The sequence below is a fragment of the Triticum aestivum genome, chromosome 4A (genome assembly GCF_018294505.1).
Source record: "Triticum aestivum cultivar Chinese Spring chromosome 4A, IWGSC CS RefSeq v2.1, whole genome shotgun sequence".
Lineage (NCBI taxonomy): Eukaryota > Viridiplantae > Streptophyta > Magnoliopsida > Poales > Poaceae > Triticum > Triticum aestivum.
The window spans coordinates 306,481,680-306,553,768 of record NC_057803.1 but is presented as its reverse complement, the minus strand read 5'-3'; the positions used below and the strand labels follow the sequence as shown (position 1 = coordinate 306,553,768).

The 72,089-nt window shown below is 47.4% G+C and overlaps 2 pseudogenes; one reads left to right on the top strand and one right to left on the bottom strand.

The window, feature by feature from the left end:
• Window positions 1–6,954: 6,954 nt before the first annotated feature.
• Window positions 6,955–7,366, top strand: LOC123081989 (transcription factor WRKY19-like; annotated as a pseudogene).
• A 5,486-nt stretch (window positions 7,367–12,852) lies between these two features.
• On the bottom strand, window positions 12,853–33,824 carry LOC123083800 (co-chaperone protein p23-1-like; annotated as a pseudogene).
• Between the last annotated feature and the right edge of the window lie 38,265 nt (window positions 33,825–72,089).

Below are 72,089 nucleotides of genomic sequence, written 5' to 3'. Positions count from 1 at the left end.
TGCGCGCCCTGACGAGGTCCCTCCCGGGCGTGTGGGGTTTCGGGTCCTCAAAAGCACCTGCTGGATTGTTTGCGTACCGTGCTTCCGGACGGGTCTCCTTCGACGTGAGCTGCGGCGCATCACCCTCGGCGTTGGAGGTACACGGTGACGTGTTCGTGTGCGAACACACTTTTTGGCGACTCCGCTGGGGATCGAAGCTTTGAACGGTCTCTGACCCGTTCTTACTACAAAGAGATCGTCATCTAGGGTTTGCAATCTACAAAGGTAACATGAATACCCAATTCACTTTTGTAGATGCAAATAATGCATATGTTGTTGCTAGATCGTTTAATGAGCATAATGTATCGGCTAGCCCTAGCTTTATCAATCATGCATCTAATTATGTGCAAGAGCCGATGCAACAAAATCTCCATGCTTCTACCTCATATAATTTTAGCAACTGGAACATATGTATACGAACTCCCATGCATCGGCAGCCCCACAAATCCATATGCCGATGAACAACATGATGAGTTCTGTTAATCAAGTTGAAACACTTCACATAGGAACTTCTGATAGTATGCAACAAAGTGTTTCACCTTTTTATTCATCGGCAACTAGCTTGCAATATGTTAATCAAAACATGCCGGTGGATACGGGAATTGGCTATGCTACTACTAGTTATCCGACCAATTACCCTCAATCATCATATGCTACACCTCATGCTGCTAATTGTTTGGCACCATATGCAACTATGGGTATTCATAATTCGGCTTCGCACCTTCACGCTAATAGCCGAATAAGTGAAAGTTCTATAGGATCACATGTGTCTTCACCTAGTATCATAGCATACAATGTTCCTGAAGGAAATATTCCCTAGAGGCAATAATAAAGTTATTATTTATTTCCTTATATCATGATAAATGTTTATTATTCATGCTAGAATTGTATTAACCGGAAACATAATACATGTGTGAATACATAGACAAATAGAGTGTCACTAGTATGCCTCTACTTGACTAGCTCGTTAATCGAAGATGGTTATGTTTCCTAACCATGAACAAGGAGTTGTTATTTGATTAACGGGATCACATCATTAAGTGAATGATCTGATTGACATGACCCATTCCATTAGCTTAGCACCCGATCGTTTAGTATGTTGCTATTGCTTTCTTCATGACTTATACATGTTCCTATAACTCCCGTTTGCCGGAGGAACACTTTGTGTGCTACCAAACGTCACAACGTAACTGGGTGATTATAAAGGAGCTCTACAGGTGTCTCCAAAGGTACATGTTGGGTTGGCGTATTTCAAGATTAGGATTTGTCACTCTGATTGTCGGAGAGGTATCTCTGGGCCCTCTCGGTAATGCATATCACTTAAGCCTTGCAAGCATTGCAACTAATGAGTTAGTTGCGGGATGATGTATTACAGAACGAGTAAAGAGACTTGCCGGTAACGAGATTGAACTAGGTATTGGTATACCGACGATCGAATCTCGGGCAAGTTACATACCGATGACAAAGGGAACAACGTATGTTGTTATGCGGTCTGACCGATAAAGATCTTCGTAGAATATGTAGGAGCCAATATGGGCATCCAGGTCCCGCTATTGGTTATTGACCGGAGACATGTCTCGGTCATGTCTACATTGTTCTCGAACCCATAGGGTCCGCACACTTAAGGTTACGATGACAGTTATATTATGAGCTTATGCATTTTGATGTACCGAAGTTTGTTCGGAGTCCCGGATGTGATCACGGACATGACGAGGAGTCTCGAAATGGTCGAGACATAAATATTGATATATTGGAAGCCTATGTTTGGATATCGGAAGTGTTCCGGGTGAAATCGGGATTTTACCGGAGTACCGGGAGGTTACCGGAACCCCCCGGGAGCTATATGGGCCATAGTGGGCCTTAGTGGAAAAGAGAAGAGGCAGCCCAACATGGGCCGCACGCCCCTCCCCTCCCTTGGTCCGAATAGGACAAGGAGAGGGGGCCGGCCTCTCTCTCTCTCTTTTCCCCCCTCCGCGAATCCTATTCCAACTAGGATTGGGGGGGGGGAATCCTACTCCCAGAGGGAGTAGGACTCTCGTGGCGCGCCTCTCCTAGGCCGGCCGCACCCCCCCTTTTAGTCCTTTATATACGGAGGCAGGGGCACCCCAGAGAAACACAAGTTGGTCCACGTGATCTTATTCTTAGCCGTGTGCGGCGCCCCCAGCCACCATAGTCCTCGATAATATTGTAGTGGTGCTTAGGCGAAGCCCTGCGACAGTAGTACATCAAGATCGTCACCACGCCGTCGTGCTGACGGAACTCTTCCCCGACTCTTTGCTGGATCGGGGTCCGGGGATCGTCCTCGAGTTGAACGTGTGCTAAAACTCGGAGGTGCCGTAGTTTTGGTGCTTGATCGATCGGGCCGTGAAGACGTACGACTACATCAACCAAACGCTTCCGTTGTCGATCTACCAAGGGTACGTAGATCACACTCTCCCCTCGTTGCTATGCATCACCATGATCTTGCGTGTGCGTAGGAATTTTTTTGAAATTACTACGTTCCCCAACAGTCCCCCCCTGCAAAATTACAGAATTTTGGTGACATATCGTTACCAAAAGAGTCTAAAAGTGTCGGGGGGCAATTCTATCCAGATTGGGTCATTAAGAAAAATCTTACGTCTTTTTAGGACGAATGCAATGTTGTTCTACATGAATTAATAAAAGAGGGAAAGCCTATTAATTCTGCTGCAATTCAAGCTAGATTATGTCAAAAAGAGAAAGCATTGGGTGTGGATAGAATTATCAAAAAAGATGGTGATTCGGATAACAAAGTTAATTTGGCTATTGAAAAGACCGAATCAAATATTACGTATGCCGAATCTATTCTAGAAAAACAGGATGACAAGGTGTTGGGGAGCTATTCGAAAGAGGAACAACCTATCATTCAAGTAACGCAACCATCATATTCTCCCAACGTGTTTGAAAAGGTATGTCTAGCAAGTGATTTACCTATCTTCCGATTTGGTCGCAACTTTATTGTTTATGCTTCTATAAGAGAAATTCTCATAAGTAATTTTGAAAGACCAATGACGAAGGGAAATTTACTTGTTAGCAATAAAACTGTTATAGAACATATCGGTCAATCTATTGTGCCATTTATAAAGACTGATAGTGACCTATTATTGCAGCCAAAGTTTTCCCCATTGCTTTATCAAAATTTCATATCTAATTGGGTAGCTTTGCTTGTTTCTTACTTGGCTTGCACTTGGTCTCAATTGAGACATGTGTATTCTTACTATTTTCGTTTCAGAAATTTAAAGCCAAGGTCAAATTCTGTTGAGAAATCCGATGCTAATATAATATCTTATCCAAATACATCGGAGATAGGGTGTAAAACACAATGCATAGCCGAATGGGGAGATTCTATATCTGAACCATTCGTTTGCTTACTTCCAAAGCCGTTCGTACACCAAGATCGGCTAAAAAACAAAATGTATACCTTCGATTCAAACATGTGCGATCAAATCTTTGATTTGTTGTTGAAAAATAATTACATTATAATTCTTGATCACCATGTCAAGACATCTATCCAAGGATGAATTTATTGTAAGTTGCATGATTCGTTCAAGCATAGTATTGAGGATTTTAACATGTTTCGTCAAATAGTTAAATCGGTCATTGATAAAGGACGATTGAAATTTGTTGAGACACCAAGAGATGACGAGTCCATTCCAATTGGTCCCAATGGTAAAAGGTTTTTGCATTGGCTGCTTCAAGCCGATTCATTTAAAGAGAAGGTAAAAACTGCAGGTGATGGGATCAAGCTTTCAAGTGAAATTACTGAAGAGCATAATGAACATAATCTTGAGGGCGAGAATTCCATCGAAGTTACAATGGAGACTCCAAGGACTGGGGGGTAACAAGAAAATCCAAAGATCGGTGCAAGCACAACCAAAGAAAATAAAGGCCGACGTAAGCACAACGATAAAAAGCCGAAAGTCACTTTCGCGCAACTATTGAAAATATATCAGAAGATAAGTGAGGAGAACAGTGCTTATCGTCCAAGTAACGCAAAGGCATCAAGATCGCCCCATAGGCGCAAATCCAAGGATTTGTATTGGCAAAATGAGAATTCTAATGCGGTATATCCGTATCCATATTTTGTGCCGCCAATGCCAATGCCATGGATACCTTCCTATGATCATGTAAATCCATATCCATCATGGGACAGGTATGATACAAGGGCGCATTCTTCATCTTATTTTATATCATCTCACAAACATTATGCAGCTCCAAAAAGATCAATATTTGAACAATCACATATCAAAGACAACTTCAATCATACGGAATCGGTCCGGAGCTCAATGAACAAGAATGAGGTGGTCAAGCAAGTCTACCGCGTCAAACAAGATGGTCGTAAGAGTGCCACTTCAGATATGATCTCAGATGAAAAAGAGCCAAGTAAAGTGTCGAGATTGGCTACAAAAGGCAATAAGGCAAATCAATCAAGTGCCAAATCTGAAGGGAAGAAGTTGAGAGTGCACAAGGCAAAACAAGAACTGCCATTACTTCAAACAAAATCGCAGCCGGGGCGCCCACTCGGCGTATCATATTGGCAAAAGAAGAAGTTGCAAAAGCTTAGTGCACAAGAAGTTGAAAAGAGAAACATGGCATGAGTTCCCAAAGGAAGTATTCAAAATAAGAATTATGTGCAATCTTCCTTTACAAGGAGTGAGGCAAATGTGAAGAAGGAAAAGAGTGAAAACTATGAAGGACCAAGCCGAAGGTTTCAACATCTTCGGTCCACACATTATCCATTTTCTTCAACAATGCCGTTGATGCCTATGCCATGGAATTTCTCATCAGGTATGATTGGTTACCCTCAATGGGCTTATTTTAAACCATGGATGCAATATAATTTCTTACATCATGAAAGGGTATTACCAAATCATCATATGTTTGATTAGCTTTACTTTTGTTGCTAATCCAAATGGCCGATATATACTTATCGTCCTAAGCACATAAAATGGCCGATGGAGTGTTGACATCGTCCTTAGGAAAAGCATCATGCAAGTTATTTTTCGGCACACAACTTTGCCGAAAAACAGGAGGGCATGTGTTGACACCAGATTTTGGCACGGCGAAGAACTTAATTAAGATGGCCTCAAATGGAGAAGTGCTCAAAGTGATAAAGTTCCATAATGTCGAAAGGAAAAACTTTGATATTTGGGCCATAGTCATCCGGTCTCATCTCTAAGGCCGAAGTTGTGTTCGAAGTACTCAGATTTTGTATTCAGAACACTATTCAGCTGATTACGCCCCCAAGATGGCCTCGCATGGGAAAAGTTTCAACTGCAAAGTTCTTCGTCTCGTCGAAACAAACGATTTTGATATAAGAATCGTCCCCATCCAAGGTCGTATGCGAAAGTTATAGGCAAAATCATGCGATGCAGCAGTGTTTGGCCGGATGATCCGGTCCGGGGCCCGGATCATCCGGGAAATTGAAGCACCGAAAATAACAAAAGGTTTATGATGTAGCCGGATGATCTGGGTCCAATCCCAGATGATCCGGGTGGAGGCCGGACAATCCGGATAGAAGTCCGGACGTCCAGACACTTTTTTTACTATATACTTTAGAAAACGGCCCGAAACACCATCAAGATGGCCTCGGATCAAAAAGTGTTCAACATGAAAGTTGTGCGTCTCGTCGAGGCGGTTGATTTTGATATAAAAAACATTCTAATCCGATGTCGTATGTGGATCCTAGAGCCAAAACAGTGAGCTGCTATCAGAAAATTGGGCTAGGCCGGATCATCCGGGCCTAGAGCCGGACATCCAGGTCGAAGGTCGTGAGAAGTCCGAATTTGGTTAGATTTTGATGATTTGGACGGCAAGGCAAGTTTTTTTCTTGTACGAGAAGTCCATCCGCCTCTTATATAGATAAAAGGTGACGGCCTATTGAACAACAACTCACAATCGAACAAATCTATCTATATCTTTTACCTTACTTTTCCTTCTCCCTTGTTCTTCTTCCTCGTTCTTCGTTCGTTCTTCTTCATTGCAGGGCGGCGAACCTCGAGGCCCTAGGGGCGGTCAGGCCGACCTAGGGCAGCCCATAGCCGTTGCGCGCCCTGAAGGGGTCCATCCCGGGCGTGTGGGGTTTCGGGTCCTCAAAAGCACCCGCTGGATTGCTTGCGTACCGCGCTTCCGGACGGGTCTCCTTCGACATGAGCTACGGTGCATCACCCTCGGCGTTGGAGGTACACGGTGACGTGTTCATGTGCGAACACACCGACCTGCCCCTGCCCCACGAGCAAATTTTCAGAGACGAGCCGACGCCTAGAGAGCCGCCACTGGGAGCGTAGAGCCACGAGAGGGGACACCATCATCATCAGAGGAGTTCATCTCATCAACGGCAAGAGCCCAGAAACGGGAACCAATCGGCGGCCGTGAGGCAGCCGGCCGCCGCACTGAGGCCACCACGCCAACAGAGGATGGGGAGGAGGGGGAGGGGGCGACGAGGGGAGGAGATCCGCCGGAGTGGCACCAGAAGGGGCCGGAGACGCCCGGGTCGGGGAGGAGGAAGGGGAGGCGCCATCTCCAAAGTCATGTTCTGCCTCCTCTCACAACCGTTGTGAACCTATAATTACCTGCTCGTGGAACCTCCCATCCGAAGTCCTCCCTGTTAACAGCCGATTACAGTGGGGAAATTCAGAGGAAGGTGGGGAACAGGGGACGGAGGAGAACAGTAACTCACGGAATCCTGGCTAGCCTTCCTTATGTGATAACTTAGTCCTGGGCAATCACACGTAACCAAGTGGAGCCAGCTGGTCAACGCTGGACCTTTTGCACTTACCCCCTGCCGTTTCTCGAATTTAGGTGATATCTCCTTCGATGACGACGCTAGCCACTGATCAACTGACTAGACTTAGTGTGCTAGCCACTGATCGACTGACTAGACTTGGTGCGCCGGGCATGGAGGACATGACGGCGACGCTGGCGAGGGCTGGACGGGCTGCTGGCGATGGCAAGGGAGCTAGAGGCGTGTGTCAACGGCGATCAGGGCGTGCCGGGCGTTGCTAGGGAGCTCTGCGTCGAGCTGGCCGCGTTCGTCGATCGTGCCGTGCGCTTCGCTGACAACAGCCCACGCGGAGGCAATGCCGGCCGTCGGGTGCGCGTGAACGACCGGCTGAGGAGCGGCAGGAAGGTGGCGGCGGTGAGGGTGCAGGTCCGGGTGTCGTTGATGCAGGATTTGGGCCCGCTTGACGACGAGCTTAGTTGGCGGAAGTACGGCTGGAAGGACATCCTCGGCGCCACGTACCCGAGGGCCTACTTCTGGTGCACGCATCGGCACACGCAGGGCTGCCAGGCCACCAAGCAGATGTAACACAGCGCGCACACCTATGCCCAGGCTACCGCGTTCCTGGCTGGCATGGACCAGCATCCGCCTGATTCCTTCGGCTAGGAATAGCAGAACTCGCCGGCTGCGACACCAGAAGGGATTCAGTAGCCGGCAGAGCCTGTCACCCCGCCCTTGTTCCCCTCCTCGCCGGTGAGCTCCTGGTGCCAGCTTAGCGGTGGCTACCGCTATGCCGCCGGCAGCAGCCTCGGGGCTGACATGCAGTTCGACGAGCTGTACGTGAACCTGTCCGAGTTTTTCTGAACAAAGGTTCAGAACCTGTAGGTGCAGCGGCCACTATCATACTGTATTTGTACTAATATTTAGATTCAGATTCAGTGATCATTTATGACAATGGAAGCTATATCTATATATAGTACCGTCACTGGTAGTGCTTATACATTGGGCAAGATCCCCAGATTTATCAACAAAACCTCTGAACTACAGCAGCTCCACAACTCCAACATATTATGGATCAGCACATGCACAAAACCAATCTGTGCAGTTTATTACCGTAGCAGCAGGGCCTTTATAAGCTAATTGAGAAACAGAAATGTAAACTCACTACAACACAATGTCATCACTACATGCACCAAGAGGAGGTTCTCAGGGATTTAGAGCATCTACAGCAGGGTATCTCAAACCCTCCTTAAATGGCGGGACGGCCCGCCCGGTCGGATATGGGGTGGCCGAGCACACCCGCCATGCTGGACCCGGCTTACGTTGGCCCATCCGACCCCACATATATTCCTCCCCATCCACTCGCCAGACCAAACCCTAACCACTTCACTCCACTCCCCTCCGCCACCTAAGCTCGTCTCTAGCGCCGTCCGGCTGTCTCCGGCATGGCGGGCAACGGATCCGAGTCCTTCACCTCCAGATCCGTCAACCCTGAGCTTATCAGACGCGTCCCCGAGGAGGAGATGGTCGTCCGGCTTTCGCTCCGCCGCTCCTGGGAGGTGGCCCGTGCACGACTGCACTCGAACTCCATTCGTCAGGAATCCATTGCATCCGCCCAAATGGCGCATGGGTCTGACGCTAGGGCAGCCGTCACTGCCTCACCGGGGACAGTGCAGTCCGTCTGGCGTCCGAACGCAGTGGCGGCCGCGCAACCCTTCTGTTAGCGCACCGAGGTCATGGATGCACCATGGGCGTCGTCCGACGCAACCATGTGAAAGTGCAACCAAACTCCGGATGGTTTGGTAATTCATAACAACATATAGCTCATTGAACTAATATCCATTCAAGTTTAATATTTCAGAAAGTTCAATGAATGACATGACATGGACTAGAGATGTGGACCCCTCAAAATGCTAAGGACACATATTGGCAAAAGCTCAAGACTCTTCATTTCTATTTGAGTGATCCAAGATCACATTGAATCCATAGGAAAGCCAATACTATTAAAAGGGGACGAGGTGTTGTTTAATGGCTTGCTTGCTCAAATGCTTACGCTACGTTTGGATGTCTCTATTGAGAGCCTCTGAATTGCATTGGATCCAATACCAAATCAACCTTTGTATTGCAATGGGCTCCAATACCAATACAGATGTTTGGATGTACAAAATATTGCAGGTTGGAATTAGGCAAGCTAGCAATACCAATGTTATGTTTGGATGCCATACAATGGAATTGACGGTTTGCATGAGCTGCACCCTGAACAGAGCCGGCCGAGCAGCAGTTAGGAGCACAGGACGCCGTCGTCCCCGACGGTCAGCCGACCATCCGCGACCGGGATGGAGCGACACCGATGAGCGTGATGGTCCAAGCTCGTGCAGGCACAACCCCCCGTGTATGGCAAACTCCGACTGCCGCGAGATCTAGAGCAGAGGACCTACATGCCAGCGAGCACTAAGGGCCAATCGATTAGAAGAGGGGCGGGTGACGGAGGGCAGGGAGGACGACCAGGCGTGGCTAAGGACGGCGGGGCATGGAAACCGGGGAGGAGGGCGGGGCCGGCTGAGGAAGAAGGCACCTGTGCCGCCGTCGGACTCCATGGCGGGGAGTGTCTCAAGGGGATGACGAGCAAGAGCTAGGGAAGAGGGGAGGAAGGCACCTGCGCCACCGGCAGACTCCGTGGTGGTGGCCGCCACCGCCGGACTCTGCTAGGTCGTCGCGGTCAGCCTCTCCTAGTCATATCCCCTTCTTTTTTCTGGCCGCTCGAAGAGGTATCCGGGCAAGCGATTTCAGCGTAATTCGGAGTGGGAGGGCTCCGTATCGTGGGCAGGCACTTCGCGTGGGATGTAATTCAGCCATCGTTTTCGTTTCATTACAGCCTGCCAATTTGCTATGCAACCAAACACATGAATTGAAAGATTACAATACCAAATCAGATTCCAAGCCTCCAATGGGAACATCCAAACGCAACGTTAGTGATATTGCTCCAAATCCCTCAATCACTTTCTCATTCCAAATATGTCAAAACCCTAAACTCCAACTCGACCCCACCGATTCATTCCACCCGGAGCCACTGAGTTCATAGGACATAGCCATTGCCAGAAACCCTAAACAGTTTAGTCACACCGATACGGATCTCGGTCTTACCGAGATGGCCTTGCCAATTCTCTATTGCTTGTTGCAATTATTTCGGTCTCACCGAAATAGCAATCGGTCCCACCGAGTTGGCTTGACATTTTCTCTATTGCCTTATTGCTTCACTTCGGTCTCACCGAGTTGATGTAATCGGTGCCACCGAGTTTATGTTTGCCCTAAGCCCTAGTACATCAGTCCCACCGAGTTGTTTCAGTCGGTCCCATTGAGATTCCTAACATTCACATTTTGAACTAAATCGGTCTCACCGAGTTCTTCTATTCGGTCTGGCCGAGTTGGGTCAAATGTGTGTAAGGGTTGGATTTTGTGTGGAGGCTATATATACCCCTCCACCCCCTTCTCCATATGAGAGAGAGAGAGCCATCAGAACGTGCCTACACTTTCGACATACATTTTCTGAGAGAGAACCACCTACTTATGTGTTGAGATCAAGATATTCCAATCCCACCACAAGATTCTTGATTTGTAGCCTTCCCCAAGTTGCTTTGAACTCAAATCATCTTTCCACCATATCCAAATCTGTGTGAGAGAGAGTTGAGTGTTTGGGAGACGATCATTTGAAGCACAAGAGCAAGGAGTTCATCATCAACACATCATCTATTACCTTTTGGTGAGTGGTGTCTCTTAGATTGGTTAGGTGTTGCTTGGGAGCCCCCGTCAAGATTGTGGAGTTGAACCAAGAAGTTTGTAAGGACAAGGTGATCGCCTACTTCGTGAAGATCTACCCAAGTGAGGCAAGTCCTTCGTGGACAATAGCCATGGTGGGATAGACAAGGTTGCTTCTTCGTGGACCCTTCGTGGGTTGAGCCCTCCGTGCACTCGTGCAATCGTTACCCTTCGTGGGTTGAAGTCTCCATCAACGTTGAGTTAGGTCCACCATTACCCCAAAGGAAGAAATTAACGTTAAGGAGGGGTAGAGCAATGTTACCTCCCTTGATGATTGAGAATCCCACTTCTTTGGAGGAAACAGAGAACTTGAATGACCAGTATTGGAGCAATTTGACTTTGAACAGAGATGCACGACCACCAAAACATGATGAAAGAATAGTGCTTACAGATTCTTCTGTCAATCCAATCCGAGATCTTGTGAATTCTACCACTAGTGGGAATTCCTCCATGTCCTTGCCTTCCTCAAAGTTGATTGGGACAACCCATTTCCTCCAAACTTCCGCTGCAAAATCTTGACCGATGTCGAAGTTGAAATCTACGAGAGCCATGATCGTGGGCCAATGGAGAGGGTCGTGGTGCGGTGGAACAGACGGATCGTGGACGCCGGGGCCAGAGCGGCCGCCGGTGTGTAGGAGGGCTAGACACCGGGGCTAGGAGCTAGGGTCTAGGGGCTAGGAGTTGTCCATTATGTGTCTCTCCAACGAAAAAGGAGTCCCAATCAAATGGCAAGGCTTTTTGCCAAAATGATAAATATAATAATCAAGATCCACATTAATTGAGAAACAAATTGGTTCGTTTGTGTCACTCACACAGTAACGATTTGATTTATTATGCACTCTCCCGATTTCAATATCCCTTTCCCTTCCTACTTTGTTCTACAAAATCCAAGCAGTAACACAATCACCAAACAAATTGTCATTAGTCGTCATATGCCTTCTTCAACGACCTAAATTTTGTACTGAAAATTGCTCCAAAAGAAAGTAGCATCAATTTGTTTCAACATGCTTGTGCTAATCATTGTAAAACCTATTAGGAATTTGCTTTGGAACAATATATACAAATCTGCAGTGGTGCTCTCTTACCGAGTGTATTAATATTTGTGTGCAACGTTTTATCGACCTAGAACACATTTTGCAGCGTGTTTAATTTGAGAAACAATACGGGGTAAGTGCAAAAATTCCAGCACCAACCGTCTCGGGCCGACTGGCTCCACTTGGCTGCGTGTGATTGGCCCAGGACTAAACTCGCACATATTGAACAAGTTCTAGGACTGATCAGTGCTCTTTTGCAAATTCTAGGACTAAACCATCACATCCTGGACAAGTTCTAGGCCCTCCAGTGTTACTAGCTCCTTATCTTAGGCAAAGTGTGGCATAAAATTTAAGCCTATGGCATGTGGACCATGAAGCTAATAAAGTGTGGCAAGCCACATGTGTGGCAATGAACAAAACACATGCACTGCCTAAGATACTATGGCGTGACTAAAGTTAGGGGTGGCAACCTTAGGCTGCAATCCAAATAGGCCCATCATGTTTTCATCAGCAGTAAGCAATCTTATACTATCTGAGATACGTGCACCACAATCTCATGTAATTAACATACCTAGCAGGTCTACAATAAACAAGAAGTGGATGATAACAAAATGCACAACAATGTCGTCCGTCAAACACTACAGATAGCCCTAGGCCAAAAGCTACCAACACCACCTAACCAACTTCAAGGGCAAGCTAAAATTCTACCAGTGTCTAGATATAGATCTCATGATCATCATTGTAACGATGCCATCGCCTCCAATCTTTTTATGGCTGTGCTTCCCCTCCCTTGCCCCCTCCTCTATCTCAACATCTACATCAGTTGCATTTGCAACATGGAATTAGTTCAGAAAATAGTACTACCCATAAAATCCATTTTCGATATCCAAGAGTTGAGACCAGAATTCAATAGTTCATTACGTTAGGTTGCAATAAATAGACCAAATCAAAATTTTGTAATAATTCACAAAAGATAAGGCTGACCAAAGTCTCTCTGTACTGTTCTTGGAATTGATGGTTGAGACAGTCGCCTCGACTTACATTGAACAACACTGGACAGAGTTCAACACTTCCACGTGCATGTGTATGTGATAGGCAGATTATGAAAGCAACACTGAAGATATGTCTATGCTACTCTCCCATTGGACCTCCAGAAAAATGAGGGTTCACCTAAAAGGCTAAATAATTAAGAGTAGGATTCATCAAAGTGTCTTACTAGTATGCTCATTCTGAATATTATCAGAATAGCACTAATCAAATAGCAAGACAGAAATATGAAGCCTTGAATAGGCACATGCTTCCCAAACAAATCATGTAGTACAAGATAAACATCATAAGGTACCTTTGTTAGCACTGTCAACCATATTGTCTTCATCATCCTCCAAAATCTCATCATTATCATCATCATCACCACCTCCCATGTCTAGCTTATGCAAACATAAAGAGCAATGAGAAGCCTTGCTAACATTTACTTCATCAGTGGAGAAAGATTGTACCAAACCCATACCAAGCAGTTCATATCACCAAAGTCACCAACTGCGACATAGATAACTTGAGGTCAGTTCACCCTGAACAACATAGTAGGGTATATGACACAAACAAACACATGTTTGAACCACAGAACTTACATCCAGTGTCTTCATCATCCTCATATTGCCATTTATCCCAGTCAACCTTGAGGAACACAGGTGGCTTGGCTTCCTTCTTGAGCATCCTAGGCCACCACTTGCCCTCAGCTTTCTTGACAAGGTAGCATATAGTCCTTAGGGAAATAGCGGCTTGGCTCTCCTGCATGTAAATAAATAAATAACAACAATTAGCATGTAAAAAGTGCACCCAAGAAGATGACATTTGTCAGTAATTATAGACACCAACCTCAACACTGACATCATCAAAGAGCTCAAGGTCAAGCTCATACTGCATATCATTAGCAGGGTCCTTTGATGAGAAATTTAAATGGCCATCAGGCTTCAAGTTGAGCTTCACATCCTTTGCATCGGGCAGTTCAATCATCAAGTAAACCTTGTCTAGCCTCTACACCCACTTAGTGCTTGGGTGACAACTGCACTCAAAACAATGCCCATCATGATTTTGATCAAATCTCATTCTCATTTAAAATCATGAAAATCATCAATAAGAATATGGCTAGCCAATTAGTTGGCCAAAAATGGCAACTTTTGTGAGGTTGGCTAAACAAATGGTAGTCAACCAATCAGGGCGGCCCCTTGAACAAAAACCTAGGATATCACATATCGTAATAACTCGCATACTTGTGCCTAACTAAGAAATACAGTAACTCTTTTGTGCGGGAGAAAGAAATACAATAACTTACAAGGAGCAATGTCTAGACTCCCAAGTCCCAACTTCCAGACCCATGATCTAACTAATACTATATGACACACAAGACCATATGCAGAATCCTATAACCAAACTAAAATAGCAGCACTCCATCAATCAATCCCATCCCAGCCCGCTCAACTGGCGGCATGACCTCAACTGGCGGCATGACCACACATGAATCTGATCAAGAATAAGAGAGTGCGCAGTGCAAAGAAGGATCACGAGCGGTTATCATGTCATGTTTTACTGGAGGAAATTTCGGACGCACGAGTTATCGCTCCTACTGCGCGGGGATCTACACTTTATGGTTCAGAGTCGCGACTCTAGGAGGGGAAACGGAGGAAATGAGCAACAATGTTGCGGGCATAAAAGGAAGGGGGAGCGGCGGAGTTGAATGGGATAGGAAGCCAACGAGGGAAAAATCGTAAATAGGTTGGCTTAGCTACTTTGGAAAGGCTCTAGATCGTTCAATGTCCTTCGGGTTTCAACGAGACAAAAGAGCGCTGTTGCCCTCGCTGGGTTTCTAAAAAATATACCGACTCTGTTCTCAAATATAAGGTGTATTATTTTTTGAAAAGTCAAACCAAGATTAATTTACCTTTTAGAGAAATATATCAAAATTAATAATATCAAATCATATGATTACACTACTGCAGGATGCTGCTAACGCGACACTACGATCAGAGACCCATTTACGAAACTGTGTGCGATGCATTAATCGCAAACATCGATGTAATAAACCGTCAAAAAAGATGCAAAATGTTTGTGATGAAGGATACATCAAACACGGTTCAGATTTTAGTTGCGTGTGCGATGCGGGGCATATAGTTCAGTTTAATTAACTGTTTGCGATGAGGCAGAATAAAAGAAACGGGCAGCCAGATGAAGGTGTGTGCGATATACGGCATACAATTCACTCGGATGAACTGTTTGTGATAAGGCGGAACGACAGAAATGGGCAGCCAGATGAAGGTGTGTATGATATACGGCATACAGTTCACTCAGATGAACTGTTTGTGATTAGGCAACGCAAAAGAAACGGTCAGCCAGATCAAGGTGTGTGCGATATATGACATACGGTTCATTGCGATAAACTTTTTGTGTCGAGCCAAGAGAACAGAAACGTTTCACATAAACAAGATGTGTGTAATACAGGACAATAGGTGGCTAGTACACACATGACATTTCCACACACCAGAGTAAACTATTACATGCATAATTAACCAGGATAAACGATCATCATCTACTTCTTGTGCTAGCTCGATGTTCCTTCTATGCTAAGTTTTCATTAATTGATGGCGTTTTATGAACACACCACCGTTTCTCGCCATTTCCTCACCGGTTTCCCGCCACCCAGTGATATTGCGCACAAACCTAGGCGACGTGCGACGTAGGGAGGCAACACGCATAGCCTATAGCACATCCACCTTTTCCAAGCATGCCAACCCACCAAAGCGCCGCCTCTGCCATCAACCTCGTTGTCGAGGAAAATGAGAAGGCGTCAGGTCCATTGAGGCCGAGGCGCTCCCCGGCAACGCGATGGACGATGCCGTGATGCGCATCATCGCCAGGGCTGAGCAGACCCTCGGCGCATGGCGCTTCAGCGCCGCGGATCAAGATAGGCATGTCAGCGCCGAGAGGCTGCAGCTCGCCGCACAACAAAATCGATGGCGTGCCGCAGAGCAAGTAGGCGCGTCCGCGATGATAGGCTGCGGCTCGCCGCATGACGAGACCGTTGGAGGGCCGCAGAGCGAGAGGCGCGGCACACCGCACAACAAGAGCGGACCATCGGTGCTTACCTGCTTCGACAGGGCATCGCAGCTGGGTACACGTTCCGTCAGTACCCCCATTCCTCGTCAGGAGTGGGCAGATGCCCTGTGTGCTATACTTACACCAGAGGCCAACCGCGCCGTACTTGCACCGGACGCCCGCTGCGCCGTTCGTCTTGTCCGTGGCCCGCTCGATGCCAATGCACTGGTCGCTAGGCTCGACTGCCTCCTTGGCCCTGGTGTCCACCTGAGTGCAGTAGAGGGACATGGTCGTCGCATCCTCGAGTTGGTGATCTCCGATGAAATAGCCAACTTGGAGCTCGAGATCGTGCTCCAGATGTACCGCGAGCGTGTCGACCACTTGGATGAACGGCTGCACGAGTTCAGGCAGAGCCAAGAGCTACCGTAGGCAAGGGCTGCTGGATGCGTTTTATTTTGTTTAGTCGTTTTGACGTGGATCGCTATGTATTCACAACAATCATAATATTGCTCTGTTTATTGCTCTGTTTCAATGTGTGTACTCTATTTTTCGTTCTTATATGTTCTGTTTCAATGTATGTGCATATGATTTTCATTCTATATATCTGGATGATAACAGCTAGATACAAATTAGTATACAAAAATAGATAGAAAATGGAATTGATAATATATATATATATATTAATTATTCATTAGTCAATCCCTATATATATATATATATATATATAATATCATCACATATACGTGATGATACTTAATTACTAGGTAAAATGCATAAACTTGAAAACGAACAATACTAGAACTAATAATCCCTCCTGGGGCAGTATTTCGGCAACCCCTCGCCAGCAGCTCCCTGGTGCGCGGCGTCTTCCCAGCGCGGAGGCCTTACTCTGCCTCGCACCACTTGACATACCGATCTGCCTCTTGCTGGTGGACGAGCGCGAACGATCTGGCCATTTCATTGGGCGCCCAACAAAGCTCCTCGTCGGTGGCACGTTGGAGCTTATTGGCCCACCTCCACATAGCGATGAGGCGCCTAACGCCTTTGACCTTCCTTGCGAAGTACCCATCTCCGTACACCTTCTCTGCACGACGACGCGCCCGCCCCCAAAGCTTTGCCGCCTCCTTTTTCCAGGCGGCAACACGGGCTTCATAGGCCGCCTGGTACCTGGCTTCCTCATCCGCCATCTCCTTCTTGAACGCCACTTGCCTGACTTTCTCACCCGGCGCCAGCGACTTCCACAGACAAAGATTGTACTGGCCCCAAAATCAATCCAAAGTTTGGGGGTCCGGCGCAACCTCGTTCGGCGTTGTGTAGGGGTCCTCCTCATTGCTGCTCTTTGTTTGAGCGTCCTCGGGGGGGGGGGGCGACTCCTTGTCGGCACGTGGGCAGATCGGCGGCGCCATGGCAGAGATCTGAAAGAGAGAGATAGAGGGCGAGCAACGGGAGGATGTAGATGAGAATGCAGGCAGGACGACGTGAGCAAAGTAGTATGTATTGGTGGCCGGAATCTAGATCGACGGGAACAGTACACACGCCGGTAGCCGGAATTTACGAGTACCGTAGTTTGAATTACACACGATTCCCGCAGCAAAATCCTTGTGTGAACTTAATAGCTGACAGGTTCCAATACAAAACCGTGTCTGATTAATAACCCGCGCCACTCATCTTCCAAACCTCGAGGCACGAAATAGAGTGCCAATTGTGTGGGGGCCGGTTGTCTGGCCAGATCTTTACATTTTCTTTTTTAAACACCAGATGTTTACATCGTCTGATGATTTTTTAACTCGCACACAAGTACAAAAAATATGATTTTTTTCAAACGATTATGGTAAGCCATTGCATGTAGACGTAGTTAAAATTTGAATTACGGTCATTAAATGGCTAGAAAATCACTTAAATGTCTTTAAAAGGTTAAATGACCCCTAGAATTTTCCAAATTTTCACATGACAGTTGTATTAGTGCACGTTAAATGTAGAAAAAAATTTGAAGGCCATAAGAGGAAGCTATCTCATGTTCGTCATCAAACATACATTGTTCCCTCTTGGAAACACGATCCTTCTAGTGTGTTGCTATGGTTTGTGAGGAGTGTGTGTCCAAACTTTCATCAAACATGCCAATTTTTTACCACATCATCTTGGTGGCATAAGCAAGGTTTCATGTTTTTTTGATCATTTTTTAATTTTTTGGAATTAAAATGCCATGGCACTCCATGCATGTGTCCATGCCGTGACACCAATATGTTTGAAAATTCCTTCTAATTTGCTGCACATGAAATTAACTCGCACACAAGTACACACATATGAATTTTCAAACCGTCATGGTTAGCTATTGCATGTAGATGTAGTTCAAATTTGAATTACGGTCATTAAGTGGCTAAAAAATCACTTAAATGTCTTTGAAAGGTCAAATGACCCCTAGAATTTTCCAAATTTTTACATGACAGTTGTATTAGTGCACGTTAAATGTAGAATTTTTCAGGAAGCTATCTCCCGTTCGTCATCAAACATGCATTGTTTCCTCTCGGAACCACGAGCCTTGTAGTGAGTTGCTCCGGTTTGTGAGGGGTGTGTGTCCAAACTTTCGTCAAACATGCCAATTTTTTTACCGCATCATCTTGGTGGCATGACATTACATCAAGCAAGGTTTCATGTGTTTCTGATCTTTTTTTAATTTCTTTTTGGAATTTAAATGCCATGGCACTCCATGCATGCATGTGTCCAGGGCATGGGACCAATATGTTTGAAATTTCCTTCCAATTTACTACACATGGAATTAACACGCACACAATTACACAAATATGATTTTTCAAACCGTTAGGGTAAGCCGTTGCATGTAGATGTAGTTTTGGATTACGGTCATTAAATGGCTAGAAAATCACTTAAATGTCATAAAAAGGTCAAATGACCCCTGAAATTTTCCAAATTTTGACATGACAGTTGTATTAGTGCATGTTAACTTTAGAATTTTTTTGAAGCCCGTAAGAAGAAGTTATCCCCTGTTCATCATCAAACATGCATTATTCCCTCTCGGAACTACGAGCCTTCTAGTGAGTTGCTCTAGTTTGTGAGGGGTGTGTGTCCAAACTTCTGTCAAACATGCCAATTTTTTACCACATCATCTTGGTGGCATGACATTACATCAAGCAAGGTTTCATGTGTTTCTGATCTTTTTTTAATTTTTTGGAATTTAAGTGCCATGGCACTCCATGCATGTGTCCAGGGCGTGAGACCAATATGTTTGAAATTTCCTTCCAATTTACTGCACGTGGAATTAATTCGCACACAAGTACACAAATATGATTTTTCAAACCGTTATGGTTAGGCGTTGCATGTAGATGTAGTCCAAATTTGGATTGCGGTCATTAAATTGCTAGAAAATCACTTAAATGCACTAAAAAGGTTAAACAACCCCTTAAAATTTCCAAATTTTGACATGATAGTTGTATTAGTGCACGTTAATTGTAGAATTTTTTTGAAGCCCGCAAGAGAAAGCTATCACTGGTTCGCCATCAAACATGCATTGTTTCCTCTCGGAACCACGAGCCTTCTAGTGAGTTGCTTCAGTTTGTGAGGGGTGTGTGTCCAAACTTTCGTCAAACATGCCAAATTTTTTACCACATCATCTTGGTGGCATGACATTACATCAAGCAAGGTTTCATGTGTTTTTGATCTTTTTTTAATTTTTGGAATTTAAATGCCATGGCACTCCATGCTTAATTGTGTCATATCCGTTAGACCAATATGTTTGAAAATTCGTTCCAATTTACTGCACATGGAATTAACTCGCTAGAATTCGTTCAAATTTTAATTACAATCATTAAATGATTAGAAAATCACTTAAATGTCTTTAAAAGGTCAAATGACACCTGGAATTTTCCAAATTCTCACATGACAGTTGTATTAGTACTACATGTTTATTATTCATGCTAGAATTGTATTAACCGGAAACTTGATACATGTGTGAATACATAGACAAACCACCGTGTCCCTAGTAAGCCTCTACTAGACTAGCTCGTTAATCAAAGATGGTTAAGTTTCCAAACCATACACATGTGTTGTCATTTGATGAACGGGATCACATCATTAGGAGAATGATGTGATGGACAAGACCCATCCGTTAGCTTAGCATGTTGATCGTTCAGTTTTATTGCTATTGCTTTCTTCATGTCAAATACATATTCCGTCGACTATGAGATTATGCATCTCCCGGATACCAGAGGAATACCTAGTGTTCTATCAAACGTCACAACGTAACTGGGTGATTATAAAGATGCTCTACATGTATCTCCGAAGGTGTTTGTTGGGTTGGCATAGATCGAGATTAGGATTTGTCACTCCGAGTATCGGAGAGGTATCTCTGGGCCCTCTCGGTAATACACATCATAAGAAGCCTTGGAAGCAATGTGACTAATGAGTTAGTCGCAGTATGATGTATTATGAAACCAGTGAAGAGACTTGCAGGTAACGAGATTGAACTAGGTATGAAGATACCAACAATCGAATCTCAGGCAAGTAACATACCGATGACAAAGGGAATAATGTATGTTGTCATAAGGTTCGACCGATAAAGATCTTTGCAGAATATGTAGGAGCCAATATGGGCATCCAGGTTCCGCTATTGGTTATTGACCAGAGAGATGTCTCGGTCATGTCTACATAGTTCTCGAACCCATAGGGTCCGCACGCTTAACGTTCATTGACGATATAGTATTATATAAGTTACGTTTGTTGGTGAACGAATGTTGTTCGGAGTCCCGGATATGATCACGGACATGATGAGGAGCTCTGGAATGGTCCGGAGGTAAAGATTGATATATGGGACAATAGTGTTCGGTCTCCGGAAAGGTTCTAGAATTCACCAGAAGGGGTTCCGGATGTTTCCCGAAATGTTTGGGTATGAGAACACTTTATTTGGGCCAAAGGGGAAAGCTCACGAGAATTTTGGAAAGCGAAAAAGGAAGTTTTGCAGAGTCTAGGGGCCAGATGCCAGGGTCCCTGGCGTCTGGGCCCAAACGCCGGGAACCCTGGCGTCTGGTCTTGGAGTCCGAGAAGGACTCTTGCCTTTCAGACAAAACCGACTTTGAGGAGGCTCTTACTCTAAGTTTTGACCCCAAGGGTCAACATATAAATAGAGGGGTAGGGCTAGCACCTAAGACACTTCAAGATTCACCAAGCCATGTGTCAGCAACCCTGTCCCCTCTAGTTTATCCTCCATCTAGTTTCTGTAGTGCTTGACGAAGTCCTGCGGAGATTGTTCTTCATCACGAACCGTCATCACGTTGTCGTGCTACCGGAACTCATCTACTACTTCGCCCATCTTGCTGGATCAAGAAGGCGAGGACGTCATCGAGCTAAACATGTGCTGGATGCGGAGGTGCCGTACGTTCGATACTTGATCGGGACGGATCGTGAAGGTGTACGACTACATCAACCGCGTTGATAAACGCTTCTGCTTTGCGATCTTCAAGGGTATGAAGATGCTCTCCCCCTCTCATTGCTATGCATCTCCTAGATAGATCTTGCGTGAGCGTATGATTTTTTTTGAAATTGCATGCTACGTTTCCCAACAGTGGTATCAAAGCCAGGTCTATGTGTAGATGATATGCACGATTAGAACACAAAGAGTTGTGGGTGGTGATCGTCATACTGCTTACCACCAACGTCTTATTTTGATTCGGTGGTATTGTTGGATGAAGCGGCCCGGACCAACCTTACATGACCACATTCATGAGTCCGGTTCCACCGACACACATGCAACTAATTTTGCATAAAGGTGGCTCGCGGGCGTCTATTTCTCCAACTTTAGTTGAATCGAATTTGACTGCGGCCGATCCTTGTTGAAGGTTAAAACAACAAACTTGATAAATCACCTTTGTGGTTTTGATGCGTAGGTAAGAACGGTTCTTGCTAGAAGCCCGTAGAAGCCACGTAAAACATGCAACAACAAAGTAGAGGACATCTAACTTGTTTTTGCAGGGCATGTTGTGATGTGATATGGTGAAGACATGATGTGATATACGTTATTGTATGAGATGATCATGTTTTGTAAAAGTTATATGCAACTGGCAGGAGCCTTATGGTTGTCGCTTTATTGTATGAAATGCAAACGCCATGTAATTGCTTTACTTTATCACTATGCGTTAGTGGTAGTTGTAGAAGCAATAGTTGACAAGACAACCACGACGCAACGATGGAGATCAAGGTGTCGAGCCAGTGACGATGGAGATCATGATGATGCGTTGGAGATGGAGATCAAAAGCACGAGATGATGATGGCCATATCATGTCACATATTTTGATTGCATGTGATGTTTATCTTTTATGCATCTTATTTTGCTTAGTATGGCAGTAGCATTATAAGATGATCCCTTACTAAAATTTTAAGGTATAAGTGTTCTCCCTGAGTATGCACCGTTGCGATAGTTCGTCGTGCTGAGATACCACGTGATGATCGGGTATGATAGGCTCTATGTTCACACACAACAGGTGCAAGACAGTTTTGCACATGCGGAATACTCGGGTTAAACTTGACGAGCCTAGCATGTACAGACATGGCCGAGGAACACTGATACCGAAAGGTCGAACGTGAATCATATAGTAGATATGATCAACATAGAGATGTTCACCAGTGAAGACTACTCCATCTCATGTGATGATCAGACATGGTTTAGTTGATTTGGATCACGTAATCATTTAGATGACTTGAGGGATGTCTATCTAAGTGGGAGTTCTTAAGTAATATGATTAAATGAACTTAATTTATCACGAACTTAGTCCTGATAGTTTTTGCATATCTATATTGTAGATCAATGGCCCGTGCTACCGTTCCCTTGAATTTTAATGCATTCCTAGAGAAAGCTAAGGTGAAAGATGATGGTAGCAACTACACAGGCTGGGTCCATAACTTGAGGATTATCCTCATTCCTGCACAGAAAAATTATGTCCTTGATGCACCGGTAGGTGTGCCATCCCCTCCAGCAACTATAGACGTTGTGAACGCCTGGCAGTCGCGTGTTGATGACTACTCGATAGTTTAGTGTGCCATGCTTTATGGCTTATAATTGGGACTTCAAAGACGTTTTGAACATCATGGACCATATGAGATGTTCCAGGAATTGAAGTTAATATTTCAAGAAAATGCACGAGTTGAGATATATGAAGTCTCCAACAAGTTCTATATCTGAAGATGGAGGAGAACAATTTTGTCAGTGAATACATACTCAAAATGTCTGTGTATCATAACCACTTGACTCAGCTGGGAGTTAATCTTCTAGATGATAGTGTTATTGACAAAGTTTTTCAATCACTGCTACCAAGCTACAAAGGCTTCGTGATGAACTATATTATGCAAGTGATGGATAAGACAATTTCTGAGCTCTTTGCTATGCTCAAAGCTGCGGAGGTAGAAATCAAGAAGGGACATCAAGTGTTGATTGTTAACAAGACCACTAGTTTCAAGAAAAAGGGCAAGGGAAAGAAGGGGAACTTCAAGAAGAATGGCAAGCAAATTGCCACTCCCTAGAAGAAACCCAAGTTTGGATCCAAGCCTGAAACTGAGTGCTTCTACTGCAAAGGGATTGGTCACTGGAAGTGGAACTGCCCCAAGTATTTGGCGGATAAGAAGGATGGCAAGGTGAACAAAGGTACATGTGATATACATATTATTGATGTGTACCTTACTAATGCTCATAGTAGTGCCTGGGTATTTGATATTCGTTCGGTTGCTCATATTTGTAACTCGAAACAAGGGCTACGGATTAAACAAAGATTGGTGAAGGACGAGGTGACGATGCGCGTCAGGAATGGTTCCAAGGTCGATGTGATCGCCGTTGGCATACTACCTCTACATCTACCTTTGGGATTAGTTTTAGACCTGAATAATTGTTGTTTGGTGACAGCGTTGAGCATGAACATTATATCTGGATCTTGTTTGATGCGAGACGGTTATTCATTTAAATCAGAGAATAATAGTTGTTCTATTTATATGAGTAATATCTTTTATGGTCAGGCACCCTTGAAGAGTGGTCTATTTTTATTGAATCTTGATTGTGGTGATACACATATTCATAACATTGATGCCAAAAGATGCAAAGTTGATAATGATAGTGCAACATATTTTTGGCACTGCCGTTTAGGTCATATTGGTGTAAAGGTCATGAAGAAACTCCATGTAGATGGGCTTTTGGAATCACTTGATTATGAATCATTTGATGGTTGCGAACCATGCCTCATGGACAAGATGACTAAAACGCTAGTCTCCGGAACAATAGAGCAAGCACCAGACTTATTGGAAATAATACATACTGATGTATGCAGTCCGATGAGTGTTGAGGCTCGCGGCGGGTATTGATAACCCACAAGTATAGGGGATCGCAACAGTTTTCGAGGGTAGAGTATTCAACCCAAATTTATAGATTCGACACAAGGGGAGCCAAAGAATATTTGAAGGTATTAGCAGCTGAGTTGTCAATTCAACCACACCTGGAGATTAATTTCCTGCAGCAAAGTGATCAGTAGCAAAGTAGTATGATAGTTTTGATAATAGTAGTAGCAGTAACGGTAACGGTAACAGTGATAGCAATAGTTTTGTAGCAAGTTTAACAGTGATGATAGCAGTAGTAACTTAGCAAGAACAATATAGGATAAATTTGTAGGCATTGGATCGGTGACTTGTTGGATGATATTCATCATGAGATAGTTATAACCTAGCGCGATACGACACTAGCTCTAGTTCATCGATACAATGTAGGCATGTATTCCGTAAATAGTCATACATACTTATGGAAAGAACTTGCATGACATCTTTTGTCCTACCCTCCCATGGTAGCGGGGTCCATATTGGAAACTAAGGTATATTAAGGCCTCCTTTTGATAGAGAATCGGAACAAAGCATTAACACATAGGGAATACATGAACTCCTCAAACTACGGTCATCACCCGGAGTGGGCCCGGCTATTGTCACTCCGGGGTTGCCGGATCATAACACGTAGTAGGTGACTATAACTTACAAGATCGGATCTAGAACATGGATATAATGGTGATAACATAAACGGTTTAGATCTGAAATCATGGCACCTGGGCCCAAAGTAACAAGCATTAAGCATGGCAAAGTCATAGCAACACCATGGTAGTTGTAACGCCCTCGATGCGGCTATATCTCCCACGTGTCGAAGCACGACTCAGAGGCATAACCGCATTGAAAGCAATGTCGCAAGTGAGGCAATCTTCGCAAACAACCCATGTAATACATAAGGGAAAAGAGATACATAGTTGGCTTACAATCGCCACTTCACACAATACATGAATAAAGCATTACATCATCAGGTACAAACAAGGTCCGACTATGGAACCAAAATAAAAGAAGAACCCCAAAAGCGACAAAGGTCCCCGATCGACCCCAACTTGGCTCCACTACTGATCAACTAGAACGAAACAACACAAAGGACAAGATCTTCATCGAGCTCCTCCTGAGCTTGGTTGCGTCACCTGGAATGGCATCATCGGCACCTGCAAGCTGGTTTTGGAAGTATCTGTGAGCCACGGGGACTCAGCAATCTCGCACCCTCGCGATCAAGACTATTTAAGCTTAAGAGTAAGGTAAGGTATGAGGTGGAGCTGCAGCAAGCGACTAGCATATATGGTGACTAACATACGCAAAAGAGAGCGAGAAGAGAAGGCAAAGCACGATCGATAAACTATGATCAAGAAGTGATCCTAAAACAACCAACGTCAAGCATAACTCCAACACCATGTTCACTTCCCGGACTCCGCCGGAAAGAGACCATCACGGTAACGCACGCTGTTGATTCATTTTAATTAAGGTCAAGTTTAGGTTTTCTACAACCGGACATTAACAAATTCCCATCTGCCCATAACCGCGGGCACGGCTTTCGAAAGTTCAAAACCCTGGAGGGGTGTCCCAACTTAGCCCATCACAAGCTCTCATGGTCAACGAAGGAATAAACCTCCTCCCGAGACATTCCGATCAGACTCGGTATCCCAGTTCTACAAGACATTTCGACAGGGTAAAACTAAACCAGCAACACCGCCCGAATGTGCCGACAAATCCTGATAGGAGCTGCACATATCTCGTTCTCAGGGCACACTCAGATTGTCTTAGGTACGGGTAGGCCAGCCCAGAGTTGCCCCTGGTGGCCACCGGCAGCTGACAGGTTGGACCAACACTCAGAGGAGCACTGGCCCGGAGGGGGGGGGGGGTAAAATAATGATGACCCTCAGGAGCGCGACTCCCAAGGGAAAGGAAAAGGCTAGGTGGCAAATGGTAAAACCAATGTTGGGCATTGCTTGAGGAGATTTACTTAAGGTGAACTGTCAAGGGGTTCCCATTATTACCCAACCGCGTAAGGAACGCAAAATCTGGGAACATAAAACCGATATGACGAAAACTAGGGCGGCAAGAGTGGAACAAAACACCAGGCATAAGGCCGAGCCTTCCACCCTTTACCAAGTATATAGATGCATTAATTAAATAAGATATATTGTGATATCCCAACTAGTAACATGTTCCAACAAGGAACAACATCTCCATGTTCCAACAAGGAACAAACTTCAATCTTCACCTGCAACTAACAACGCTATAAGAGGGGCTGAGCAAAGCGGTAACATAGCCAAACAACGGTTTGCTAGGACAAGGTGGGTTAGAGGCTTGGTTAAACAATATGGGTGGCATGATAAGCAAGTGGTAGGTATCGCAGCATAGGCATAGCAAAAGAGCGAGCATCTAGCAAAGCAAAGATAGTAGTGATTTCGAGGGTATGATCATCTTGCCTGAAATCCCGCAAGGAAGAAGAACGAGTCCATGAAGAAGACAAACGGACGTAGTTGAACGGATCCTCACAAACGCGACGTTACTGGAACCACCCCGAAGAAGCAAACACCGGAAAGAAGCACACAACATAGTAAACAACCAACACCTGAACATGGTATGATATGCGGGATGCGGTATGCGATGCATATGCATGATGTGACAAGGAATGCATGAACCTGGCCTCAACTTGGAAATCCAAGTGTGCCACTGGAAAGATGAGATGAAATCGCTTGAAAACGATATAAAGATCACCGGAATCGGAGTTACGGTTTGGAAATGGCAAGCAATTCAAATATGGCACCGATCTGCGATATACAGCAAGTAGCCATCTAAATGCAACAAGATGAACATGCTACAGCACCCAAACATGGCATCAAAATACATGGCAGGGATCCATTCATGATGCTTAACAAAAGTCTAGCACTGAGCTACGGCCAATTCATCCAGTAACAGTTTCAAACAAGCATGGCAAAAATGCAAATGGTAAACAGATCTCAAACTTGGTGAAATTAACACAAGCCTGGAATTTCAGATCAGATAGCACTCTTCGGAGCATGAAAACTATATGCTACAGGACCTAAACATGGCAAAGTAAAGCATGCCATGGAACTACTCAAAGAGCTTAACAAAAGTCCCTTAGTGATCTTGAGCCAAAAGGGATCCTAAAATACAATTGCAAGCATGTGAACATGGCAAAAACATAATCAGATCACAGACTTAGTGAAAAAAACTGGAGCATGCAAATCAGATATCAAGTAGGCATGTTTACGAGCTCGATGCACTCACTACAGAGCAAGTCATGACCATCTAAGCATACACCCATCAAGAATACACAAAATGCAAGCTAGACATGGCAAGAACAATAACATAGCATGCACTGATCAACTACAACATCCTCGGCAGAATCGCTAACAAGTAGACAATCTGCCCAGATTCACGAAGTAGCAAAAGTAGAGCTCGATTGACTCAAGCTAGGGTGCTCCATAATTGCGAAAAGACATGGATGGATAGAGCACTACGAGATTAACAAAACATCCTTACTGATCATCCTCAAAAGAGGCACGGATCACTAGGAAACAACATGAACATAAGGCAATATGAGATAAACTGCTCAAGGACTTAGTGGAAATACTAATTCCCTGAAATCAGCATTACCAAGTGCCTCACTTTGCAAGCTTGTGCTAGTCACCACACACATCACAAAAATACATGGGTTGCACCTCTGGAAAGATGACAAAACCCTTAACAAAACATATGTAGAGATCATGGGCATATCATGCACACAATAATCATGGCAAAAATGACAAATATCTAAATAGAGCAGTAGATCTGACAATTATCTCAAGTAGCCCTCTTCTAACAGCATTTAGGGCATCAAGATGAACTCAAATGAAAATGATGCAATGGAATGAAATGATGTACTCTCTGAGATGAACATTTTGATATGCTATATGCATGAATCGGAGCTACGGATGATGAGATACAATGCGATGAAGATGCTCAAAATTTACTGGGACTTGCAACCTCGAAAGAAAGTCAACGGGATCTCGATCCAGATCGTGCGCGGAAACCGAGGTCGTCGGAGACTTCGCCGGAATAGTGCTTGGGGCGCCGGAGTTGAGGGGGGAGTACGCCAGAGCTGGAGCTGTTGAGGTGGCCGGAGAGGAAGTACGCCGGCGAGGAGCGACGCGATGAGGCGCGACTACCGGCGGCATGGGGCGGCGGCGTAGCGAGGAGGGTGCTAGGTGGCGGAGCTCGGCCGGCGAGGGAGACGCCGGCGCGGCCGGGTCCGGCGAGTTGCTCAGCCGCGCGGGGATGCGAGCGATGCGTGGAGCCGCGGTGGAGCGGGCGGTGCACAGCGACCCGCTGGCGGCGGCGGCGGCAACCGGGCCTGCCCGGGTCGGATCTGGGCCCCGCGGGCCGCGTGGTGAGAGGGCGCGGGGAGGCCAGGTGGCGGGCACCGGTTGGTCTGGAGTAGCGGCGGAGATGATGTGGCGCGACGCTATTGGGCAGAGTGAGGTGGCGGCGGCGCGGCGGACATGTCCGGCGGCGAGGATTTTTGTCCGGTGGCGCGAGGTAGGGGAAGGCTAGGGTTAGACCGCAAATTTCGGAGGGGATCACTTATTTATAGGTAGAGGGAGCTAGGAGAGTCCAAATGAGGTGCGGTTTTCGGCCACGCGATCGTGATCGAACGCTCTAGATGATGGAGAGGGTTTAGGTGGGTTTTGGGCCAAAATGGAAGGGTGTTGGGCTGCAACACACACGAGGCCTTTTCGGTCCCTCGGTTAACCGTTGGAGCATCAAACGAAGTCCAAATGACACGAAACTTGACAGGCGGTCTACCGGTTGTAAACCAAGGCCGCTTGGCAAGTCTCGGTCCAATCCGGAAATGTTTAATCCCCACACATGAAATAAAGGTAGAAATGACCACCGGAAGAGAACGAATCGCCAGAATGCAAAACGGACAACGGGGAAAATGCTCGGATGCATGAGACGAACATGTATGCAAATGAAATGCACATGATGACATTATATGCAATGCATGACACGCAAGCAATGACAAGGCAACAACAGCGACTAACTGGATGACACCTGGCACATCGGTCTCGGGGCGTTACAGTAGTTCTGCTAAAAATAGCGTCAGTCCGGGGTTAGTTTCATTCAAATCATGTAAATTAGAGTCCAAAACAAGAGGAAAAGTGTTAGGAAAAGTAGATATGTTGGAGATGTATCAACTCCCCCAACCTTAAACCTTTGCTTGTCCTCAAGCAATTCAGTTGATAAACTGAAAGTGAAAAAGAAAAACTTTTACGAACTCTTTTGCTCTTATTTGCATAAATAAGCTTAAACAACACCCAGATTTTCAGCCAACATTATAACTAACCCTGCCGAGAATAACTCTTAAAGATTATATTAACTCATATCAATGACATAATCAGCTAGCGAGCAATAATAAGACATCTCAAATGGCAAAGCGTTGTCAAAACAACCATGATATAATATGACAATACTGGTATCTCGCTAGCCCTTTCTAAGACCGCAAAACATAAATGCAGAGCACCTCCAAAGTTCAAGCAGCGACTAAACATTGTAATTCATGGTAGAAAATATCCAGTCGTGATGCACCCAACATTAGCTACACACAATGCATAAGTCATGACAGCTGTGCTCTCAGGTTCTAGTGCTTGTTTTAGAAGGTAAATAGATAGCCCCTTCGCAGAGGGAAGCAGTGATTTGCAGAGTGCCAGAGCTCAAGTTTTTAAAACAGAGATAAATGATATTTTGAGACATGCACTCTTCTCATTTACTTCATGACTATCAGTTATCAATATCTCCCATGCTAAACAAGCTAGTGGCGGTTCCGAAGCGATAAAAAGTAAAGGTTTTGACTCCATTGGGAGTTTTTGTTTGATTATTCGAGCGATTAACTCTTTTTATATTTTACAGTTTAGGACTGGGCATCCCCATTACCGCCCTTTTCTCGTGCGATGGCGAGTGAATAAACGCTCGACCTGAGAATAATCCGCTTAGCATGGAAGATACCGACTACCTCCTGTCGTTCCATGAACGATCCAGGCACACAAAACGAATATTTTTTACAAGTTTTTAGAGGTGGCACATGAAAATTTACTTAGGACGGCAGGGTAATACCGCATATAGGTAGATATGGTGGACTCATTTGGAATAACTTTCGGTTCAGGCTTTTTGATGTACAAGCAGAATCTCCACTTAGTACAGGCAAAGGCTAGCAATTAGGTTGAGAAGCGGCCAACTAGAGAGCAACAACGATCATAATCATGCATTATGCGTAAGTAACATTAGACACTAGCATGAGTAGGATATGAGCACCATGAACAAAAATATCATAGAGGCTATGTTGGTTTTGATTCAACTACATGCATGAACATGTGCCAAGTCAAGCCACTCAAACATTCAGAGGAGGATACCATATCATCATACTACATCACAATCATTTTAACACAATGTTGATATCCAAGATAAATCATTATCCACTCCTAGCTACTTATGCATGGCATGAGAAACTATAATCTCTAATTGTCATTGCAAACATGTTTAATCATAATGGGCTGAATCATGGATACTAGGTTAAACATATTTACACAAACAGAACAAGTCGAGTTCATACCAGTTTCTCTCTGCCATGGCCAAATTCATCGAATATCTTCATTATTGCCTTTCACTTGCACGACTGAATGATACGAAAATAATAATAGTGCAAGAGTGCCCTGGACTAAGCTGGAATCTAAAAACATTTTATTCAACCAGAGAAGACAAGGTAAAATGGGCTCTTTATTAGGTCAAGAGTTATTCATATGAGAGCCACTCAACATTTTCATCGTGGTCTTCTCCTCAGCAAGACTCGAATAAAAGGAAAAGAAATTCAGAGAAATACACTAAAATATTTTTGGAGTTTTTGGTTTTTCTTGAACAAGCAAATAAAAGGGAAAAGCAAAAACGAGAAAAACTATTTAAACGGGAAAGTTCCCAACAAGCAAAAGAAGAAGGAAATCTTTTTGGATTTTCTTTTTAATACTACAACTAAGCATGCATAGAAAGTAAACTAGGTACAACTAAGTTTTTTGGTTTTCTAAAGTTTTTCAAACACACAAGAAGAAAGCAAGAAAAATAAAATTCTAACATGGATGATACAATGAGAAAGTGTGAACACCGACAAGATGAATACGTGAGCATGAATGTAATGTCGGTGAGAACACGTACTCCCCCAAGCTTAGGCTTTTGGCCTAACTTGCTAGTCGATCAGTAATCTGGATAGTAGTTCGCGTGGTAGCTCACGAAGGCTCTTGGTGCTGATGCCTCAGCCCACTGTGCTGCCTCCACTGCTGCGTTGTGAGCTCGGGCCTCGCTCTCAAGAACAAAATATCTTCCTTTGTTGTGATAATTAACAAGAGCAGGCGCAGGCAAATATGTGTGCACAACAGATGTTTGGTTAAACAACAGATTATAAGTGAAATTATCAACCTTTCCCTTGAGAATCTTATGATCTTTTAGGGTGGCAAAATCTAAATACTGCATGGGTAGGATATGATCAAAGGGAAAAGGTGCAACACCCAGCCCTCGTGCTAAACGTGTGGCATATATTCCACCACAGAAATAGCCCATGTTAGCGTTGTGCTGAAGTCTGTGTGCAACAATCACTCCAAGGTTATAATTCCTTTCACCAGTGAGAGCGGTGTGCATGAGGCTCAAGTCTAGAGCACAAAGTGTACTACAGTCTTGCTTGCCTACTATGCATTTCGCATTAAATAATGGAAAGTACTGAATTGCGGGAAAATGAATGCTCTTTATTCTACCTTGTGTCACTCCCCTCGTCTCACCGTAACAAAGACTAGACAAGAATGTTTGATACTTAGCCCTTGGCGGTTTGTCAAGTGAACCCCAGAACGGGAGTTTGCAGTGGTAAGCAAAATTCTCTAGTGATATGGTAAATGGGTTATCATAAATCATAAACGACACCCTAGACTCACGGGGATGGAATTTAAACCCTTTGACAAATGATTTAGTGAGAAGGTGGCATTGTTCACACTTATTTGAAATGTAGGGACCGAGACTGACATTGTGAACATATTGCTCAAATTCCTATTTAATACCCACATGCACCATATACTCATCGCAAGGCCATAAGCATGTTTTGGTGGCGGCATCTCAAGTGGAGCTTTCACTTGGTTCAACATATGGCCGGCGAGCGGAGATGTCACTAGAAGATGCCCCCGAGGATCGCCTCCTCGAAGAACTCCTTCCAAACAAGTTCATCATGTTCGCGTACAATTTTCTGAAATTTTTTGGGTGACGAAGATTTGTCAACAAAACTTTATAAGATTGATAGCAAGTACTCATAGTGATAGATAGAGGCCAAAGCAAGCATTCAAACTACTTAGAACACTAAGAATTCAACATGCAAGCTCATCTACAACATCACCAAGAGTAGCTAATTATTCAAAATATAAACCATTAAAACAAAAACTAATTGGACAAACGGTGGAGTCACATACCAAGCAACAATCCCCCGAAGGAGTTTCGGAAATGGAGCTTCGAGCAAAGAGATCGAAATCCGCGGGTTTGAGAGCAAGAACACGGGAGAGAGAGAGCAATGGAGATTTTTTTTCTGGAGATAGGTGATGATGTGGTATCAAGAGATAAGTGAGGGGGTGTGACGCCCCGAGTACGATGCGCCAGGTGTCTTCCATTTATTCTTCGTCGTTGCCATGTCATTTGCTTGCGTGTTGCACTTTGACATGTCATCATGTGCATTTCATCTGGATGTTTTTCAAAACTTGCATCCGGTCACTTTCTCCATTGTCTGTTTCAGAATCCGACACTCTCACATGCACCCATTGCACCTCTCAGATCTCGTCTCGTGAGCGGGATAAAAGCGTTCTCGGAATGGGCCAGGATTTGTCGAGTGGCTTTGGTATATCATCGGTAGACCGCCTGTCAAATTTCGTTCCATTTGGAGGTCGCTTGATGCCCCAACGGTTAACCACGTTAACCGCTGGACCCCTTTCTCCTTGCATAGCAGCACCCCTTCACAATGGCCCTCTAGCCCATCTAAACCCCCTCCATGCTCTTCACCGTTGGGTCACGATCGTGTGGGCAAAAACCGCACATCAATAGCCCTCTCCTAGATCCCAGAATCTATAAAACCCCCTCTCCCCCGAAATTTTAGGCAAACCCTAGTCTTCCTCCTCCTCCCGCCGTCGGACGCGTTCGCCCGCCACCGGACATGTCCGCGCCGCCTCCCTCGTCCAATCCGGCGCAGCCATGTCATCTCCCGCCAAGCCCAGATCCGGCTCGCGCCGGGCCGAACCGGGCCCGACGGTGCCCCGCACCTCCGCCGCCCTCTTGCCGCTGCCTCGCCGGCCTCCCGCGCCGCCGCATCGCCGCGCGCCCCGCCGCCACCGTCCGTTCTCCGGAGGTAGCCCGCAACGCTCGCGCCTTGCTCCTCCGCGCCGCCCTGTTGCTCCTCCGCCACACACGTCGCCCCGTGCCTCCTCGCCGGATCGCCGCGCCTCCCCGCTGGCCGCGTCGCGCCGCCCGCCACCAACCTCGCCCGACCGCCACTCCTCCGGCCCGCCTCCGGCCAGATCCGGCAGGGAGCAGGCCAGATCCGCCCTCTCCCGCTCCTCCCGCGTGGTCCCCTTCACCCAGCTCGCCACCTCACCGCTGAGCACGCCGCCAGACTCGTTGCCATCGCCGAATCCCGCCGCCGGGATGCCACCGACCCGAGACGGGCTCATCCCGCGAATCAAACCCCCTATACCTGGATCTGCTCGTCCCCGAACCGCCCGATCCCCTTTTTCGCGCTCGGTAATTTCTGCTAAGTCCCTAGTTTCCAATATCATGTATGCATGTTGTGTGGGTCCTAACTTTGTGCATGTGTGTCCAAATTGAGTGTATGTTATGTCTAAATGTTCATCTCTGAGTGCTCTACAAGTTGGTGTAGTTTGCATGCATTTTACTGTTCATATTGATGCCTTAATCATTGTTGCAAAAGTTCTAAATGTTATAATCTGCTGGAAGTTATCATAACTTGCCGATTTGTCTTTTTCATAGCATTTTGTGTGTTTGTCTTTGGAGCATCATGCCAACATGCTTTAAGAGCTTCTTCATGCCATCTTTACAGTGGTGCAATCCATGTATTTTTACGTGCCTTGTGGTGACTAGCACAAGCATGCAAAGCATGCAAAGTAGGCTACTTGCTGTTGCTGGTTTTAGTGACTTAGTGTTTTCTGCTAAGTCTGAACCTGCTATAATATGTTGCTATGTTAACTTGATGCTACTAGTGAATCCATGCATAATCTGGAGATGCTTAGTAAGGATGTTTTGTAGATCTTGTTATGCTCTATACATCCATGCCCTTGTTTGCAATTATGGCCTGCTGTAGATTGTCATTACCATGCTCTCAAATTGCTAAATAATGTTTCTGCCAGCCTGTTATCAGTAAGTTCAGTTTTGCCATGTGAATAGCTAGTGTTCTATGCATCCTATGACCATGTTCTTGCCATGAGTAGTTGCACAAATATGCCTTCTTGTTGTTGCTTACATTCACATGCCATGAAATGCTTTGTGGTGAGTTGCACAAGCTCGCAAACATGTCTATTGGTCGCTGTTTCTGCCATGATCAGTTTATTTCACCAAATCTATGAAACTGTTATCATTTGCAATTTTGCCATGATGTTTTGAATATGTTCTATTGTTTTATAGCAGGAGCTGAGTGTTCATGGTTTGTAGTGCTTGACATGTACATGCTTGCCATGCCCTTTGATGCCATGAAATATTCCTGTAGCATATAGGTTTCTTGTCTCAAAGTATGCATCATGAATCTGTTTTAGCCTTACTCTGTTTTTCACTACGTCTGAGAATCTGTTATGACTTGCTTAGTTGTCTTGATGAATGCCACTGATCTAGAGGCTATATGGAGATGCTTATTAATCATGTTTTGCCATGTCTAACCTGTAATTTAATGCCATGCCTTTGGTTGCTATGATCTTGCACTGTAGCATGTTTGTTTCATGCCTCCAACATGTCATCATATTATTCCTGCTCACATGTATACCCTGTTTTTCATTAAGTCATAACCTGTGTTATAAAGTTGCTTTTTTGCATTGATCATCTTGGATTTATCTTGATGCCTATGAACCCGAACCTTAATGATATTTGAAGCATGTAACCTGTACTTTGAGTGCACATCAAGTTTGTGTCCATATGTTTCCTGTAGTATGTTGTTTCCTTGATTGCAAAGTGCTTAGTTGCTGTTTTGGGTAGATTGTGTTTGAAACTTGTATTGAGTGTATGTGTTGAACCGTGGCTCTGTTTGGAGCATGCTCTACATGAAACTTTCTTGGTTTTGCATGTAGTTTCATCATGCCATGTTGCATCCATATTTTGGAGTGCTTGTGATTGGGTTTTGCCTTTATTTGCATCAATGCCATGTTTAACTTGTTTTGCTCATATCTTCTAGGCCGTAGCTCTGAATTAAATGAACTTTATATGTAACTTGACTAGAAAGACGTGTATAACATCTTGGTGCACTTTAACTTGTTGTTTAACCACTTCAACATAATGTGTTATTCAGATCTAGACCAATTTCGAAATTTGCATATGGGGAGTTTCCGGAAGTGTTATGTGTTGATCTCGGCCTCATTTAAACTTGCTTTGATGCGTGGTTCTTGTATGCATCATCTCTTGCCATGTGTAGCATCATGTAGCCTTGTCACGCGTCATACTTGGTTGAGCATCATGCCATGTTATGTGTTGTGTGTTTACCATGTTGTTTGCTTCTTTTCGGTTGTGCTCCTTCTCGATAGTTCCTGTTTCATTGCGATTGTGAGGATTTGTTTGACTACGTGGGATTGTATTTTCATGGACTCGTTCTTCTTCCTAGCGGGATTTCAGGCAAGATGACCGTCACCTTGGATCTCACTACTATCTTTGCTATGCTAGTTGTCTCGATGCTATCGCTATATCGCGCTACCTACCACTTGTTTATCAAGCCTCCCAAATTGCCATGATAGCCTCTAACTCATTTCACCATCCTAGCAAACCATCGTTTGGCTATGTTACCGCTTTGCTCAGCCCCTCTTATAGCGTTGCTAGTTGCAGGTGCAGTTGCAGGTTGTTCCATGTTGGGACATGGATATCATGCATATCATGGGATATCACAATATCTCTTGTTTAATTAATGCATCTATATAGTTGGCAAAGGGTGGAAGGCTCGGCCTTTTGCCTGGTGTTTTGTTCCACTCTTTCCGCCCTAGTTTCTGTCATACCGGTGTTATGTTCCTTGATTTTGTGTCCCTAACACGGTGAGGGTTTATGGGCCCCTCTTGACAGCTCACTTTGAATAAAACTCTTCCAGCAAGGTCCGACATTGGTTTTACCATTTTCCTAATAATAACTAAAAACTTGCATAGGGACCGGCTAGCACCCAAGGACTCTTAATCAACCCCCGGGCCAATGCTCCTCATGAGTGTTGGTGTCGGTGGGAACGACACCTATGGGATCACAAGAATCCCTACTATGGTTGCGGGGCGCGGGGTCGTGAGAAGAGCGGATCAAACAGATAGCACACGGTTCGTTTATCCAGGTTCGGGCCGCGAGGATGCGTAAAACCCTACTCCTGCTTTGGTGGATTGTATATTTGTGTTCTTGAGCTAGCTATGGGGCGTGAGGAGCTCCAAAAAGCCGAATCCTCCTCCTGGTCGCCTCGGGCCTCCTTTTATAGGAAAGGGGTTGCCACAGTGGCACACAGGAGGTGGAAAGGGTACAGTGATGCGAGGTTATCCCTTGCATTACATGACAAGGCGCATTTAATGCGTCTTGCCCAGGTGTCCTTGCTCTCGTGTCGACACGCGCCCTGGCCAGCGGCGCCCGCGGTGCCATGTAGGCAGGCAGGCAGCTGAGGTGGCGCAGTGGTGGGTCTCCACGAAGACCCGCATGCCGCCACGCAGGTGCTTGCCCAGCTGGTTGGGTCGGCAGCTGCATGCGAATGGCGGTGGAGGTTTGATTGGCGTGGGCCTGATGGTGGCCCTACGGGTGTTCTTGGCAAGGGCCTTGCCGGGGCCCCGGCAAGGGTCTTGCCGTGGCGCCTGCTGTCATCCCCGGCAAGGCTCTTGCCGGGGGCCTTGTGGTCCTCCTTGGCTGGGATCCCGCCAAGGATCATCATCTTCTAAAGGGTGTATCTGATCTTGAATGTCTTCACAAAGATCTGCATGCCACCACGGGGATGTCTCCCGAATCCTTGCCCCATGGGGGCAGTGGACTCAAGGGTGACTCACTCCATAGGTGTGGGGCGAGCTGCCACGGCAAGGGTCTTGCCGGGTTTGCTAAAACCGCCTCCCGGCAAGGATCTTGCCGGGGGGGGTCCGCTTCATCCCCTTTGCCCTTTGTGGTCTTGGTCTTGGCGTCATTCTGCTTCTCCTAAGCTTCGGCCTTACCTTGGCTCACCTCCCTTGCCTTGCTCAGTGTGGTGGTGCCCGTGGCTCAGACTGCCCGTGCACAGTTATAGGGGTACAAAAAGTGTACCCCTCTTTTTGTACACCGACAGGAGCCCCCGGGCCTGGGCCACACGTAAGCGCAGTCGCGTCATTGGACTAGGCCCAAAAACGGTGCGCGGGCAGGCAGGGCGGTTTTTACCGCGGTAAGTCTCTTTGCGCGCTGCGCTTCCCATGCTTCCCACGCGTGGTGCGGCGTGGGGAGGCGTGTGTGACGTGGGCGGCATGCGTGGGGCTGAGCTCTGCATGCATGCGTCACGTCATAGTAAAGGGGGCGGTTCGCGCCTTCCCCATAAACGAAGGGAGGCGTGGAGGCGCGGCCCATTTGCTGAACGGGGCCGAGGCGTGGTGTAACACCCCGGATATGATTTACCTAATATGTAATCCAACTCTTGCCGTTTCCGACATTAAGTTATTTTATTTCCTTGGGTTCAGGTTTTTGTATCCGTGTGTTGTTGTCATTGTCATGCATCTCATATCATGTCATCATGTGCATTGCATTTGCATACGTGTTCATCTCATGCATCCGAGCATTTTCCCCGTTGTCCGTTTTGCATTCCGGCGCTCCGTTCTCCTCCGGTGGTCATTTCTACCTTCTTTTCATGTGTGGGGATTAAACATTTCCGGATTGGACCGAGACTTGCCAAGCCGCCTTGGTTTACTACCGGTAGACCGCCTGTCAAGTTTCGTACCATTTGGACTTCGTTTGATGCTCCAACGGTTAACCGAGGGACCGAAAAGGCCTCGTGTGTGTTGCAGCCCAACACCCCTCCAGTTTTGCCCAAAACCCACCAAAACCCTCTCCATCATCTAGAGCGTTCGATCACGATCGCATGGCCTAAAACCACACCTCATTTGGACACTCCTAGCTCTCTCTATGCCTATATATAGATCTCCTTCTGAAATCCCGGATCTCCTCTTTCCCCAAACCCTAAAATTCGTCTCCGCCGCCACCGGACATGTCCGCCACCCCCGGAAGAATCGCCTCCACCAATCCCGAGCTGCCACGCGTCCGGCCGCCGCCCTCTCCGCCGCCGGCCCGGGGAGCACAAGTCGGCCCCCCGAGGCCCGTTCGCCGCCCCGCACCTGGGAGCGCCCGCCGCCGCCGCCGAGGTTGCGCCTTCCCCGCGCCGCCATCCACACTCGCCGCGCCACTCCATCGGCGGCTCGCACCTCGCCGCTGCTCTGGCCACCTTGCGCCGCCGACCTCCGGTCGCCGGAGCCCTCAAGTCCGGCCGGCGCCGCCTCGCCTCCCCGCATCTCCATCAGCTCCGGCCACCTCGCCGGCCTCGTCCCCCTCCTCTTTCGCCGGTTTCTCTCCAGCGAGCTTGAGCTCCAAGTCCGGCCGACGAACCTTGGTTTCCGCGCATGAACAGTACCTCCCAGATCCAGATCTGAGACGGTTGACTTTCCTCCCGAAACACTAATTATTTTGCTATGTTCATCGTGCCGTAACTTTGCATCTGTAGATCCGTTTTGGGCATGTAGCATATCAAAATGTTCGTCTCAGAGAGCACATCATTTCATCTCATTGCATCATTTTCATTTGTGTTCATCTTGATGCCCGAAATGCTGTTGGAAGAGTGCTATTTGAGATAATTGTCAGATCTGCTGCTCCAAATAGCTATTTGTCATTTTTGCCATGATTAATGTGTGCATGATATGCCCCTGAGCTCTACATGTGTTTTGTTATATGCTTTGCCATCTTTCCAGAGGTGCCATCCATGTATTTTTGTGATGTGTGTGGTGACTAGCACAAGCTTGCAAAGTGGTGCTCGTTAACGCTGATTTCAGGGACTTAGCAATTCCACTAAGTCCTTGATCTATTTTTATCAATATGCCATATGTTCATGTTGTTTCCTAGTGATGCGTGCCTCTTTTGAGGATGATCAGTAAGGATGATTTGTTAATATTGTAGTGCCCTATCCATCCATGTCTTTGGTTGCAATTATGGAGCACCCTAGCTTGAGTCAATCGAGCTCTACTTTTGCTATTTCGTGAATCTGGGCAGATTGTCTACTTGTTAGCGATTTTGCCGAGGATGTTGTAGTTGATCCGTGCATGATATGTTGTTGTTCTTTCCTTGTCTAGCTTGTATAATGTGTATTCTTGATGGGTGTATGCTTATATTGTCATGACATGCTCTGTAGTGAGTGCATCGAGCTCGTAAACAGGCCTACTTGATATCTGATTTGTATGTTCCAATTTTCACTAAGTCTGTGATCTGATTATGTTTTTGCCATGTTCACATGCTTGCAATTGTATTTTCAGATCCCTTTTGGCTCAAGGTCACTAAGAGACTTTTGTTAAGCTCTTTGAGTAGCTCCATGCCATGCCTTGCTTTGCCATGTTAAGTTCTTGTAGCATCTAGTTTTCATGCTCCAAAGTGTGCTACCTGATCTGAAATTCGAGACAAGTGTTAATTTCACCAAGTCTGAAACTTGTTTACCAATTGCACTTTTGCCATGCTTGTTTGAACCTGTTAATGGATGAATTGGCCATAGCTCAGTGTTCATCTTTTGTTAAGCATTATGAGTGGATCCCTGCCATGTATTTTGTTGCCATGTTTGGGTGCTGTAGCATGTTTAACTTGTTGCATTAAATGGCTTGCTGTTTATTGCAGACCGTTGTCATATTTGAATTGCTTGCCATTTCCAAACAATGTCTCCGATATCGGTGTTCTTTATATCGATTTCAACCGAAATCACCTCACCTTTCCAGTGGCACACTTGGATTTCCAAGTTGAGGCCAGGTTCTTTCATTCCTTGTCAAATCTTGCATATGCATCACATATCGCATCCCGCATAGCATACCATGTTTGCATCATGTTGTTTGAGTTCGCACGTGGTTGATTGTGTTCCGTTTGCTTGTTTGTATTGTTTGGGTAGAGCCGGGAGATGAGTTCGCTAACGAGGAGCCCGTTGAGTTTGCTTTCGAGGATCCAGTCAACTCTGACAACTTTGCAGGCAAGATGATCATACCCTCGAAATCACTTCTATCTTTGCTTTGCTAGATGCTCGCTCTTTTGCTATGCCTATGCTACGATGCCTACCACCTGCCTATCATGCCTCCCAAATTGCCATGTCAAACCTCTAACCCACCGTGTCCTAGCAAACCGTTGATTGGCTATGTTACCGCTTTGCTCAGCCCCTCTTATAGCGTTGCTAGTTGCAGGTGAAGATTGGAGACCGTTCCTTGTTGGAACCTTAATTTTCTTGTTGGGTTATCATTATATTATCTTGTTATCTTAATGCATCTATATACTTGGTAAAGGGTGGAAGGCTCGGCCTTTTGCCTAGTGTTTTGTTCCACTCTTGCCGCCCTAGTTTCCGTCATATCGGTGTTATGTTCTCGGATTTTGCGTTCCTTACGCGGTTGGGTGATAATGGGAACCCCTTGACAGTTCACCTTGAATAAAGCTCTTCCAGCAATGCCCAACCTTGGTTTTACCATTTGCCACCTAGCCTTTTTTTCCCTTGGGTTTCCGGAGCCCGAGGGTCATCTTATTTAAACCCCCCGGGCCAGTGCTCCTCTGAGTGTTGGTCCAAACTAGAGTCCTGTGCAGCGCCCCCTCGGGGAAACTCGGGGTTTGGTTTTAGTTGTATGGAGAGCTCATCTGAGTGTGCCCTGAGAACGAGATATGTGCAGCTCCTATCGGGATTTGTCGATACATTCGGGCGGTGTTGCTGGATTTGTTTTAACTTGTCGAAGTGTCTTGTAGAACCGGGATACCGAGTATGATCGGAATGCTCGGGAGAAGGTATATCCTTCGTTGACTGTGAGAGCTTGTCATGGGCTAAGTTGGGACGCCCCTGCAGGGATTTGAACTTTCGAAAGCCGTGCCCGCGGTTATGGGCATATGGGAATTTGTTAATGTCCGGTTGTAGATAACCTGAACCTTAACTTAATTAAAATGAATCAACGGTGTGTGTTACCGTGATGGTCTCTTCTCGGTGGAGTCCGGGAAGTGAACACGGTGTTGGAGTAATGTTTTCCGTAGGTTGTTTCTCTAGTTCTTTGTTCGCGCTTTGCCTTCTCTTCTCGCTCTCTTTTGCGAACAGGTTAGCCACCATATATGCTAGTCGCTTGCTGCAGCTCCACATATTACCTTGCTTTTCCTATAAGCTTAAATAGTCTTGACCGCGAGGGTGCGAGATTGCTGAGTCCCTGTGGCTCACAGATTACTTCCAAACCAGATGCAGGGCCTGATGACTCCATTCCAGATGACACGCTTGAGCTCAAGTGGGAGTTCGACGAGGACTCACGCCGTTACTATGTGTCTTTCCCTGATGATCAGTAGTGGTGCCTAGTTGGGGCGATCGGGACCGTGTCGCATGTTGGGTTGATCTTTTATTTTGGCACCGTAGTCGGGCCATGAGTGATTGGATGATGTAATGCTATTTATGTACTTTGTTTGACGTGGCGAGTGTAAGCCAACTATGTACCTTCCCCTTTTTATTATCTATATTACATGGGATGTTGTGAAGATTGCCTTACTTGCGACATTGCTTTCAATGCGGTTATGCCTCTAAGTCGTGCTTCGACACGTAGGAGATATAGCCGCATCGAGGGCGTTATAAGTTGGTATCAGAGCCTTCCCGGACCTTAGGAGCCCCCACTGATTAATCGTTTTTAGCAGCCGTTGTTGAGTCTATAAAAATGTTTTGAGTCTTTTAGGAATTATATATCAGAGAGTTTAGGAATTCTTTTTACTCCCCAGTCCCTTCATCGCTCTGGTAAGGCATCCCGACGTAGAGTTTTGACTCTTCTCTTCTCAAATTTCACAATTTTTTTAGGATCATGCGGGTATCTTGGAATCGTTCCGATGGATTTGTGATGAGAACATTGTTCTTGGTGCCTCCTGTCATTTAGGGGTTGTGGCAGTGTCCCGGGGAGTTGAGCTCCAAGGTGTTGTCGTCACAATTTTATCGTTGCAGTTCTGGAATACCTGAGTTTAGGTCGCCGACATCGAAAATCTCTTTTATGCAGTTGTTGGTGAGATAACCTCGACGCCACCCAGTACTGGGGCGGGAGTTCGGGAGTATTGCCATAACTTGTATAACGGATGCTTTTCGAAGGTTGAGGTAGATGGTTTCCGAAGTTTTTCTCGGTTATGTGTTGAAGGATGGATACAGCTGGATGTAGGATTTGCTAGTTTTGGGTGAGATATTATGCTTCCCCTGTACCCCCAACACCTGATAGCATAACCGGAAAGGTTCGGGAGTTTCATAGGTGGGAATTCTGGTAGCTCTAGTTTCTTCTTCCACGAATATTTGGTTTGAGATTGGGATTTCTTACCGAGTATTCGTTCTTGTTCCGTACCTTGTTGATTTATTCCTCTACCTAAATTCTAAGTGGATTCTCAATTTATGGATATGTGACCATTTCAAGTGGAATGCATTCATTCTTATGTTCGGATGTGAAGACTATATGTTGCAATTTCAACCCGCTTGATTTAGCTTCCATTTTATCTGTCAATGTGCTAACGGATGTCACCCTCTTCAGGATGGCTCCCGCTAAGAGCAGCAATCAGAATCAGAATCAGGATCCGCCACCACCTCCCCTCCTACGGAGGCATGGCAAGCTGTGATTGCCGCAACCAATGCAAACACGCAGTTGATCATGCAAATTCTTCAAGAGCGCAACCAAGCGAACCAAGGCAACCAAGGCAACAATCAGAATCACTTTGCTACACTCAACCAGTTCCTTGCTAACCAGCCAAAGACTTTAAGCAATTGTGTTGAGGCAACTGATGCTGACGATTGGCTCGTGGACTTATGCAAGCATTTCGAGTGCAGTAACGTCAGGCCTGAGGACTTTGTCAAGTTCGCTTCCTTCCAACTCAAAGACCAAGCTGCAGAATGGTTCCAGCAGTACAAGGATTCCAGAGGAGGCCGTGTGATTACCTGGGATGAATTCCGTCAAGACTTCAAAGCTCATCATATTCCTCAGAGCGTGGTTGAAAGCAAGCGTGAGGAATTCTGCAACCTGAAGCAAGGCTCTTTGTCTGTCTATGACTACAACAAGTTGTTTCAGAAGCTCGCCCGCTTTGCTAAGCAGGACGTCCCTGACGAGAAGAGCATGATATACCAGTTCAGGGGTGGTCTCAGAGAAGAAATCCAGCTAGCTCTTATTCTCTTTGAGCCCTTGAGGTATGATGAGTTCTACAACATGGCATTGAAGCAAGAGGCCGCCCAACTGGAGTGTGATGCTTCCAAGAAGCGATTTAGAGATGCTACACCATCTTCCTCTACTCAAGTGGCCAAGCAGCAGAAGTATTGGCTTCCTCCTCCTCCGTTTCGTCAGCCGTATCAGAAGAGCAAAGGTGGCAGTGGATCTTCCCACCCACCCAACCCTGGCTTTCAGAACAAGACTTTGTCTCAAGATCCAAGATCGAGTGCCCGGTATCACCGTCCGCTTTCAGAGGTCACGTGAAACAAGTGCCAACAGAAGGGTCACTATGACAACAAATGCTTCAACCAGAGGCGTCTCCCTCCTCCTCCTCCTGTGAGATCGGCAAGTACAGCTGTGGTCAAGCATAACCCCAAGCATGCCAAGGTCAATTTGATGAATGCAGCTCAGGCAGAGGACTCGTCAGATGTCATCATGGGTAACTGTCACAACCCTAGAATTTGTTTGTCATTAGTTGCATTAAGGCATTCATGCATCATGTTTAAAATTCATGAAACTTGAAATGGGGATGACAAACCCTAGCACTAAATAAAATGCAATTAGGATCAAAATAAAAATATTTTCAATAAACCCAGAATGCCCTTTAGAAAAGTTCATTATTTTTGTTAAAGGTGAAAACCCCTGCCATCAATGATGCACATATTTCTAGGCCATTCTGGATTTTTGAATTAAATCCTATTGTATTTGACCTTGGGCATTTAAATACTATAAATAATTTAAATGTTCAAATAAATGTTGGAAATTGTTAAGGGTCACTGAAATAATTCAGGAAGCACCCATAATTGTTTCCAGGATTTTGTAAAATGATTTGATATTTTAAATCAAATCAAAACAAACTACAGAAAATAGAAAACAGAATTAAATAGAAATAAGAGAGAGAGAGCAGAAGATCTTACCTGGCGCTCACCTGGTAGCCCACCTGGCCCAGCACGGCCCAGCCCATCTCCACTCCCCCCCTGTCGTCTTCCTCTGCCAGTAGGCAGAGGCGAGGTGTGGCGCGCGCCCGAGAGGCCTCGGCCACCTCCTGCTTCCCCTGGCCACCTCCTGCTTCCTCCTCGACACCCCGGACGCCTCCATGCGTGCCACGCCACCCCCCTGGAACTCCCTCACTCTCCCGAACTCTTCCCCCCTCCTCTGCTTCCTCTCTCTCTCGCCCGGACCGAACGGAGCCGCCACCACCGACGAGCTCCCTCACGGCCACCGCCACCCCCTCTCCTCTCCGACGCGCTCCCGAGCTCCGCCGGTCCTCCCTCGTCCTCCTCGTCGTCTCGCGCAACCAGAAGAGCCCCTGGATGCCGCTAGCCTCACCGTTCCCCTCCTCGGCCACCGAGGATCGCCGTCGTCAAATTCGTCGCCGTTCGGCCTTCCCCGAGCCCGCCGTCCACCTCTACGGGATCCACGTGAGCTCCTCCGTCGTTTCCCCCTCTCCCCTGACTCGTTTTCTTCCTCTAACACCGACAACCGTCGGAGCCGAGAGCTCTTCGCCGCCGGCCATGTCGCCGCCGTAGCCACGGTTGCCTAGAGCTGCAACCGAGCACGCAGCCGTGCTCAGTGCACCCCCAGGAGGCCATAGCACCCATCCGCTCCCTCTGCTGTGCTTCCTAACGCCGACTCCGAGCTCACCCGAACTCCGGCCGCCGCCTTGGAGCTCGCCGTCGTCAGCTCCGGCCTCCCCACGACCCAGCAACCGCACCGTTCGACGCGCGGGAGCAAGGGCTCTCCAATGAGCCCAAGCACGGCCTCGCCCGTGCCCTGTAGCGTGTTTCCGACGGCCGCCACCGTCCCGGGCCTCGCCGGCGTCGAGACGCCGGCGGGGTTGACCCACTTGACCACGGCGGAACCCCCCCTGGGTCGATGACAGGTGGGGCCAGCCCCTGTTAATTAGTTTAGGTGTTAGATTAGTTAACACTAATTAATTTAGTTAATTATTTAAGCCACTGACATGTGGGCCCAGCCCTGCTGACATTTTCGTTAGTATTAGTTTAACCCTAATCAACCCGGTTAACCAACTGAGTCACTGACACGCGGGACCCACTGTCAGGTTTGACCTGGGGCGCCCAGTTGACTCTGCTGACGTCACAGTGACGTGGTGCTGACGCCATAATTCATTTCTGGATTTATATTATTCAGGAAATTCCAGAAAATTGTATAAACTTCTAAAATTCATAGAAATTCAACCGTAACTCCAAATTAAACAAATTATATATGAAAAATTATCAGAAAAATTCAAGGAATCCATCTGTACCATTTCCATGCATGTTAGAACAACTTATCACTACTGTTTAGGACAAATGAAGTGAATGGCATTTAAATAATCACATATGGAGTTTGAATTTGAATCTTGTATTCAAACCAACCCCATTTAACTTGTTGCTAGATGCATTAGCCCAAAACACATTCATTTTGCCATGTCATGATCATGCATCATATTGTGCATTGCATTGATTGTGTTCCCTTCTGTGTTGCCGGTATTTGTCCCCTCTCGATAGACGTGATACCGATGATGTGATCGTTGACACTGATGAAGACTCAATGTTATCTTCAGAAGTGCCAGGCAAGCAAAACCCCCTTGTTCATTCCGATACAATCCTACTCTCTCGCTCCTGCTCTCTTTTATTGCATTAGGACAACACCGATTCATCTGTTACTTGCTGCGGTAGCTGAACCCCTTTATCCTCTGCATGACCTGTCATTGCCACAGTAAATAGATGAAACCCACTAGCATGAGTAGGAATTGTTTGAGCCCTGTTGTGCCTACTCATTCATGCTTGTTTGTCATGCCTGCTACTGCTTAGAGTTGAGTCAGGTCTGATTCATCGGGGATGAATCAGAGGTGTGTGAACATGTCCTACTGTGTGTGAGCTAAGTGTGTGAACACGATTTGGTAAAGGTAGCGGTGAGAGGCCATGTAGGAGTACATGGTGGGTTGTCTCATTGAAGCCGTCCTCAGGAACTGAGTCCTGTGTTTGTGATCCATGATTCAGCTACTACCATACATTGGGCCCTGAAATATGACCCCGCTCGACTTCTTATTCACCCTTGTCCTCTGTCCAGGAGTTGCAAGTAGTTTCTGGTGCTTGTAGTATGCTGGAGGCCGTGGACAGCGCTGACCGTAGGGGTGGGCTGTGATGCGGTAGGCACGTGGCCGGGTATACCGGGCGCCCGTTTGGTGTCACGGAACCCTGTTCACATCGTTTGGGGCTGTGAGCGAAACTCCGGCCGGATCTCCTCATGGATGGAACCCGAATAGGCGATAAACCTGGACTAGAGACTTGAGTGTTTAGGTAGGTCGTGGTCTACACCCACGTCGGCTTTCGCTTGAAGTCTGCCGAGCACATGTCGTGTGCAGACGCTAAGTGGTGGAAACATGTATGAAGAAGTACACCCCTGCAGGGTTAATATCATCTATTCGAATAGCCGTGTCCGCGGTAAAGGACTTCTGGGTTGCTTATATCAGTTCATAGACAAGTGAAAGTGGATACTCTAAAATACGCAAGATAAGCGTGAGTGCTATGGTTGGCGTTCTCGCAGGGAGACGGGAGCGGATCCATAGTGGTGTATTGATATGGTGAATATGTGGACTCGTGTGCGCCACCTCAAAAGAGTTACTTGCAGTCGTAGTTCAGGATAGCCACCGAGTCAAAGCTGGCTTGCTGCAGTTAAACCCCACCATCCCCTTTGTTGATAATGATGCATATGTAGTTAGTTCTGATGTAAGTCTTGCTGGGTACATTTGTACTCACGTTGCTTAATTTATGTTTTTGCAGAGAGACTTCGGTCTCGCTAGTAGTTCCGCGTGGACTTCGACGTTTAGCTTGTTACCTCAGCTACGATCTTGTGCCCTCGGCAGGATCTGGTAGATAGTCAGGCTTCTCAGCCTTTTTCATTTATAGATGTCTGTACTCAGACATGATAGCTTCCGCTTGTGTTTTGATATGTATGCTCTGAATGTTGGGTCATGAGACCCCTGTTTGTAATATCTCGCTCCTCGGAGCCTATTGATTAAATACTTGTGTCGTAGAGTCATGTTGTGATGCCATGTTGTACTTGCACATATCGAGCATATTGTGTGTATGTTATTGAAATGCTTGGTATGTGTGGGATCTGACTATCTAGTTGTTTATCCTTAGTAGCCCCTCTTACCGGGAAATGTCTCCTAGTGTTTCCACCGAGCCAGGGTAGCTTGCTACTGCTCCGGAACACTTAGGCTGGCCGGCATGTGTCCTTCTTCGTTCCTGTGTCTGTCCCTTCGGGGAAATGTCACGCGATGAATACCGGAGTCCTGTTAGCCCGCTACAGCCCGGTTCACCGGAGTCCTGCTAGCCCAGTGCTACAGCCTGGATTCACTCGCTGATGACCGACACGTTCGATGCTGGGTCATGGATGCCTGTCCCTGTAAGTTTGTGCCACTTTGGGTTTACGACTAGCCATGTCAGCCCGGGCTCCTTATCATATGGATGCTAGCGACACTATCATATACGTGTGCCAAAAGACGCAAACGGTCCCGGGCAAAGGTAAGGCGACACCCGTGGAAATACCGTGCGTGAGGCCGCAAAGTGATATGAGGTGTTACATGCTAGATCGATGTGGCATTGAGTCGGGGTCCTGACAGCGTTGGTATCAGAGCTTGACTGCCTGTAGGATTACCAAGCCAAACTGGTCGAAGTTGAGTCTAGAAATTCTTTAGTTATATAAGGGAATTGATTGTGGGATGGAACGTAAGGCTCTTTTTACTCCTTATACCTCATGCCCTTCTGATCTGAGTCATCTTATCTTTCCTACGGGGATTAAGAGCTAGGCTATCTCTTCTTTCTATCAGGATCACGCGTTACTAATCCGTAGACTTATAAGATTGTTGGATTTAAGCTTGAGTTCAGTTTCTACTACTTCCGTATGTTAATTGTTGATCTCGAAACCTTGATATTGTGCTTCTGAGTGGTTATGCCACCATTATTGTGATTGTCTCAAATCTTTTTGAGCATTTACAGCCGTTATGCTGTCCGAGTCATTCCAGGTTTCTAAATAGTCTGATGCATTTGCAAAATCCTTTCCCTCTGGTTTCGATGCTCCTTTATGCCAGCTCAATCACACTAATTGTTGAGTTGAGGTATTCTACTGCCTCGACCTTTATGTTGGAATAATTATTATGACCCTAGGTGTCTCAGGGGATCATCTAGTGGTCTAGCCATGATTTGTGTCCTAGTGTGATGATTCTGGCCTTTATTCTCGAAAGCATTCCGTGATGCTACTTAGTAGTAGGTATTCTACTCCTGGGTTTTGAACCCGAGATTCACTCTACTTACCTCATGTTGATAGTGTTTGCTAGTTCCTTTAGGATATTAGTAACCTTTGCGATAGTTCTCGAGGTTCGTGGTACATCCTTCTTCCAATTACCATGAACCATTCTTGGCAGGAGTTCTTCTGAACCAAAAGATGACAACAAGAGTGCTCTCGATGAGTTCTCCATGCTATGTTGTGACTCTGCCAGCTCAACCTTTCTGCATGGGTTATCCGGAAGAATTATGTTGAACTTGGTTCGACATACTAATCTATGCATCCACAACTCAGGAAGTTATATGTTCCTTTGAGTTGTCCCTTTTTAGTTGTCTACTGACCTTCGTCTATCAATTGATAGTCAAGAGTATGCGTGCGTTCGTTTATCGATGCCTATTACTCTTGTGGTCCGTCAAGCCATTCTATCGCGGAATGACTAGGAGAAACAAACTCCAGTACTTCTTCCATATCCAGGATTGGGTCAAAGAAGTTGTGCTCCGCAGAACAAATTGCTAATCCAGCTTTTGCTCTGTTCTACCTTGGAGTATCACCATCTTTTATATCGGGATTGTTATGGGAATTACACACCATCCTATGAACTCTTGGTACAGTGATACTTCTCGCCATCATTACTCATTCCTCGGTTCCGTGTGGTTATAACCGGAATGTCGACAAGTGAGTCGTGATGTGTGAAATCAATACTCCTAGCAACCTTGTTGCTTGGTAGTTAAAGGACAATAATTTCATTCTTAGCGTGTTGGTTCTTGAATCATCATTCTAAGACTGTTCGTGCTACCTAGTCCTTATTTCTGGTGCACTCTCCGATCAGTGAGTTAGGATAGTGCCAATCCTTGCTTATTTGATCATATCGTCTTGCCCCGGAAAGCAAGATTGTTCTCGAGCTTAGTAACATACCGGTGGTTCGTGATCTTCCGAAGATCTTCTCGGAAGTATTACCAGGTTGTCACCTGACCGCTGTGTTGAGCTCGTGATCAAGTTGGTTTCTTGTGAACCACCCTCTCTCCAAGATCGGTGTTAGATATCCCTGAGCTAGTTGGTTAAGCTAGACAACAACTTGGAGAGTTGGAAGATAAAAGCTTGTCTGACTTAGTTCGTTCCAAAGGGATATTCTTGTGTAGTGTGTGTTGAAGAAAGATGATATCTTCATCGATTGGTCCCTGTGATCAGTTGTTGGACCTATTGTCTTATCAATCCTTTGATTTGAGTGTGGGCCATCGTCAAGTCAAATCAGTACCAACGATGCTCGTAATGTTGTCTTACTCGTGGTTGATCCCTCGAGCATACACCATTATATCTTTTGGGTCTGACCAATGCTATCACTTGTTCACATAATTATGGAATTCCATTTACATGGAAATCTCGATGAGTTGTTGTTGAGCCCATCAGCAGCATTTTGTCTCTCCCATGAGTCATGTTGAACATCAACCTAGTGTTGGAAACTTGTGTAAGCATTCCTTCGTGTTTCGTTCATGAAGCATATGTTTGGATGAAGGTAGTGACTTCCTTTAATTCATGTGCATCTGATGCAAGTTGCCGCCGTGGATTCGAGAAAGTCAATGTTGCTTTCTTTGGAATCATTCCAAATCAGTCATGCACACGTGCGAAGAATTCTGTGGTTTGAAGACTTGCAACCTTCAATCTATATGTATCCCTAGCACACCAAGCCACTGATTGATTTGTTCAAGGAGAAGGAGTTCCTTCATAAGAGCTAATCCGGACTTGTGTAAGGACTTCGATACCCTCGTTGATGGTTCCCCCTCCTGAACTCGGTAGTGTTTCATTATAAGACTACTTTGTGGTCATGTTTGTCTTGGACAACATGTTCACATGTTGTAGCAGAACCGGCTCGTGTTTTTGGAGCTTGCTATCGTAGTTCATTTCCCGAGAATCTCGCAGCGTCATCTCGTCGATTTGTGTTGCAAACTTTCGTTTTTCTTCTTAGACTCGATGAGTCTGGAATATCCTGACACCAACCAGATCTGAATCTCAGGCAGATATGATGGTTGGAACATTTCCCAAAGAATTATAATATCGATCCCTTGGAAACCGGTAAAGTGGATGTCGTGGCCAACACATCCAGCCGGAAGACCTGTTATTATAATATCTTGATTTGAGGAAGTTGGCCACCTCCCCATAGGGATTTCGTAGGATTTACTCCCTAGTTGCCCCTATGGATTTCTGAGTTCCGAAGTCCGACCTTTTTACTTGATGTTCTAGATATCAAACCATATCTATGAATGGGTTACACTAGCACATCAAGGAGAACATTAGAAGCGGAGTGCTAAATGTCTCTCGGTCGATCATCCAGATTTCGTTCCCTTGGCCTCGCTAAGGTGAAATCTGAGAAGGTGTTATCTTCCTTGCATCTGCATCATCCATCATTAGCCATCATGGTAGTATGTTGTGTTGCCAGGATCCTTGACACGGATGTTGGTAAAACCTTGATGATTGTGGAAATGCTCAAGTTCTTGAGAGCACGCACAAGCGCTACGTGTTATCATCGGCACTAACTCGGATTCCTCTCAGTTTCCTCGGCAATGCTATGACCTTTTCAAACAGTGAATCCACTCTCTATTGTTGGGTTCTTCCCCAGCTACCAGAATCATTCCCAGCATTTGCATTTTGTTCCCAGCTTGCACCGCCAATGTGCCATGCTACCATGGGTCTCTTCCATTTCCGGTGATAAGCAAAAATCATCCATTGCGTTGTCTTCAACAAGGTAATCCACATCATCCAAGTCCGAGTATGCCATTCTACCGACCCCCCTCCAAACGATCGCTCGAGAATTGCCTTAGGCTGGTTTAAAGAGTTTCAATGATCTTTGAATCAAAGGTAATTCTTTTTGCCACTTAAGGGGATATTTCTACGAGTCACCTTTCCTAAGGTGCATCGTTATGGTATCATGGAAACTCAACTCCTCGCTACGTTGACAACCGATTACCACCTTCTTAAGCGTGAAATTGTTGTCTACCTAGTGAACCTTCGTCATCTGCCTCACTCCATTCTTATGGATGTGTGCTTCGTCTCTCAGCTCGAGAGATGTTGCTATGTCTCATTCCGTGAGTTAATCCTGAGTTGTTCGACCTTCGAGAAGAACGATTCTTTTAGGGTCTTTCCTTTCCTCTCGTTGTCATATTGGCTGGAGTTCTCAGAGCAAGACTTCGAGACAATGATGGTGGACGAATCAACGTCCATTTGAAGTGCAACTGGATCGTGAAGATTGTGCTAGTTTGCGTTCCCCCTTCACCTTACCCTACGCTTGAATCTCGGGACGAGATTTTTGTTTAGTGGGGGTGAGTTGTCACAGCCCTAGAATTTGTTTGTCATTAGTTGCATTAAGGCATTCATGCATCATGTTTAAAATTCATGAAACTTGAAATGGGGATGACAAACCCTAGCACTAAATAAAATGCAATTAGGATCAAAATAAAAATATTTTCAATAAACCCAGAATGCCCTTTAGAAAAGTTCATTATTTTTGTTAAAGGTGAAAACCCCTGCCATCAATGATGCACATATTTCTAGGCCATTCTGGATTTTTGAATTAAATCCTATTGTATTTGACCTTGGGCATTTAAATACTATAAATAATTTAAATGTTCAAATAAATGTTGGAAATTGTTAAGGGTCACTGAAATAATTCAGGAAGCACCCATAATTGTTTCCAGGATTTTGTAAAATGATTTGATATTTTAAATCAAATCAAAACAAACTACAGAAAATAGAAAACAGAATTAAATAGAAATAAGAGAGAGAGAGCAGAAGATCTTACCTGGCGCTCACCTGGTAGCCCACCTGGCCCAGCACGGCCCAGCCCATCTCCACTCCCCCCCCTGTCGTCTTCCTCTGCCAGTAGGCAGAGGCGAGGTGTGGCGCGCGCCCGAGAGGCCTCGGCCACCTCCTGCTTCCCCTGGCCACCTCCTGCTTCCTCCTCGACACCCCGGACGCCTCCATGTGTGCCACGCCACCCCCTGGAACTCCCTCACTCTCCCGAACTCTTCCCCCCTCCTCTGCTTCCTCTCTCTCTCGCCCGGACCGAACGGAGCCGCCACCACCGACGAGCTCCCTCACGGCCACCGCCACCCCCTCTCCTCTCCGACGCGCTCCCGAGCTCCGCCGGTCCTCCCTCGTCCTCCTCGTCGTCTCGCGCGACCAGAAGAGCCCCTGGATGCCGCTAGCCTCGCCGTTCCCCTCCTCGGCCACCGAGGATCGCCGTCGTCAAATTCGTCGCCGTTCGGCCTTCCCCGAGCCCGCCGTCCACCTCTACGGGATCCACGTGAGCTCCTCCGTCGTTTCCCCCTCTCCCCTGACTCGTTTTCTTCCTCTAACACCGACAACCGTCGGAGCCGAGAGCTCTTCGCCGCCGGCCATGTCGCCGTCCGTAGCCACGGTTGCCTAGAGCTGCAACCGAGCACGCAGCCGTGCTCAGTGCACCCCCAGGAGGCCATAGCACCCATCCGCTCCCTCTGCTGTGCTTCCTAACGCCGACTCCGAGCTCACCCGAACTCCGGCCGCCGCCTTGGAGCTCGCCGTCGTCAGCTCCGGCCTCCCCACGACCCAGCAACCGCACCGTTCGACGCGCGGGAGCAAGGGCTCTCCAATGAGCCCAAGCACGGCCTCGCCCGTGCCCTGTAGCGTGTTTCCGACGGCCGCCACCGTCCCGGGCCTCGCCGGCGTCGAGACGCCGGCGGGGTTGACCCACTTGACCACGGCGGAACCCCCCCTGGGTCGATGACAGGTGGGGCCAGCCCCTGTTAATTAGTTTAGGTGTTAGATTAGTTAACACTAATTAATTTAGTTAATTATTTAAGCCACTGACATGTGGGCCCAGCCCTGCTGACATTTTCGTTAGTATTAGTTTAACCCTAATCAACCCGGTTAACCAACTGAGTCACTGACACGCGGGACCCACTGTCAGGTTTGACCTGGGGCGCCCAGTTGACTCTGCTGACGTCACAGTGACGTGGTGCTGACGCCATAATTCATTTCTGGATTTATATTATTCAGGAAATTCCAGAAAATTGTATAAACTTCTAAAATTCATAGAAATTCAACCGTAACTCCAAATTAAACAAATTATATATGAAAAATTATCAGAAAAATTCAAGGAATCCATCTGTACCATTTCCATGCATGTTAGAGCAACTTATCACTACTGTTTAGGACAAATGAAGTGAATGGCATTTAAATAATCACATATGGAGTTTGAATTTGAATCTTGTATTCAAACCAACCCCATTTAACTTGTTGCTAGATGCATTAGCCCAAAACACATTCATTTTTCCATGTCATGATCATGCATCATATTGTGCATTGCATTGATTGTGTTCCCTTCTGTGTTGCCGGTATTTGTCCCCTCTCGATAGACGTGATACCGATGATGTGATCGTTGACACTGATGAAGACTCAATGTTATCTTCAGAAGTGCCAGGCAAGCAAAACCCCCTTGTTCATTCCGATACAATCCTACTCTCTCGCTCCTGCTCTCTTTTATTGCATTAGGACAACACCGATTCATCTGTTACTTGCTGCGGTAGCTGAACCCCTTTATCCTCTGCATGACCTGTCATTGCCACAGTAAATAGATGAAACCCACTAGCATGAGTAGGAATTGTTTGAGCCCTGTTGTGCCTACTCATTCATGCTTGTTTGTCATGCCTGCTACTGCTTAGAGTTGAGTCAGGTCTGATTCATCGGGGATGAATCAGAGGTGTGTGAACATGTCCTACTGTGTGTGAGCTAAGTGTGTGAACACGATTTGGTAAAGGTAGCGGTGAGAGGCCATGTAGGAGTACATGGTGGGTTGTCTCATTGAAGCCGTCCTCAGGAACTGAGTCCTGTGTTTGTGATCCATGATTCAGCTACTACCATACATTGGGCCCTGAAATATGACCCCGCTCGACTTCTTATTCACCCTTGTCCTCTGTCCAGGAGTTGCAAGTAGTTTCTGGTGCTTGTAGTATGCTGGAGGCCGTGGACAGCGCTGACCGTAGGGGTGGGCTGTGATGCGGTAGGCACGTGGCCGGGTATACCGGGCGCCCGTTTGGTGTCACGGAACCCTGTTCACATCGTTTGGGGCTGTGAGCGAAACTCCGGCCGGATCTCCTCATGGATGGAACCCGAATAGGCGATAAACCTGGACTAGAGACTTGAGTGTTTAGGTAGGTCGTGGTCTACACCCACGTCGGCTTTCGCTTGAAGTCTGCCGAGCACATGTCGTGTGCAGACGCTAAGTGGTGGAAACATGTATGAAGAAGTACACCCCTGCAGGGTTAATATCATCTATTCGAATAGCCGTGTCCGCGGTAAAGGACTTCTGGGTTGCTTATATCAGTTCATAGACAAGTGAAAGTGGATACTCTAAAATACGCAAGATAAGCGTGAGTGCTATGGTTGGCGTTCTCGTAGGGAGACGGGAGCGGATCCATAGTGGTGTATTGATATGGTGAATATGTGGACTCGTGTGCGCCACCTCAAAAGAGTTACTTGCAGTCGTAGTTCAGGATAGCCACCGAGTCAAAGCTGGCTTGCTGCAGTTAAACCCCACCATCCCCTTTGTTGATAATGATGCATATGTAGTTAGTTCTGATGTAAGTCTTGCTGGGTACATTTGTACTCACGTTGCTTAATTTATGTTTTTGCAGAGAGACTTCGGTCTCGCTAGTAGTTCCGCGTGGACTTCGACGTTTAGCTTGTTACCTCAGCTACGATCTTGTGCCCTCGGCAGGATCTGGTAGATAGTCAGGCTTCTCAGCCTTTTTCATTTATAGATGTCTGTACTCAGACATGATAGCTTCCGCTTGTGTTTTGATATGTATGCTCTGAATGTTGGGTCATGAGACCCCTGTTTGTAATATCTCGCTCCTCGGAGCCTATTGATTAAATACTTGTGTCGTAGAGTCATGTTGTGATGCCATGTTGTACTTGCACATATCGAGCATATTGTGTGTATGTTATTGAAATGCTTGGTATGTGTGGGATCTGACTATCTAGTTGTTTATCCTTAGTAGCCCCTCTTACCGGGAAATGTCTCCTAGTGTTTCCACCGAGCCAGGGTAGCTTGCTACTGCTCCGGAACACTTAGGCTGGCCGGCATGTGTCCTTCTTCGTTCCTGTGTCTGTCCCTTCGGGGAAATGTCACGCGATGAATACCGGAGTCCTGTTAGCCCGCTACAGCCCGGTTCACCGGAGTCCTGCTAGCCCAGTGCTACAGCCTGGATTCACTCGCTGATGACTGACACGTTCGATGCTGGGTCATGGATGCCTGTCCCTGTAAGTTTGTGCCACTTTGGGTTTACGACTAGCCATGTCAGCCCGGGCTCCTTATCATATGGATGCTAGCGACACTATCATATACGTGTGCCAAAAGACGCAAACGGTCCCGGGCAAAGGTAAGGCGACACCCGTGGAAATACCGTGCGTGAGGCCGCAAAGTGATATGAGGTGTTACATGCTAGATCGATGTGGCATTGAGTCGGGGTCCTGACAGTAACCTTCCTATTAATTCCTGCAAGAGTTCTTTTTGACACTGGTGCATCGCATTGTTTCATTTCCAAACCTTTTGCATCAAAGTATGAGTGCGATTATCAGTATCTGCAAAATTCTTTGCAAATCGTGTCACCGGGCAAGCATATGATAGCTAATTTCTGCGTCCCAGATATTACTATCATGTTGGGCGACTACAAATTTCTAGCTTCTCCTATTATTCTGGGTGACTCGGATATTGATCTTATTCTCAGAATGGATTGGCTATCTAAGCACAAGGCGCATCTTGATTGTGCAGCCAGGCAAATTCAATTGACTCATTCGTCTGAGGATGTAATTGTCTTTGCCGCTCGTGATGATACCATCCGTCTGTTTTCTCTCAATGAGAAGGGTGAACTGGATGCCATCTCTCAAATTCCAGTCGTTTGCGAATATCAAGACGTCTTTCCAGAAGAGCTTCCAGGAATGCCTCCGCATCGGCCAGTTGAATTTGTCATCGATCTTGAGCCTGGCACGGAACCAGTGTGCAAGCGTCCTTACAAGCTCGGACCTAAAGAGTTGAAGGAGCTAAAGAAGCAACTCGATATTCAAGAGCGAATGGGTCTCATTCGACCTAGTTCCTCTCCGTGGGGTTGTGGTGTACTCTTTGTGAAGAAGAAGGATGGAACGGACCGACTTTGTGTTGACTACCGTCCATTGAACAAGAAGACTATCAAGAACAAATACCCACTTCCCAACATCAACGAGCTGTTCGAACAACTCAAAGGTGCCCAAGTATTCTCCATGCTTGATCTCCGTATGGGTTATCACCAGATTCGAATCCGTGAGCAAGATATTCCCAAGACGGCTTTCAGGACAAGTTATGGTTCATATGAATACACTGTCATGTCTTTTGGCCTCGTCAACGCTCCTCCGACTTTCTCTCGCATGATGAACTTCATCTTCAACGCCTACACCAATGACTTTGTTTTGGTCTATCTCGACGACATTCTGGTCTTTTCGAAGAACAAGGAAGATCATGCCAAGCACTTACATTTGGTACTTGATAAGCTCAGGGAACACCAGTTCTACGCCAAGTTCTCAAAGTGCGAATTTTGGCTCGATGAGGTTCTTTATCTTGGGCATATCATCTCTGCCAAGGGCATCGAGGTGAATCCTGAGAAGGTGTCTGCAATTGTGAATTGGGAACCACCTCAGAACGTGAAGCAACTCCGTAGCTTCCTCGGTCTCGCAAGCTACCGTCGAAGGTTCGTTGAGAACTTTTCAAAGATCGCGAAGCCTCTTTCAAACCTTCTCCAGAAGCACGTCAAGTACATTTGGTCTCCGGAATGTGACATCGCTTTCAACACTTTGAAAGAGAAATTAGTCACTGCTCCAGTTCTGACTCCTCCTGATGAATCCAAACCGTTCGAGGTCTTTTGCGATGCCTCTCTTCAAGGTCTTGGTGCAGTGTTGATGCAAGAGAAGAAAGTTGTGGTTTATACCTCTCGCCAGTTGAAGCCCAACGAGAAGAACTACCCCACTCATGACCTCGAGCTGGCGGCAGTTGTGCATGCTCTTTTGACTTGGAGATATCTCTTATTAGGAAGAAAAGTGGACATCTTCACTGACCACAAGAGTCTCAAGTACATCTTCACTCAGCCTAATCTCAACCTCAGGCAGACTCGATGGGTCGAAATGATTCAAGAGTATAATCCGAGTATCGAGTATACTCCAGGCAAGGCCAATGTGATTGCTGACGCATTGAGCAGGAAGGCTTACTGCAACAGTCTTATTCTCAAGCCTTATTAACCCGAGCTTTGTGAAGCTTTCCGCAAACTCAATCTGCAAGTTGTTCCTCAAGGTTTCCTCGCCAACCTTCAAGTCTCTCCTACCTTGGAAGACCAGATTCGCGAGGCTCAACTTCTTGATGCTATGGTGAAGAAGGTGAAGATTGGGATTGCCAAGAGCCAACCCAAGTACAAGTGCTACCGCCTTGATGACAAGGATACTCTCTTTTTCGAGGATCGTATTGTTGTGACCAAAGGTGACCTTCGTAAAGTGATCATGAACGAGGCTCACAATTCACTCCTCTCCATCCACCCTGGGAGCACGGAGATGTATCAAGACCTCAAGCAGACTTATTGGTGGACTCGAATGAAGCGCGAGATTGCTCAGTTCGTGAATGAATGTGATGTCTGTAGAAGAGTGAAGGAAGAACACCAAAGGCCAGCTGGTCTCCTCCAACCTCTTGCCATTCCAGAATGGAAGTTTGACCACATTGAGATGGACTTCGTGACTAGGTTTCCAAAGTCCAAGCGTGGCAATGATGCTATATTCATTGTCATCGACAAACTCACTAAAGTGGCTCACTTTCTACCTATCAAAGAGTCAATCACTGCAGCTCAATTGGCGGAGCTGTATACCTCTTGGATTGTCTCACTGCACGGTATTCCACAGGTGATCTCTTCAGACCGTGGCAGCATCTTTACCTCCAAGTTTTGGGATTCTTTTCAGAAGGCCATGGGAACCAACATCCGCTTCAGCACTGCTTTCCATCCTCAAACTAGCGGTCAAGTCAAGCGTGTCAACCAGATTCTTGAAGATATGCTCAGGGCTTGTGTGATCTACTTCGGCATGAAGTGGGAGGATTGTCTTCCATATGCTGAATTCTCCTACAACAACAGTTTTCAATCAAGTTCGGGCAAGGCCCCGTTCGAAATTCTATATGGCCGGAAGTGCCGTACCCGTCTCAACTGGTCTGAAACCGGTGAACGTCAACTTCTGGGAAATGACTTAATCACAGAGGCAGAGGAAATGTGCAAAGTCATTCGAGATAACCTAAAAGCAGCGCAATCGCGCCAGAAGAGCTACTATGATAGTAAGCACCATGATTTGGCTTTCGAGATCGGAGATCATGTTTACCTCCGCGTCTCTCCAATGAAAGGTACTCGTCGCTTCGGTATCAAAGGGAAGCTTGCCCCTAGATACGTGGGACCTTTCAAGATCGTTAGCAAGAGAGGCGATCTCGCCTATCAACTCGAGCTTCCTTCAAACTTTGCAAATGTTCACGACATGTTCCATGTCTCTCAGCTCCGCAAGTGCTTCAAGACTCCTGACCGCACTGTCAACTTCGAAGACATTGATCTCCAAGAAGATCTCTCTTATCATGAGCACCCCGTTGCTATTCTTGAAGAGACTGAACACAAGACTCGCAATAAGTCAATCAAATTCCTCAAAGTCAAGTGGTCACACCATTTCGACCGTGAAGCCACCTGGGAACGCGAGGATCACCTCCGTTCTGAGTACCCGGCGTTCTTCCAGTCCTAGATCTCGGGAAGAGATCCTTTCGTAGTGGTGGAGTGTTGTAACACCCCGGATATGATTTACCTAATATGTAATCCAACTCTTGCCGTTTCCGGCGTTAAGTTATTTTATTTCCTCGGGTTCGGGTTTTTGTCTCCGTGTGTTGTTGTCATTGTCATGCATCTCTTATCATGTCATCATGTGCATTGCATTTGCATACGTGTTCGTCTTATGCATCCGAGCATTTTCCCTGTTGTCCGTTTTGCATTCCGGCGCTCCGTTCTCCTCCGGTGGTCATTTCTACCTTCTTTTTGTGTGTGGGGATTAAACATTTCTGGATTGGACTGAGACTTGCCAAGCTGTCTTGGTTTACTACTGGTAGACCGCCTGTCCAGTTTCGTACCATTTGGACTTCGTTTGATGCTCCAACGGTTAACCGAGGGACCGAAAAGGCCTCGTGTGTGTTGCAGCCCAACATCCCTCCAATTTTGCCCAAAACCCACCAAAACCATCTCCATCATCTAGAGCGTCCGATCATGATCGCGTGGCCTAAACCGCACCTCATTTGGACACTCCTAGCTCTCTCTATGCCTATATATAGATCTCCTTCCGAAATCCTGGATCTCCTCTTTCCCCAAACCCTAAAATTCGTCTCCGCTGCCACCGGACACGTCTGCCACCCCCGGACGAATCGCCTCCACCAATCCCGAGCTGCCACGCGTCCGTCCGCCGCCCTCTACGCCGCCGGCCCGGGGAGCCCAAGTCGGGCCCCCGAGGCCCGTTCGCCGCCCCGCGCCTGGGAGCGCCCGCCGCCGCCGCCGAGGCTGTGCCTTCCCCGCGCCGCCATCCACACTCGCCGTGCCGCCGCGCCACTCCACCGGCGGCCCGCACCTCGCCGCTGCTCCGGCCACCTTGCGCCGCCGACCTTCGGTCGCTGGAGCCCTCAAGTCCGGCCGGCGCCGCCTCGCCTCCCCGCATCTCCTCCAGCTCCGGCCACCTCGCCGGCCTCGTCCCCCTCCTCCTTCGCCGGTTTCTCTCCGGCGAGCTCGAGCTCTAAGTCCGGCCGACGAGCCTCAGTTTCCGTGCATGAACAGTACCTCCCAGATTCAGATCTGAGACGGTTGACTTTCCTCCCGAAACCCTAATTATTTTGCTATGTTCATCATGTTGTAACTTTGCATCTGTAGATCCGTTTTGGGCATGTAACATATCAAAATGTTTGCCTCAGAGAGCACATCATTTCATCTCATTGCATCATTTTCATTTGTGTTCATCTTGATGACCGAAATGCTGTTGGAAGAGTGCTATTTGAGATAATTGTCAGATCTGCTGCTCCAAATAGCTATTTGTCATTTTTGCCATGATTAATGTGTGCATGATATGCCCCTGAGCTCTACATGTGTTTTGTTATATGCTTTGCCATCTTTCCAGAGGTGCCATCCATGTATTTTTGTGATGTTTGTGGTGACTAGCACAAGCTTGGAAAGTGGTGCACTCGTTAACGCTGATTTCAGGGACCTAGCAATTCCACTAAGTCCTTGATCTATTTTTATCAATATGCCATATGTTCATGTTGTTTCCTAGTGATGCGTGCCTCTTTTGAGGATGATCAGTAAGGATGATTTGTTAATCTTATAGTGCCCTATCCATCCATGTATTTGGTTGCAATTATGGAGCACCCTAGCTTGAGTCAATCGAGCTCTACTTTTGCTATTTCGTGAATCTGGGCAGATTGTCTACATGTTAGCGATTTTGCCGAGGATGTTGTAGTTGATCCGTGCATGATATGTTGTTGTTCTTGCCTTGTCTAGCTTGTATACTGTGTATTCTTGATGGGTGTATGCTTAGATTGTCATGACATGCTCTGTAGTGAGTGCATCGAGCTCGTACACATGCCTACTTGATATCTGATTTGTATGTTCCAGTTTTTCACCAAGTCTGTGGTCTGATTATGTTTTTGCCATGTTCACATGCTTGCAATTGTATTTTCGGATCCCTTTTGGCTCAAGGTCACTAAGGGACTTTTGTTAAGCTCTTTGAGTAGCTCCATGCCATGCCTTGCTTTGCCATGTTAAGTTCCTGTAGCATCTAGTTTTCATGCTCCAAAGTGTGCTACCTGATCTGAAATTCCAGACAAGTGTTAATTTCACTAAGTCTGAAACCTGTTTACCAATTGCACTTTTGCCATGCTTGTTTGAACCTGTTAATGGATGAATTGGCTGTAGCTCAGTGTTCATCCTTTGTTAAGCATTATGAGTGGATCCCTGCCATGTATTTTGTTGCCATGTTTGGGTGCTGTAGCATGTTTAACTTGTTGCATTTAGATGGCTACTTGCTGTTTATTGCAGACCGTTGTCATATTTGAATTGCTTGCCATTTCCAAACCGTAACTCCGATTCCGGTGTTCTTTATATCGATTTCAACCGAAATCACCTCACCCTTCTAGTGGCACACTTGGATTTCCAAGTTGAGGCCAGGTTCTTTCATTCCTTGTCAAATCTTGCATATGCATCACATATCGCATCCCGCATAGCATACCATGTTTGCATCATGTTGTTTGAGTTCGCACGTGGTTGATTGTGTTCCGTTTGCTTGTTTGTCTTGTTTGGGTAGAGTCAGGAGACGAGTTCGCTAACGAGGAGCCCGTTGAGTTTGCTTTTAAGGATCCAGTGAACTCTGACAACTTTGCAGGCAAGATGATCATACCCTCGAAATCACTTCTATGTTTGCTTTGCTAGATGCTCGCTCTTTTGCTATGCCTATGCTATGATGCCTACCACATGCTTATCACGCCTCCCAAATTGCCATGTCAAACCTCTAACCCAGCATGTCCTAGCAAACTGTTGATTGGCTATGTTACCGCTTTGCTCAGCCCCTCTTATAGCGTTGCTAGTTGCAGGTGAAGATTGGAGACCGTTCCTTGTTGGGACCTTAATTTTCTTGTTGGGATATCATTATATTATCTTGTTATCTTAATGCATCTATATACTTGGTAAAGGGTGGAAGGATTGGCCTTTTGCCTAGTGTTTTGTTCCACTCTTGCCGCCCTAGTTTCCGTCATATCGGTGTTATGTTCCTGGATTTTGCGTTCCTTACATGGTTGGGTGATAATGGGAACCCCTTGACAGTTCGCCTTGAATAAAGCTCTTCCAGCAATGCCCAACCTTGGTTTTACCATTTGCCACCTAGCCTTTTTTTCCCTTGGGTTTCCGGAGCCCGAGGGTCATCTTATTTGAACCCCCCCGGGCCGGTGCTCCTCTGAGTGTTGGTCCAAACTAGAGTCATGTGCAGCGTCCCCTCGGGGAAACTCGGGGTTTGGTTTTAGTTGTATGGGGAGCTCATCTGAGTGTGCCCTGAGAACGAGATATGTGCAGCTCCTATCGGGATTTGTCGGCACATTCGGGCGGTGTTGTTGGATTTTTTTAACTTGTCGAAGTGTCTTGTAGAACCGGGATACCGAGTCTGATCGGAATGTCTCGGGAGAAGGTATATCCTTCGTTGACCGTGAGAGCTTGTCATGGGCTAAGTTGGGACTCCCCTGCAGGGATTTGAACTTTCGAAAGCCGCCCGCGGTTATGGGCAGATGGGAATTTGTTAATGTCCGGTTGTAGATAACCTGAACCTTAACTTAATTAAAATGAATCAACGGTGTGTGTTACCATGGTAGTCTCTTCTCGGCGGAGTCCGGGAAGTGAACACGGTGTTGGAGTAATGTTTGCCGTAGGTTGTTTCTCTAGTTCTTCGTTTGCGCTTTGCCTTCTCTTCTCGATCTCTTTTGCGAACATGTTAGCCACCATATATGCTAGTCGCTTGCTGCAGCTCCACATATTACCTTGCTTTTCCTATAAGCTTAAATAGTCTTGATCGCGAGGGTGCGAGATTGCTGAGTCCCTGTGGCTCACAGATTACTTCCAAACCAGATGCAGGTCCTGATGACTCCGTTCCAGATGACGCGCTTGAGCTCAAGTGGGAGTTTGACGAGGACTCACGCTGTTACTATGTGTCTTTCCCTGATGATCAGTAGTGGTGCCCAGTTGGGGCGATCGGGACCGTGTCGCATGTTGGGTTGATCTTTTATTTTGGCACCGTAGTCGGGCCATGAGTGATTGGATGATGTAATGCTATTTATGTACTTTGTTTGACGTGGCGAGTATAAGCCAACTATGTACCTTCCCCTTTTTATTATCTATATTACATGGGATGTTGTGAAGATTGCCTTACTTGCGACATTGCTTTCAATGCGGTTATGCCTCTAAGTCGTGCTTCGACACGTAGGAGATATAGCCGCATCGAGGGCGTTATATGTGGTGTTCAAGGCGTCCACTCCCCACGATCACGGGGTGGGGAGAGGTCGCCTCACCCGTCGCCTCGGTCCTGCACGCCTGCCACATGGCTCTCATGCACTTGGGGTGGCGAATGGTGGAGGCGGGAAACCGGGCCGCCGCGGGCTGGGGCGGCGGGTTGGTCTCAGTTCCCTGCGCCTTCCGCGTCTTGATTGGCTGAGCGGGGCGGCCAAGCCCCCAACCCGTTCCTTTATAAAGAGCGGGAGGGGGGGGGGATGGCGTCCCGCATTCCTTCATCTCCTCCTTCCTTCAGCTTCTGCTTCCCCCTTCCATCCGCCATGGAGAGAGGGAATCCTGGTTCTTCAACGGTGGCGGCGAGGATCGCCGCTCGACAACGTGTCCCTCCTTCTCCTGCACCCGCGGTGGCAGAGCCAGCCGCGAGGGGAAGGGGGAGGGGGCGAGGCCGTGGGCGAGGCCGAGGCGCTCGGGGAAGAGGAGGACGGGGCGGCGCGCCGGCCTCGCCTCCGCCAGCAGTTCCTCCCTCCATGGAGGGCCACGTTGGGGATGACCCTTGCGAGTTCTTCGTCAGGCTGCGCCAGCCGCCTCGCTGTCGCCTTCGTCTCCCGACTCCATTCGCGCGGGAGATGGAGCTGGATCCGCCGGAGTCGTTGTGGCTGCACATGAGGGGCTGCGGGATCAGTGGCACGCGGGCCCGCGTCGAGTTCCCCGCCCCTCACGTGATGTATCTCCGTCGGGGATGGAAGACGTTTGCCCATATCCATCGCTTGACGGAGGGGCTGACTCTCCATTTTAAGCTGATGAAGGGTGGCCTTCTCTCCGTCAAGGTCTTCTGGTGCTTTGGGACCCGTGCAAGGTGCTGCGTGGAGAGCTCTTCTGATAGTGAAGACTCCTCCATGGGCGGGAGTGACGAGGAGGACAGTGGCAGCGACGACGAGGGTAGTAGTCGGCAGGATGACGGGTCTGATTAGGTGTCGGGTGCCGCTCCGTGCGGCACCGGCGACCCCATCATCCGCGTTGCCGGCTCCCTGAACTTCTCGGGGTCGTCTCCTTGGGCGGCTGGCATTGGGAGGCTGCGGAAGAGGAAGAGGGCGGGCGGCAAGGCCGTCAAGTCGGAGTACACGGGCACCGACGCCTTCGACGCGTGCTGACGTCCCGCTGCCTCGTCTTCGAGCTCTGCTTCCGGCGCCGCCATCACCATCCAGCCTTCGGACGGCCACCGAGATGTTCTCTTGGTGTCTTATGCCACCCGTAGCTCGCCTAGGCGCCCCTTTTTCCCTTTTCGCCTCCTTGACCTGCCTCCTGAGGAGAGGGACAAGAAAGGGATTACGGGCACCTTATCTCTTTTTAGTTTGTAAGCCTTCGGGCCTTAGCTAAATTTAAAACTTGTAATCCCATCATTCATGTTTTTCATTCCCTATGGACTGTACCTGAGTGGAATGTTTTTAATGAAAAAGGGATGCTTGCCGGGTCATTTGTTTGTGGGTAGAACCCACGACAAGGAGTAAATCCTTGATATCTTCAAGATAAACATTTCCTTGCCCGGCAACAGGCCTTGCCGTCTCCCCACTTCGCTCGACCTTCCTCACGCCTTTGGCAGAGGCAGGGATGAGGCGGGTTCTGGCTCCTTGTTTCATCCTTTCGCTGCCGCGACTATGACCAAACTTGGCCCCAGGAATGAGCCCTAGGGCCTAGAGTTATGGGAGCATGGTAGCTTAGGGGAAAACGAGGTTTCACATACCTCAGTCCATAATGGAATGCATGGTAAGGGATGAAGAACTTATCTGAAGATGCAGCCCCCGGCAACCCTGGTTCGCTGTGGGTGAATCTTTGCTCTTGCAGCCCCCGACAATGCTGGCTTGCCGGGGGCTAGATGCTGGTCTGTTCATCTTCTTTTCCTCCCCAAGTGGTTCGGCACGGATATCCGTGTGTCCTGTGAACTAAAGAATACAAAAGAGAGACAAAGGGACGCACACTCGACCTCTAAGCTAGGGGTTAGTCGCCGCTAAGCACTATCAACCCTAACCAAGGATGAGACTCGACCTAGCATGCATGCTATAACTTAGGGCACCAGCGCTTCATTTATTTATGCTCAGGGTTTGCGCCTGGCTTTGTACAAAGGGTTACATGCATCATCGGCAATGCTTGTACAAAAGGTGGCTTGCCGGGGGGCCCGGCAAGCTGCGCCTCATGGGTAAAACTTGCGAAGATGCTCAATGTTCCAGGAGTTACTCACCGGAACGGCATCTTCGGTCTCCAGGCAGACTGCGCCAGGCCTGGTGACTCGTATTACCCGATAAGGGCCTTCCCACTTTGGCGTCAACTTGTTGGAATTCTTGGCCGATCGAACGCGCCGAAGGACAAGGTCGCCTTCCTCAAGGCTTCGGGCATGAACCTTGCGGCTATGGTAGCGGCGCAAGGCTTGCTGGTAGCGTGCTGCTCTGACAGCTGCCCGAAGACGATCTTCCTCAAGGAGCATTGCATCATCTTGCCGTAGTTTCTCTTGCTCAAGCTCATCATAAGCGAGCACTCGAGGTGACCCGTATATGAGTTCAGTTGGGAGAACTGCTTCTGCCCCGTATACTAGGGAAAAGGGTGTCTGGCCGGTGGCTCGATTTGGCGTCGTCCTGATCGACCAAAGAACCGTCGGCAACTCATAAATCCAGCGCCTTCCACTCTTGTGCAGCCTATCAAAGGTCTTGGTCCTTAAGCCTCACAGTACTTCAGCGTTTGCCCTCTCAGCTTGACCATTGCTTCGTGGGTGAGCAACGAAAGCGAAACAGACTTTGCTGCCGAGGTCTTGGATATATTGCATGAATGTGCGGCTTGTGAACTGTGTGCCGTTGTCGGTGATGACCCTGTTGGGTACACCAAAACGACACACTAGTCCCTTGAAGAACTTGACGGCTGACTGAGCTGTGACCTTCCTCACTGCCTCCACCTCCGGCCACTTTGTGAACTTGTCGATTGCAACGTACAAGTACTCAAAGCCCCCGACAGCGCGGGGGAAAGGGCCCAGTATGTAGAGCCCCCAGACCGAGAAGGGCCAGGAGAGAGGAATGGTTTGAAGGGCTTGAGCTGGCTGATGAAGCTTCTTTGAATGGAACTGACATGCTTCACACCTGGTGACTAGTGTCATCGCATCCTGGAGGGCGGTGGGCCAGAAGAAGCCTTGCCGAAATGCCTTGCCGGCAAGGGCCCTTGACCCGATGTGGGATCCACATATGCCTCCGTGTATCTCCGCCAACAGCTCCAGTCCTTCCTCCTGAGGGATACACTTCAATTTCACACCGTTTGGCCTCTTTCTGTACAGGACATCATGGACGAACTGGTACATGGTAGAGCGACAGGCTACTTTTTCCGCTTCTTCCTACTCTTCAGGAAGTTCCCCTGTTTGGAGGAATCGGACGGTATTCTATGCCCACGCTGGAGCCTGGGGCTTGACGGCGAGGACTAAAGGCATTTCCTCTGCTATGGGAGCGGCTGTCGCGATGGCAAGAGCTTGACGCTCCGCCGGAGCTAGCCGTCCCGTGGCGGGTTCAGTGTCCCCGGCAACATCCTTGCCGGCGGCTCCGGGGAGCTCGGCGGGAAAGTACTTGCCGGGTCCTGATTTCCTCCTCTTGTTATGCTTTGTTGATGGATCAACGGATGGTTGAGTTAGCTGGAGCACGAAGGTACCTGGTTCCATAGGTAGCTTGAGGGCAGTGCGTTTTGACAGGTAATCGGCGATATCGTTCTCCGCTCGGGGAACGTATTCAGCCTATATACCGTCGAAACGCTCTTCCAGCTTTCTCACTTCATCAACGTAGGCCTTCATCAATGGGCTCTGGTAGTTGTTGTTGACTTGCTTGACGACGAGCTGCGAGTCGCCCCTGACGATGAGCTTCTTGATTCCGATGTCCGCCGCGATCCTAAGACCGGCAAGCAGCCCTTCGTACTCTGCCGTATTGTTTGTTGACACCTCCCTGGGCAAGTGCATCTGGATCACATGCTTGAGGTGCTCTCCGGTGGGCGCGACAAGCAGTACACCAGCCCCGGCGCCGTGTAAGGAGAAAGCCCCGTCAAAGTACATGATCCAACTACAACTTGCCTCCTTGCCGGCGAGAGCAGTCTCTTGGGCTTCTTCGTCAGGCGTTGCGGTCCACTCTACAATGAACTCCGCCAGGACTCGGCTCTGAATCATCAAAGTACTTTCAAACTTGAGGCCAAAGCTGGACAGCTCCAGTGCCCATTCCACAATTCTTCCCGTTGCATCTGGATTGTGCAATATCCGTTGCAGAGGGAGGCGAGTGACGACAGTGATCTCGTGTGCCTGGAAGAAGTGACGCAGCTTCCTCGAGGCCATAAGAAGGCCGAAGAGCAGTTTCTGCACGCTGGAGTACCTTGATCCAGCTCCCTGCAGGAGGGAACTAACAAAGTAGACCGGGTGCTGCATCATTTTCTTCTTCGGCGGCACTTCAACTGGCTGTGTCGTCTCTGCATTGGTGGTTTCGGTCTCTGTCGCTGCCATTACCTCGTCGTCAACCTCTCTCTGCGCCACTAGTGCGGCGCTGACCACCTGGTTCATTGCCGCCAGGTATAGCAGCAATGGCTCCTGTGGCCTAGGCGCAACTAGTATTGGCGCGGAGGAGAGGTACTTCTTCAAATCTTGCAGTGCTGCTTCGGCTTCTGGCGTCCACTCCATCGGGCCTGCCTTTTTCAGGATCTTGAAAAAGGGAAGGGCGCGCTCGGCAGACTTGGAAATGAATCTGCCCATGGCGGCGACGCAACCAGCAAGCTGACGCACATCCCTGATTCGCTTGTGTGCTTCAATCTGCTCTATAGCTTTGATCTTGTCCGGATTGGCCTCTATCCCATGCTGTGATACAAAGAACCCGAGAAGCTTGCCAGACGGGACGCCAAAGACACACTTCTCAGGGTTCAGCTTGAGATTGATCTTGCGCAGGTTTGTAATTGTTTCTTGCAAATCCGGTATGAGGGTTGCCCTGTCCTTGGTTTTGACCACTATGTCATCCATATAAGCTTCCATATTTCTATGGAGCTGGGGTTCAAAACCAATCTGGACCGCCCTTGCAAACGTCGAACCAGCACTCTTCAGCCCGAAAGGCATCTGCATGAAACAATACGTACCACATGGGGTGATGAATGCTGTTTTATCTTCGTCTTCTCTTGTCATGAAGATCTGGTGGTAGCCGGAGTAGGCATCGAGGAATGACAACAGATCACACCTAGCTGTGGAGTCAACAATCTGGTCGATGCGCGGCAATGGGAAGGGGTCCTTAGGACAAGCCTTATTGATATCTGTGTAATCAATACACAGCCTCCACTTCCCATTAGCCTTGCGCACTACGACCGGATTGGCCAACCACGTTGGATGGAGCACTCATCTTACCAAACCTGCTGCTTCCAGTTTCAGGATCTCCTCTGTGATGAACTCTTGTCATTCCAAAGATTGCTTTCTAACCTTCTGCTTGACGGGCCGCGCATGAGGATAGATAGCAAGGTGGTGCTCAATCACCTCCTTGGGAACGTTGGGGATGTCGGAAGCTTGCCATGCAAACACATCGACATTCGCCCGCAGGAAGGTGACGAGCGCGTCTTCCTATTTGTCGTCAAGGGTGGAGCTTATGGTGAAAGCCCCTCCCGTGCCGTCCTCATTGACAGAAACCTTCTTGGTTCCCGGCGGTATTGCCCTGGCCTTCTTGTTTCCGCCAGTGGAGCTCTCTGGCTCGTCCTCGACGGGAGCGCTACACTCCGAAGAGGTGCGCTTGCCGGAGTGGGTGTCCGAGGTCTCACCAGTCTTCTTCTTCTTCTTCCCTCCCGGGGTCCCAGCGGCAGGAGCAAGTGCCCTAGTGGCGACTGCTACTGCAACTGCTTGCTGGTATAGTTGGTCAGCGCAAATCAGCGCATCTTTCTTATCGGAGGGGATGGTGATGATCGTCACAGGTCCTGGCATCTTCAGGGTGTTGTAGGCGTAGTGTGACGCCGCCATGAACTTGGCCAGCGCTGGGCGGCCAAGGCTCGCGCTGTAAGGCAAGGGGATCTTGGCAATATCAAACACGATCCTCTCCGTCCTGTAGTTTAGATTGCTTCCAAAAGTCATGGGCAGCGTGACCTTTCCCTTAGGTTGGCTTCTTCCCGGGTTGACCCCCTGAAACGTGCCCGTCTCTTCGAGGTCTCCATCAGGAATCTGCAGTTTCTCGATCACGGCAGGCGAGATCAAGTTTAGACCGGCCCCGCCATCGACTAGCATCTTTGTCACCTTGAGGTTGCGTATTGTTGGTGAAACCAACAATGGCAAGCACCCGACCGCAGTAGTGCGATCAGGGTGATCCTCAGTGTCAAAAATGATAGGTGTGCTGGACCACTTCAGTGGCCTTTGGGCATCAAACGACGGCTCTGCCGCTGTAATCTCGCGCCCACTGTTTAAGCTGGTAGTGAGAAGTATGCAGCGAGGCGCCGCCGTCGACGCACATGGCCTCTGTAGCTTTCTGAAACTCTTGGTCGCCGGATTCGTCGTCCTCTTCGTGATCGTCGTCTTCTGGCTTTTTGTCATGGCCCCGGGCGGGCCTCTCCTGTTGTTTATCCTTGCCGCCACGGCCCGCCTGGCCGTCACACTTCTTGCCGGACCCCTTAGCACCGTCTTGGACCTTCTCCTTGTCCCGCCTCTCATATTCAGCCCTCTGCTTCTCAGCGAGGAGCTCAACCTGTCGGCAGTCTTGGAGAGCATGGCCTTTGGTGCGATGGATCTTGCAGTATCGCTTGTCGGAGTTTCCTGGCTTCTGGGCAACCGCCAAGGCCCGGCAGGCGACACATCCGGCAATTTCCTTGCCGGGGTCATCTGCCTTGGTTTTCTTGGTGGAGCCGGTGTCATCAAATCCTTCGACGGCAAGCACGGCTTTACCTTTGCGCTTCCTGTTGCGCTGCCGACACTTCTTCGTCGGGGCGGCAGTATCTTCATCCGAGGAGTCGGTTTCCACGCCAGCGTCTTCGCCGGGGTACTTCCTTCCGTCTTCAGCCTAGGCACATCTGTCAGTAAGAACATAGAGTTCTGCTACATCTTTCACTTTGTTCATTGCCAGCTCTTCACGCATCTTGCGGTTACGCATGTTCTGATGGAACGCGCTAATGATGGCGGCAGGGTGAACATCAGGGATATTATACTGCATCCGGCTGAACCTCTGTATATACTTGCGAAGACTCTCGCCTCCCTTCCGGGGAATGACGTGCAGGTCGCTTGCTTGGCCATGGGCTTGGTGGCCTCCAGTAAAGGCGCCCACAAACTCATGAAATGGCATTGGGTTTAAGAGCCAACGGAAAGTAATTCGCAAGCACCTTAACGTCGCGGGCTCCGGCAGCTTGCATCGTAATGGTGTAGATGCTGAGGAACTCAGACGGGTGGGTCGTGCCGCTGTACTTTTCGCTCACGTCAGGTTTGAAGGTGCGGTGAGTGGGCCACTGGAACTGCCGCAGCTCATGGGTAAAAGCCGGACAACCTAACTCGTAAGGTAGGTGTCGGGGGTTTGGTGCGACATATGCCAATGGATGGCTTATCATGGTGAGGGCGAGTAGAACGTCGCCGGTGCCTGGAAACGGGATGAGGGGAAGACATGCACGCCGGCGAATCTTACCCAGCTTCGGGGCTCTCCGGGGAGATAATACCCCTACTGCTGCTCTGCGGGGTCTCCGCATGATCACTATGGTAAGTGTTTACACGGTTGCTCCTTGAGCTGTGTATGGTGGTGGGAGAGGGCAAGGCTAGCTCTCTCCCTCTATCTGGTGAGGTATAGAACTACTTGGATCCAACCCTTTGCATGGGTGCCCTGGGGGGTTTATATAGGCCTACCCCCCAGGGGTACAATGGTAATGTGACTGGGCGCGGGCCCAACCGTCAGTGTCTCCGACCTTCGACTTCTCCGCTGACTGCTGGGGCCCGCCGACTGGTGGGCCC